Genomic DNA, 62,379 nt, shown 5'->3' on the forward strand with positions numbered 1-62,379 from the left:
TTGCCTCTGGCCCTGCCCTCACTTCCTGTTTGCTGGGCAATGCGGTCCAGGTCCGGTCCCAAATCCAAGGGTTCCGTGAGGAGTCAGTCTGACAGGGCCAAGGCGGGACATGAGGCAGGAAACCAGGTAAGGTCAGGCACAGGGTCTCAGGCAGGTTCTGGCAAAGAGCAACATTGCTCCCGCAACCTGGGGTGGGGTCCAGCAGCCTTTTATCTCTGTCGGGGTAACAGCTGGTCCTGATCCCCCAGTGACTCACCTCCCTGTCTCACCCAAAGGCAAGCACTCCTCCTGCAAGTACTCAGGTCTCTCCTTCTCTCAGACCTCAGTCTCTGCAGCTCAGGAGATGTCGGTGGGTTACTAGACCCAGAGGCCACCTCAGTCACTCCTGACCCAACTGGTAGTGCAGCAGCTGTAAGTGATTGCTCAGGCAAAGGCAACGAGGTAATCCCCGCATCTGGAGCCAGGGCAGGCTCAGGTCCCTGACTCAGCTCAGCTGGTGCTTGTTGCAGGGGAACCTGTGCAGACTGGGGCTCTTCAGAATCAGGCCCCAGACTCAGTTCAGATGCCACCTGAGGCAGAGTATCTGGTGCAGACCGAGACTCCTCCGGTTCCAAGCCCGAGCCCCAGGCCATCACACCCTGTTACAGTGGTATATTGGTTTATGAACTTCTCCATTGATGAACATTTTGGTTTTGGAACACTGTAAACCCGGAAGTAAGTGCTTTGGTTTTTGAACACTTTTCAGAAGTCAAACATGCCATGCGGCTTCCGTATTGAGTTTTCCATATTGAATTTTTGGTTATCGAATGTTTCGGGACTCGAATGGTCTTCTGGAATAGATTATGTTTGAAAACCAAGGAACCACTGTACATCCAAACCATGAGTAATGGTCCATTGTCCTTTCACAAGCCATGATCAGGAAGCCAACAGCAAACCATAGCTAGCGATCATGACTTTCCAGGGAGCAAGAAGCTCTGATTCCTGGTTCGGATGTAGCTAGATGCCAAGGCATCTGGGTGCATTTACCTTATTTGTACCAGGGGAGGAGTGAAGTGAGCTGCATGTTTCAGCACACTGCTTATTCACAATAAACCACAATGAGACAGAAAGTCTGGCTTATTGTGATGTGAGGGGAAAAGAGAACTTGTTCTGACGTATGCATCTGGGGCTGTGATTTTGCCCAGACATTAAAAAGTATATTCCAGATGTTACTAATGGTTCAACAGTGGAACAGATTGCTTTGGAAGGTGTCAAACTCTCTTTTGTTAAGAGTTCTTTAGGTAGATGCTGGATGGCCACCAACTGTATCAGCAGATTTCCTGTGTCGATGGGGTTGGACTAGATCTTTGAGATCTGTTCCAACTCTGCTCTTATTTCCTTGTCCGCAAAACTGGCACCAAAAAGCAGGCAAGCAAGCAAGCAAGCAAACAAACAAACAAACACCACAATTGTGTGCTCCCTTGCCCCTAACCCTGCATACTGTGGAAGAACCAAAGTTGAATACATACCAAATTATTTTTGGATGAATCTTAGCGAGAGAGCCATAATTTGTAGTTGTGCTGTGATGGGTGTTGCCATTTGAAGTTTTAAAACACACCTTTCTGACCCCTATTGAGATATTCATTGTCCTCAGGCCAGTGGAAATCTCAAGTAGGAATGTTAAAATCTCAAGATATAATTCTTCACCATTGTTAGCAGACCTTGAGGCTTGAGTGAATTAGATTGAAACAATTAGTTACAAGTTTCTGGAGTTCAAAGGCTTTATTAATGCATAAACTAGTTACAGTTACAGAGAATGAGAGAAATAGCAGACATATTGTATCAACAAGTTGGGGAGAACAACAAAGGGGCTCAGCTTTTAGGGGAGGACCTAATTTAAGAGATAGAGTCATACCTCGGGATAAATACGTTTCAGGTTGAGCGCTTTCGGGCTGCGCTCCGCAGCGACCCGCAAGTAACGGAGTGCATTACTTCTGGGTTTCGCCACGGAGCGCAAGCGCAGACGGTCAAAATGACGTCACACACATGTGCAGAAGTGGCGAAACACAACCCGTGCACGCACAGACGTGCTGTTGCATCTTACGTTCTGTTCGGGATGCGAACGGGGCTCAGGAACGGATCCCGTTCGCATCCCGAGGTACCACTGTACAAGCAGAGGTTGGCTAGATCATTAGGCAAAAAGTGTCCTCATTCAGGCACTTTTAAAGTACAGTGGATGCTCGGGTTGCGAACGTGATCCATGCGTGATTTGACGCTTATATGCATGCATGACCGCCGGAACCCAGAAGTAACCCGTTCCGGTACTTCTGGGTTTTGGTGCGTCCGTAAACCGAAAAAAACCACAACCTGAAGTATCTGTAACCCGAGGTATGACTGTAACACATTATTATTATTATTATTATTATTATTATTATTATTATTATTATTCTACTGCCCTATGCCTGGGGGTCTTAGGGTGGTTCACAGAATAAAATGCATGCATTAACTACTTGCATTAACTACAATCTAGCACTCTAAAAAGTGCTAGCACCTTTCTCCCTGAAGTGCTGGATTTTTCCTTTCAGGGAATGTTGTCATGTTTGAAGCAGGTGTTACCTATAGTGGAGGAATTTCACACCTGGTTATTTGAAAGACTGATTGCACTCACATGAGCGTAGCTGAGCTTTAAGATCATCCCCAGGAACCCTGCTTGCCTTTTGATAAGGTCAGAATGAAATGTAACTAGACTGGTCAGATGGAAAAGAGGACAGGGCTTTAACAGTTATGTAGAAGAGGGAATTTCAGCAGATGTAATAATAATAATAATAATAATAATAATAATAATAATAATAATAATAATAATAATTTATTTATACTGCGTCCTTCCCAGTTCAAAAACTGGGCTCAGGGCAGCTAACAACAACTTTAAAACACTTTAAAACAGTTAATTATAAAAGCAGCATAAAATACAGTATAAAAATAAAAAATCAGTTAGATAGTCACCAGGGCTAGCTGGCTGAATTGGTCCTATTTGGGCCAGCGAGGAGGCCAGGGGAGAATTAGCTGTGGGGTCTCAGAGTGGGTGATCTTCATAAAAGGGGAGGGGGAGGGAATAGAAAGGGAAATAAAAGATCAGGCTGAATTCAAATTAAAGGCCAGGCGGAATAGCTCTGTCTTACAGGCCCGACGGAAGGAGATTAAACCCTGAAGGGCCCTAGTCTCATGGGACAGAGCATTTCACCAGGTCGGAGCCATCACTGAAAAGGCCCTGGCCCTGGTGGAGGAAAATCTGACTTCCTTAGGACCCGGGACCTCTAAACTATGGTTATTCATGGAACTTAAGGTCCTCTGCAGGGCATACCAGGAGAGGCGGTCCCATAGATACAAGGGCCCTAAGCCGCAAAGGGCTTTAAAGGTCAAGACCAGCACCTTGAACCTGGCCCTATACTCCACTGGGAGCCAGTGCAACTGGTAAAGCACTGGGTGAATATGCTCCCATGGCAGGGACCCCATGAGGAGCCTCACTTGCTGGAGTTTGTGGGACAGTTTCAAGGGCAGTCCCGTGTAGAGCGAATTACAGTAGTCAAGCCTGGAGGTGACCGTCGCATGGATCACTGTGACCAGATCGGGGCGGGAAAGGTAAGGGACCAACTGCTTAATGTGGCGAAGATGGAAAAATGTCGCCTTGGCTGTTGCTGTAACCTGCGCTTCCATGGAAAGGGAGGTGTCAAGGATTACATCCAAACTCTTAACGGAAGGCACTGGCACTAATTGGGCCCCCGCAAGAGAAGGGAGTTGGTCCCTCATCCCCATGCCATCCCGACCCAGCCATAGGACCTCTGTCTTTGAAGGATTTAGTTTCAATCGACTCCCACAAAACCACCCACCACAGCCTCCAAGCATCTGGTCAGTTTGTCCAGGGCCAAGGTGGTGTGGCCATCCATCAGCAGATAGAGCTGAGTGTCATCAGCATATTGGTGACAACCCAGCCCAAAGCTCCGGACAATCTGGGCAAGGGGGTGCATAAAGATGTTAAAAAACATTGGGGAGAGGATTGCACCCTGCGGCACTCCACACACCAAGGAGTGGTGCGACGACATCTCCCTCCCTAGTGCCACCCTCTGTCTGCAACCAGAGATAAAAGAGCACAGCCATTGTCGGGCTGTGCCCTGTATCCTCATGTCAGCAAGGCGGTGGTCCAGAAGATCATGATCGACCATATCAAAGGCTGCTGACAGATCTAAGAGAATCAGCAGTCCCAAACCGCCTTGATCCAGTTGTCTATGGAGATCATCTGTTAGGGCGACCAGAACCATCTTAGTCCCGAAACCAGGACGGAAACCGGACTGAAATGGATCTAAAGCCGATGTTTCCTCCAGAAACCTGCTAAGCTGTTCAGCAACCGCTCTCAGAATTACCTTACCCAGATACAGAAGATTCGAAACTGGGCGGTAATTGCATAGATCTAAAGGATCTAATGAAGTTTTCTTTAAGAGTGGACACACCACTGCTTCCTTCAGCTCCCCTGGGAATGTAGATTGCATGACAAGCAGCAATGGTGTATGAGAGCAGTGTGGTGTTGTGCTTATGGTGTTGGATTAAGACCTGGGAGACCATGGTTCAAACCATGGTTCTGCCAGGAAACTCACTTTGAACTAGTCACACTCTCTCAGCACTAACCTATGTCACAGATCTGTTGTGAAGACAGAGTGTTTTTTTGGGGGGGGGGGCACAAGAGGGAAAGGTATGGATACAGATGTAAGGTAAAGGTAAAGGGACCCCTGACCATTAGGTCCAGTCGTGACAAACTCTGGGGTTGCGGCACTCATCTCGCTTTATTGGCCGAGGTAGCCGGCGTACAGCTTCTGGGTCATGTGGCTAGCATGACTAAGTCGCTTCTGGCGAACCAGAGCAGCGCACGGAAACGCCGTTTACCTTCCCACCGGAGTGGTACCTAGTTATCTACTTGCACTTTGACGTGCTTTTGAACTGCTAGGTTGGCAGGAGCAGGGACCGAGCAACCCTGTCACGGGGATTCGAACAGCCGACCTTCTGATTGGCAAGTCCTAGGCTCTGTGGTTTAACCCACAGCGCCACCCGCATCCCTTGGATACAGATGTAGTGTGGACTTAAAAAAACAAAAACTGTACAAATGATCAGAGTATTAAAAGCTAAGGTAGTCTCTGTCTTAATTTGACATGATTTAAAAAGGGGGGGAAGGATGGGGGGAGCAAAGAAAGCATAGCAAAATGCTCCAGTGAATTTAAAAAAAAAGGTTATGTTATTATATTTTATTGTCTATCTTTCCACCCCATAGGCCCCAGAGCGGGCGAGTACAACATCAAAACACACACACACAGAACACTGAAATAGTAGCACAATGTGAAATCACAGCATCCCCCCCATCCTAAATTGGTACAGCCCCCTCTAACTAACCCCCTTATTTATAGCATGTGTTTTAATTCTACTGTATTAAAATTTAGCTGTTATATATTCAGAGAATTTAAATTCTGTTATTGTTTTATTGTTTTCCTACCTCCCTCCCCAATGTTTTTAGCTGTTCCTGTTTTAACTGTAAATCGCCTCGAGTCCCTTTCAGGGAGAAAAGCGGGGTACGTATAAATGAATGAAACAATGAATGAAGATAGCACGAACTTGGGAGGACGACACCCCCTCACTTAAACAGTTTCCCCGCCTTCGGGGCGTGGCGTCCCGCCCCTTCTCCTTTGAGTGACTGCACTTGCAAAGCAATTCAACGCCCTTGCTGCAGCTGCCGCCGCCACTGCCCCCTGCTGGCTACGCAGGTGGCGAGCACCCTTCCTTCCCAGGACGACAGTATTTATACCAGCCACTCCAGGGCGCTCCCCTCTATCCCGCATGCGCAGTCTCTGGCTTGGGAAGCGAGAGGGAGAGTGAAGGAGCGTCTTGGAGTGGCGGCGGCGGCGGCGGCCCTGCTGGAAGGAGCTCGCGCAGGGCGACGGACCCCGGAGAGACCCAGGCAGCGGCGGCGGCGGCGGCTTCGCTTCACAGGTTGGTCCCCATAGCCTGGGTAAGGCCCGTATCAGGCCGTCCCCCCCTCCTCGCAGTAGTCCTGCCCGCCCTCTGGCAGCGCCGGGCCCTCCCGTGAGGGGGCTGCCCGAGGTGGGGCTGGCGAAGTTGGGGGGGTGGGATAAGAGGCGCACAATGGGTGCAGAGTCCGGCCTGGGCAAAAGAAGGGGCGGACCTGGTCTAGTTTGCGGCGACGGCAGCAGCAGCCTACCCCGCCCCGCTTTATCTCAACCTTACGCCGAGCCCAACCACCTCAGTGTTGTCTACACTGGCTGGCAGTAGCTCTGCGGGGTTTCGGAGACGCCGCTGGGGGGTTGAACCCGGGACCTTCTGCACGCGGGGAGGGTGCTCTGCCACTAAGCGAACGGCCCCTAAAGCCCCGCCGTGTCGTTTTCCTCTCCGCTTTCCCGCACGCCCCATATTTCGCTTTGGCATCCCTTTACGTTCTCTCTCCCCCCCTCCCTACACTCCTCCCTTCAGCCTAAATTCAAGATACTTCTGTCCCCAACCCCACCCCAGGTTTTTTGGTTTTTTTTGCATTGCCTTCTTTACAGCTTGCACGTGACCGCCTATTTTATCTCCCCTCTCCATATTTTGCATTGGCTTCCCGTCCTCTCACCTAGACTACGCCCTCTCCCCTTTTAGCCGAAAATCAAGGTGTTCCTATCCCACCTCGTGATTGTCAGCTTCCCCACCCCGCCCCCAATTTTGCAAAGATAGCAGCCACCTGGCCTTGCCTCTTTTTTTTTTTTATAAAGCCATGCACGTCTTATTCCTTACCCTTTCAGTGTCTGGTCAGACTATTCACACCATTGACATTGCATCCTACCACCCCACCCCACCCCAGTCTACAGCCCCTTTAGCTTAAAGGCAGGCTATTTTTTCCTCACTTTGTCAATTCTTGCCACTGTTGCGCTGACACACATACAACCTGCTTTCCTTACATTTTGCATTTGCTTACCCCATCCTTTCAACTTCTGATCAGGTTACACCTTGACCTATCTGCATTTATTTCAGAAGTAATTTAGCTCTTATATGTCCTTCCTCTGCCACAAGTTAGGCGTCCCTCCTCCATATTTTGCATTGACATCCCCTCCTTTCCCTCTCAGGCCCTACAACCAACACCATACCTTGTGGTCCTCTTGTTGTTGAACTCCAGTTCCCATCAACCCCTAGCCAACTGTACTGGTGGTGAGTGATGATGAGAGTTGTAGTCCAAGAACACCTGGAGGGCCATAGGTTCCTCATCCCTGCTGTGTGAAGAATCTGCTTCAGGCCATCACATAGTCCCAGCATCCTGTTCTCAGTGTCCTCCCTCAGTTTAATTATCAGGTCAGAGCATTCCTTCCCTCCCTTATGTGTTTATAGTTTTCATCTATATTTCAAATAACTTATTCTGCTCATTGTGCCTCTACCCCCACTTTGTCTAAAGTCAGAATATTTTCTCTTTGCCAGTTAGGATTGTCCCCTGCTGTGTTGTTCTATGACATATTTCCCTCCTCTTCTTGTTGCAGAAAATGAATTTTCCTCCAACCTTCAAACTTGTAAGGCTCTGAAGAAAAAATGTGGGGTAGAAGAGTCCTCCAAATTGGAGGGTGGTGGTAATGATGGGGGCTGCTGGAGAGAGGGAGAGAATGTGTTCTTAATTTCTAGTTCTTAATCTCTAGGTAATAAAGCTCAAAGCACTTCCCCCAAAAAGAGAAAATTCTGTCTGAGATACAGTCATACCTTGGTTTGAATGTGCTTCAGGTTGAGCGCTTTCAGGTTGCACTCCACTGCAACCCGGAAGTAACGGAGCGTGTTACTTCCGGGTTTCAGCGCTCGTGCATGTGCAGACGCTCAAAATGACATCATGCACATGCGTGGAAGCGGCAAAACGCCGCATACACAGACGCGCCAATCCGCTGTCGCGTTTTAAGTTCTATTCAGGATGCGAATGGGGCTCCAGAATGGATCCTGTTCACATCCCGAGGTACCACCGTACTAGAGTTTCTTCCCATCTGAGATGACAGTAGTTTGGCATAGATGGGGTCATGGTCTGGCTCAGAATCAGGCAGGTTCACAAAATCAATCTCTGGTAGGTTCAGAGTGGACAGAAGGAAGTACTGCTTCACACTCTGTGTATTTAATGTAAGGAATTCAAGGCCACAGCATGTGGTGGGTGATTGGCAACCTCTGGCTTAGATAGCTTTATTTCTAAAATCATGGAAGATAAATCTGTGGATGAGGCAGGTGCCTTGGTTTAGTGGCAAACACTATGTTTGAATGCAGGGCATCCCAGTTCAATCTCCAGCAGATCATATTGGGCACGGGGGGGAGAAACGGGACATGCTGGAGATGTTCAAGAGCTGCTGCCAGTCAGAGCAGGTAGTATTATGCTTGATGGGCCTATGACCAGACTCTGTTTTAAGGTAGCTTCAAATGATCAAAGCCTTTATAACCCTCTGGAGCCTCCATGTTCAAAGGCAGTGGGTCCATAAATACTAGATGGATGTGTCTTAGGTGGCTACAAGTTGGAAGCAGTGTTAGACACTCAGGCATAAAAGCTAATTATCCCATCCCAATAGTGAAATTATCCCTTCCTGTTTGCAGGCAGTAAAATGAGGCGGTACCATTTTGCCAAAAATTATGAGGCGTGGGGAGGAGAAATTATCCCAGTTTATTGTGGGCATGAGTTCTCGTTTGAAGCATCATGGCTTTTTTTATTATTTGCAAATTCATTTTATTTAATCTGTTTCTATCCCAACCTTCCACCTGAGGGAGTCCAGATCTGTTGGCAGACTAGCCATCATTTTGCAACCCCCACGTTACCCTGGGTGCAGCATTGTTTCAGGGTATTGGTGGTGGTGAGTAGCAAAGTATGTTTGAAGAAGGAGCTCTATTTTGGGTGTCAAAATGGTTCTTTTTGTGGGAGAAAGCAAACAGGAAAATAATCAGATAAAACATATTCTATGTTCCACAGTTCCACAAGAGTGTTATGGAGGTTTGTTTTGCATATTTCTGGTATGCTAAGCAGGGAACAAAATTATTGCTCTCCAAGAGGAAAGGGGCAAACCTCACGTGTGTGCTTATCAGACAAAGGAGGCAGTGGGGTTTTAAAGTGGCAACTCGTTTGTTCATATGAAAGTGATTTTGAGAATTTACCCATGACATACAAACATTGTTAGACATGGGAGATGATGTCAAAAGGTAACTAAGCTGCCATCTAGCATTATTTATACTGACTGGCAGCAGCTCTCCCAAGAATTCAGGGCGAGTTCTCTCCCAGACCTATCTGAAGATGCTAGGGATTGAATCAGAGACCCTCTGCATGCAAAGCAGATGTTCTGCCACTGAGCCACAGCCTCTCTGGAGAGTGCCAGGTTGGCAAATTCTGCTTATGTAGGATTTCCTGACTAATCCTCATCCTAGCACTGAACTTCAACTTTACTTCAGCCAAGGTGGTTGCTTTATATGCCTTCAGACACAGCCCCAGGGACTTTAGGAGAAAGGTGAACACCTGGGTCTGAGTGATCTTAAATGGGAATATAGCTGTCTTTCTACTTACAAGATTCATGTTAAGATTTGTAATTTTTTTTTTGTTCATTACTCTGTTTAGTAATGTGTCAAGTTGTGTAGTAGAGATGATGCAGAGAAGGGTAACATGGATGATGATCTTCCTTATTTGGAGGAGCTGGTGCAGGCCACAAAGGAGGTCTTAAATTTATACTAACCATTACTGTGTTCTGGGTGGTGAGAATTTACTACATATTGCAAAGTTACTGCACCATCTGAACCAGAGGCTGATTAGCCATCCTTTATCTGCTCACACATAAAATTTGAGAGAGAACAAATTTATGATTATGCTGCTATCCTCTAGTTACATACCTTGTTCTCTTTAAATACAATGGAAGTGATACTATTCACTGTGGATTTATGATTTTCACCCTGTAAAAATTGTATTAGATATATTTGTGGCCTTTTTCTGTCTGTTGATGGTTGAAGACAGGTTTGTAACTAGCCACTTACTTGCTTGGTCTCATATAGTAACAACTCATGCAGGTTACAAGGTATGGAATATTTGTTCTGCTGCCTGGAACACTGCTTCATATGTGGTGGGATTGCTGCATAGTTCAGAGCTTCTGGACCCATACTTTTTCATTTAAATCAAAGCATTGAGCTTCACCTGGATTGAATCCATGGTGCCTGTGCAGCACAAAACAATATTTTCTGCTGAAACATTCCAAGGGATGCTGCTCTTGCTGCCCACAAAGGCACTCTCAATACTCGGAAGTTCATTGCTAGAACAGAAGGATATAAAATAAAATAAATTACTTTACTTTCCCTCAGAAACTTGTTTAACATTTTCCTCCTTTGCTTTTACATGCAGTTGAGCCAGGAACAACTGAACAAACTTTACCTGAGACCTTTTCATTACAGCAGCATACATAAACAGTTGTCCGTTTAAAACTTAGATGTGTGTGGGAGAAACAGAACATAACTTCACAACTAACCAGTATATTGAACATTCCCACCTTCAAACTAGCTTTACAAATATATCCTCAGTTATTAACCTAAAAATGCAACACTAAACATGTTTACTTAGAACTAAGTCCCTCTTGAGTTCAGTGGGATTCACCTCTAGGTAAGGGTACTGAATTGCAGCCTTAAAAATTTACATGGCGTGCCAGGCAGAACTATGAAAGCCATGTGTGACTAAAAGGGGAAAGGGAACCTACTTTTGACGCTATCTCTATTATCACCTCAATATCACCAGACCCAGTCTGGAGCTCCTTTCCTTGGAGCACGGTACCAACTCTCCCATCATGCATAAACCTCATGGGTTTATGCTTCTTGCCACAGCCACATTGTTAGTGGCCTCCCACTGGAAGTCCAACTTCCCAAGGGAAGTTGCTAGTGAAAGTATGGGACATTGCACTGTCAGAACATCTAAGTGGAGAGTCCTTAACTGTTCATTAAAAAGATACTCTTTATTTGACGTGGTTTTTCTCCTATGTTAATCAAACAGCCCACTAAACCCCCTGTTTTACGGATAAACATGTGGAGAGACTTTATTGTGAACTGAATTGACTCACTCCCTTTTTAAAATATGCGATAGTTGAATGCTGTATTGTATTCTCAGTTGCTTTCAGTTTTTCCTCCTCAGTGTACAGTGGTACCTTGGTACTCAAATGGCTTGGCTCCTGAACAAATTGGCTCCCGATTGCTGCAAACCTGGAAGTGAATGTTCTGGTTTGTGAACGTTTTTTGGAAGTCAAACGTCTGACGTGGCTTCCGCTGCTTCTACTTAAGTGCAGGAAGCTCCTGCAGCCTATCGGAATCCACGCCTTGGTTTTCGAACGGTTTCAGGGGTCGAACAGACTCCTGGAACGGATTAAGTTCGAGAACCAAGGTACCACTGTATCTCTTTTTTAAAAATTTTTTTGCATGCATTTGTATTGTTTACACTTAATACTTTTACTGTATTCTCTCTCTCTGTCCAGGATGAGCTTAAATTATTCAGTTGAATTCAGTGGACTTTAATTTGACTGTATTACACCCCATTATCGCATCCTGTTTTTAAGTGTTTTTCTGCTTTCATTCTTACTCTAACCGTACGGAAATGTACAGAATCCTGAGCTCGAAACTGCAGGCCTGGGAAAATATTTTTCAGGTTCCTATGCATGGTGTCAGAAGAAAATATTTAGACATCTTCTTTGCTGGAAGATGGATATCTGTTTTCTTGAGTGCTGCTAGCAAAGAATCTAGATGCCCAGGATTTTCTTGGCTCTGCATAGTGGACACTAGCATCTTACTGTGATTATGCTGTCTATTGATGGTATGTTTTTGTTGCTGATTTATGGGTTATTGTTTGGCAGTCGAAGTTGTATCCAATTAAGTTCTACTCACAGTAGATGCATTGAAATTAATATACCTACATTAGTTTATCAGTATATTAATTTCAGTGGGTCTTCTCTAAGTAGATCCAACATCAGAATTGTAGAGTTGGAATGGACCATGAGGGTAATCTAATCCAGCTGTCTGCAATGCAGGAATCTTTGCCCATTGTGGGGCTAGAACCCACAGCGCTGAGACTGAGTCTCATGCTTTACCAACTGAGTGATTATTATTAGTATACTGGATGCAACCTGGTTTTTGTGTGTGTGTTCCATGCTTTGCTTTACAACTTGGTAAGTCACTTGGAGATACTTTATATGTCAATATACTACTAATACCAGAACATAAGAAGAATCTTCTGGATCAGGCCAGTGGCCTATCCAGTGCAGCATCCTGTTTTCACAGTGGCTCAACAGATTCCTGTGGGAAACCTGCAAGCTGCACTTCAGTGCAGCATCCTTCTGCTCACCCAGTAACTGGTATTCAGAGTCATGATAGTGGAGGTAGAACATAGCCATCATGGCTAATCCTCTTTTAAAGGATTAATCATCCTATCCCTGCTCAGGATTCTGACTGCATTAGCCAGACATCCTCTGCACTTTAGTACTGGACAATTACAAGTGGCTCTGTATAGAAACAGTAAACCTTGCCAATGGGCAAATTGCCAACAGGGCTAATGGAGGGGGGAAATGGGGTTCATAGGAGCCAGCATCAAAGTTCAAGGTGAACTATTCAGATTGGGTGCCTGTGAGATTCTGTCCAGCCCTGACAGCCACCCTACAAAAGCAAGCCCACTGACCTTCATCAATCTGGGTGTTTATAAATGTCAGTTCATCCATGTCATTTCACCCTTGCAAATAAGTCTGCACAACTTACTAGTCAGCTTGCTACCATATACCTGTATTAGTCATTGGTACAAGTTTACAGTATAAAAGCACCAACTCCATTCCTGTTTGCCAGTGTTTCCCTTACCTTGTTTTTCCCATGGCAGTTCCTTGATGCTGCAGGTAGCCAGGTGGCCACCTGATTTTTAAGCCTAATGTATTTAACAGGCTAATATTTTGGTAGTGCTGGTTTAATAAGGAAGCTGTCTTTTACTCAGAAAGGTGACTGCTTTGGCTAGGACCTAATCCCAAATTAATCTTTTAAAAAAACATGTTTAAAGTGTTTTTAGTTACTATGGATATTAAGCTTATCCAACAAAGTTCTAATGAACCTAAATCAGTCCTGTCCATTGATTTCAGTGGATCAGTTCTGAGTAGAACTAACATGGAACAGCACCGTAGGAAGTAGAGGCTATTTTTCATTTCAGCTGTAACACAGGAGTAGGGGATTGTTTCAGGTTCGTCTTAAATATATTTTGATATAGACAGATTAGTATTGACACTGCTTTGCCTTGGTCTGCTTTGTATTTGATGTGACCATTTCTGCATTGGTAAGTAAATCTTATACAGTATTGACTGCTATGGCCATGTTAACACGAAGCAGAAGGCTTTCCAGGAATTGGGAGAACATAGCTTTCGGAGGGTTTTCTTAAGGGGAAAGGGGTGGGAGGAAGAGTAATAATTATAACAGCCTGCTGGATCAGGCCAGTGACCTGTCTAGTCCAGCATCCTGTTCTCAAGTGGCAATGAGTTGCAAGCAGGACCCAATTATAAGAGCACTCTCCCCTTCTGTGGTTTCTAGAAAATGGGATTCAGAAGCATTTTTGTCTAAACCTTTATCTGTCACAGTTCTGAAAATTCACTCCCTCTGTGGAGGGACCAATAAATTAGAACCCTAGAATGGGGTGATAGAGAGAATCAAGTTTGATTGGGTGGGCATTACCAAGGGCAGAGCAGAGTTAGCCCCCACTCTATAGTGTGCCTTATTGGACCCTTTAGTTTATCATATGTAAGGGAGTAGCTGCCATTCATTCCGTAAGTGAAGCACTGATCTTTGAAAACACTTGCGCCTTTCCCCCCACCCCTTCAGGATAGGAGGTTTAGCCCTCACTACAAGCTTTTTCTTCCATGTCCAGCATATCGCTTTAATCCTCATCCCTGACTGTAGCCAAGTTTTAAATGCATTTGCCCATATCTTCCCTACCTATATTCCCCCACCCCACTCCTTCTGTTTTCCCCATTGTCCCCTTATAAGATGGGCAGGGACTGTATTTTTTTTTACCTATGAAAGTTTGTAAGGTACCATATATGTAGGTGACACTGAATATATTATAAGTAATAAGCACCCTCTTTTTCCACATGCCCACCTGTCACAATAATGACAGGCTTTTTAAAGCAGCTCCTCTTGGACTGCAGGATCAACCAAGTCCTGTGTGGGCTGCTCCATTATATGTCCAACATGCCTCATACAGCCTAGGCTCTAGAGGCTGAGAAAGCCTGACAGGCTTGAATTATATAATTTAGCTCTCTTTTTTTAGTGATATTTGATCTGTAAATGCAGAAAAGCCCTTTCCCTCCTCTTTTGATGTCATTTTGTACCAAGCTGTCAAAATGAATAGATTTTGAGTGCTTTGAGGTGTCACCAGTGCTGTATTGTTCTCTGTTTTCAACATTTGCCAAGCTCCACATTTCTTTGGTTTTGTCATATTGCAAGGAGGGCATCTCCTGATTTTTTTTTTAAAAAATCCTTCATCCACTGGTGTTTTGGGCCAGTTTGAGTTTGGTGAGATACTTGCAGTTCCAATACTCATGTGACCTTTCTGATGTGGTGAGGAAGGCTCATGTCTTTGACTATTTTAAATCCAGAATCTGTACTTGCGTGTTTAAGGTGATAACTGGAGTGGAATATCAGAACTGGTACTTGGGAGCTTATCGGAATCCATGTGCCTAAATGCCAGTGGCTGCTGACGTTCTATAGTTTCTTATGTCTGCATAGAATTTAAACTGTTGATTATAGTGAATCCAAAATAGTTGTGCTGGTTCATATCTTCTTGCATGAGCAGCTGTAATGCCCCTGCAAAACCAGCATCACAATGTGCAGTAAAATGTATAAATAAATGCTTGAAGTTATTCATAGCTGCTTCAGTGGTTTTCTACTGGAAGTGGGACATAAATCTTAATAAATCTGTGCCAAGAGTTCAGTCCCAGTGGAATGTTAGCTTAGCTGTTGCAGAGTGACTTTCTTAAAGTGACCCCACATGTGGAAAACACATCAGAATGGCAGGCTCAAATGATTTATTTTTTTTACCAGGATGATACTGCAAATGAGATCCTAGGTTCCTAATAGATGACAGCTCCAGGGCTTATCCCCAAGAGAAATACAATCTATAATAATTTTTGGTAACTTAACTGTGAATCTGTGCCAAAGGTAGCCAATGTGATAGCTTCTAGATATTGTTGGACTACAACTCTTATCATCCTGGTCCATTGGCTAGTGCTTGTTTTGAGGCTGTACACACCGGTACACCATACCGCCACCTATTTTCTCCTTGCCTGCTACTGCCGCTTTTTTCATGGCAGCAGGCACAACCTCCTGGAAGTGCTTTGGCACAGTCCTTTAATGATTGCCATAGCACCTTCCAAGCAGGTGCTTGCTGATCGTAAAAAGGTGCGGCAGACCCCAAGGTTTGACATGACCCTTTTACGATTGTCAAGCACCTTCCTGGAAGACACTTTGGTGATCATAAAAGGGCCACATCGGGAGGCTGTGCCTGCTGCTGCGGAAAAGAGTGGCCACAGCAGGCATGGGTGCAATTGGGAAAGTTGGGGGTGGGTGCGAGCGGGCAAACAGCAGTGGTATGGGATAGAAATAAAGCACTGCCATTGGCCATGCTTGGTCTGCAACAAGATCTATAGGGCAGGGGTCAGCAAGCTTTTTCAGCAGGGGGCCGGTCCACTATCCCTCACACCTTGTGGGGGGCCAGACTATATTTTGGAAGAAAAAAATGAACAAATTCCTATGCCCCACAAATAACCCAGAGATGCATTTTAAATAAAAGGACACATTCTACTCATATAAAAACACGCTGATTCCTGGACTGTGCGCAGGCCGGATTTAGAAGGCGATTGGGCCAGATGTGGCCCCCAGGCCTTAGTTTGCCTACCCATGCTATAGGGCAGGGGTGGCCAACTCCCAAGAGACTGCAGTCTACTCAGAGTTAAAAACTGGCAGTGATCTAGCCCCCCTTTTTTTTACCTGTTGGACATGCCTGCTATAGGGCAATCCTTTTTATGTCTTTGGGATCACTTTAGAAAGTAATCTGTAGTGCTTAACATATTGTTAGAATGTAGTCTCTGATTCTTACGTTTGGGACATGCAGCAGGCACCTTATCATAAGTACAGATTTATTTGCACAATGTAGTGGTTTTCAAACTGTTCTTCAGGAACATGGGGCGATTCTTTGAGCTTATTGAAGGGGAACCTCCCTGGAGGTTGAAGGCTTTGAATGTATTGTCCTAGTGCGTCACATAATTGTGCTTGAAATGTTAGTCTCGCATACTCTAGTCAAGAAGTCTTCAGTGAGGCAATTCTGAAGAAAACTAGTTGAGAATCACAAGTGGTAAAAATCCATTACACTGTCAGTTGCGAAGAGCAAAAGCTCTTTATGCATGCGGCCTAATGTACTTACGGCCTTCTGGATTGTGTGCATTAAAAAAACAAATCTTGGGTTGTCTTTTTGGTGCTGAGGTCATCTGACAGTGCTATAGTGCAAGGTGGTGGTTGTTTTCGGCTTTTGAATGCAAAATATGAACAATTCAACAGCAAATTCTTACAGATTTTCATGCAAAATTCCCAAATAGATATTTCCCCCCTTTTAGTTGAACTCCTTAACTGATACTGTGGTTGTACTATGTTCTTTTTTAAAAAGAATCTGCCAACACATTTCATGCCACTGTGTTTAAAAACAAGTGTATAGTCAACTATTTTTCTAGCATAACACAAGTGCAGCATGTAAAACCATTTGTAATGTTTGTTTTGGAAACCTGATGACAGAAGGAACTGCCATGGACTGCCATATCTGGACTGTAGCGATTATTCTTACTTAGTGAGAGGATTTTCCAGAGCAGACTGTTCTCTCAATATCTACTTAGGCAACAGTGAAAGTGAGACCAAAGCACACAGTCATCTTGACAGTATTTTTTTTTTTTTTAATTCCCCTTGGGCTTCCCATTTCACTGAATTCAAGTATCGCTTTTATTCACACAGCCAACTTTTAAACACTTCCAAAGCAACATAGGATTGGCGTCTCATGGTTCTGGACTTTAACTGGCAGATGTACAGGTGAACATGGGAGATGGGTAATGTTTTTTTAAAAGCTGGGGAGTGGGAGAACGCTTAGCTTATGGAGCCAGGGCTCAGTTTTTTTGTCTTTCAAATGCTGAGGCCCCACCAAAAGTGATCTTACAGTGAGGCAAGGCAGATGGTGAGTTTTGAGCACTTTGAAGGGTTTTGGAGTGAAAGACTCCAACCTCATCTGGGGTAGAAAAATAAATCCTTGCTCCCATAAGTTTCAGTGGGGCTTGAACAGGAAGACAGTATCCTTTGAAATGAGTAATGGCACAGTAGAGCTTTAGCACAGTTCCTGCACCATTTCAGTGGAGAACCTGCTGTTGTCTGTATATTAATTGGTATATTAACCTGCTGTATGTTAATTGGTGGAGTGGGGCTAGGCAGATTTTGGATTTTCAGCTTCAAGCAGCCAGACATTTTGAGCCAGCTGGGGCCCCCAGGATGACACATGTTTGTACCCACTGTTGGTCCTGAAAAAAAATGGACATTTGACTATCATAGACCCATTAATTTTAGAGGGTCTTCTCCTAGTACAACTTAGTTGGATAGAAAATCTGATGCGGTAAAACATGTGGTAAAAAAGATGTGGTAAAACATTTGACCTTCTGGTCAGCTTGAAATGTTTTATGTGGCCGGTTGATATGTTGGATTTTTTTTTTTTGGGGGGGGTCTTGGTTGAGACAGTGGGGAGTGCACAGTGTCTTACTTTTCTCAAAGGCTAATGCTTCCATGAGGATAATGTAATTACCTGAAAGCCAGCAAGCCATGGCAGCGTTGAGCCCATTTTTCTTCTTTCTGCTCTCCCTTGAAGAAAACGCTGAACTGCCTAATTCATGTACAATTATTTTTGAGGTGTGTTCAGTTTTGCAGCTGTGTTCCCTGATGCAATTATACTTGCAAAAACTGCTGCTTCATTCCATATCTTTCACACCCAACTTGATACTTGGGCTGCTTCAGAATTACATTTTTATTCTCTTCACTTTTTAATTTCTGGAGAAGCCAGGTATTGAATCATTATGTTGCTGTTGCTGCCTAGATTTGATAAACTGAACCTGACAGCTTCCCTAGCTTCTAAGTTAAAGGGGTAAGAGGGTGCTTGGAGTTGGCATATCCCAGCTAATTCTGCCAAATCATGCTAGCCACTGTAGTGGCCCCAGGTTCATTCAATCAGTGTACCATAGATTGGCTGAACACAGTGTAACACGTCCTTGTCCATGGATCTCATTCTGTTTCTCCTTCATAGCAAGTCACCCAACGTCCTGCTGCCCCCTTTCAAAGATGGTGAAGCTGGACATTCACACATTGGCCCATCACCTCAAGCAGGAGCGGCTCTATGTGAACTCCGAAAAGCAGCTGATTCAGAGATTGAATGCTGAGGTGCTGAAGACTGCTGAAAAGCTGTATCGCACGGCATGGATTTCCAAGCAGCAGAGGATTAACTTGGACCGGCTAATCATAACAAGGTAACTGCTGGTACATACAGAAATAAAAATGCTAATATTTGAAATTGGACAGTGCTTTGTGCACTGAAACACTGCAGAAATCACACATTGCAAATGTAAGCTTTAAAGTTGCACAGCACCTTTGAGCAAGCATAAAGAAAACATAGCTTTGAGCTGAGTCAAAGGGATGCAGTTGGGTGTGTATTTTATAGCCCTCTTGCAACCACTGAGAAGACTTACCTGTGTCTTGAGTTGGTGGCCATCTCTTCATAGATGGGACTTTGAGATCTTAATATTTAGGAGATTTTCTCTAAGTGTGTGTGTGTGTGTGATATATATATATATATTCAGCAAAATTAGGATGTTTCTCTTTCCATTGATTTTTTGTGACTTTGAGAAATTAAGATTTTGGGTGATCTAAATGGTTTCTATATATATTTATATTTTCCTAGCGCGGAAGCTTCACCTGCTGAATGCTGCCAGCATGCCAAGGTCTTGGAGGATACACTGTTTGTGGATGGGTACAAGCAGTTGGGCTTTCAAGAGACAGCCTATGGAGAATTCCTTAACAGGCTGCGTGAAAACCCTCGCCTTATTGCATCGTGCCTGGTTGCTGGAGAGAAGCTCAACCAGGAGAACACACAGAGTGTCATTCACACCGTCTTCACCTCCATCTATGGCAACTGCATTATGCCAGAAGACGAAAGCTACCTCCTCCAAGTCTTGCGCTACTTGATTGAATTTGAACTCAAGGAAAGTGATAATCCCAGACGGCTCCTAAGGAGAGGCACCTGCGCATTCAGCATTCTGTTCAAACTCTTTTCTGAGGGGCTCTTTTCAGCCAAGCTCTTCCTCACTGCCACTTTGCACGAGCCCATTATGCAGCTGTTGGTTGAAGATGAAGACCACCTGGAAACCGACCCCAGCAAATTGATTGACCGCTTCTCGCCCACCCAGCAGGAGAAGCTCTTTGGGGAAAAGGGCACAGAAAAGTTCAGGCAGAAAGTTCAGGAGATGGTAGAATCCAATGAGGCCAAGCTGGTGGCCTTGGTGAATAAGTTCATTGGCTACCTCAAGCAGAACACCTACTGCTTCCCACATAGCTTACGGTGGATTGTATCCCAGATGTATAAAACGCTCTCGTGTGTGGACAGGCTTGATGTCGGAGAAGTGAGAGCCATGTGCACGGACCTTCTCTTGACTTGCTTCATTTGTCCTGCCGTGGTCAACCCAGAGCAGTATGGGATTATTTCTGATGCCCCAATCAATGAAGTGGCAAGGTTCAACCTAATGCAGGTATAACCAGGTCTTCAAAAATATATATATTCTCTCTCTCTCTCTCATAGTGTTGCTATATTAGTCTGTAGTACCAAGAAGAAAATAGAGAAAGGTGCTGTGTCTAAGAAACAAAATGTACTTTAAGGTTTTTTGGGGGGGCAGGTTAGGCATTCTTGATCCTTTTTAGCTCAGAAAGCAGAGTTGTGGATGAATGTTGTCAAGAGAAATAGTGCAGTAAAAATGCCAAGGTAATCCATAAACTTTGCCCCCCCCCAAAAAAAAACCCTATACCAACCTGGTGCTTTTGCAGGTGTTTTGGACTATACCTTCCATCAGCAGAGTTGTGCTGATATAGATTGTAATTTAGAACACTTGTAGGGCACAGGGTTGGGGAAGGCTACCCTGCATACCTTTTTAATCCATCCTTTTCCATTCTTGGTGCCCCTTTTCTGCCTGCTAGTGATGAGACCAGTTGTTTGCAGGCAGCCTCTTCAGCCTTCCTGTTAGCTGGTGGTTCATAGTTTTCTCTGGGCAAATGTTATTTTGTGGGCTGTTAGCTGTTCTGGACTTTATCTGTGGGTCTAGAGAAAATGCTATGTCAGATGACTAGGAGCTAGAGAAGCAAATGCTACACAAACTTGATGAAATAATTTTATTTTGCAGTGTAATTCCTTATTTAACAATCACATTCGCATACAACATAAATACAACAGTATAATACAGAAATAAAACATAAGGCCAAAATCTTGCAATATTCCCAATAAAGTAAAAAGTTTCTTGTACTTTACTGTACAAGCAGATGGGTTTCTAACTTTTTCATACGAATGGCAAGGCTGGAGGGGAACTCCCACTGCTTAAAGCCATGCCAGAAGTGTGAAGAATGGCTGCCCTCATTTGTTGCAAGAATTAATGCTTACAAACCCTTACCCTAGGCCTGGGGTCAGCAAACTTTTTCAGCAGGGGCCGGTCCACTGTCCCTCAGACCTTGTAGGGGGCCAGACTATATTTTTTTTTGGGGGGGGGGAATGAATGAATTCCTGTGCCCCACAGATAACCCAGAGATGCATTTTAAATAAAAGGACACATTTTACTCATGTAAAAACATGCTGATTCCCAGACCGTCCGCAGGCCAGATTTAGAAGGTGACTGGGCCAGATCCGGCTCTGAGTCTTAGTTTGCCTATCCATACCCTAGGCTATTTTCAGATTCCTACAGTTAGGTTGTTATTCATCAACCGTATATAGACTAGAACCAAAGTAAAATAAAATTTCTAGCTGCCATTATAATATTTTTAGGGACCCAGGTGCTTGGAGTGGCCTTTCCAGCCCTGCTTATTTTTCAGATAGGTCAGCTGTCATACTGTGCATCTTTCTTCTTTGCTTAAAAGAACTGGGACAGCATCCAAGTTGCTTTATTTTATTTCCAGTTGTGCTACCAGAGTATTTTTCATTTGTTGAGATAAGGTGATGTTGACTGTTACTTCTCCCAGTGCTACCTACTCCTGAGCAATTGAGCTCAAATAACCACTTTATTGTAAAGTTGAATTTTTAAGAGGGATGTGGTTTTACAGTATCTATTACAAGGAAAGTGTGTGTATACAGGTTGTTTTGATGTTATTGTAAGCTAGGAGAGAACAACTTCATCGTACCCTTTGGGCAAAATCAAGAGATCCACCAATAGCCCTGATACTTGGACTACCCTTTGCTACCAACAAGATTTACATTTTCTGGGTTGTTCCTTGCCTTCCAAGGACAGTTAGTGTGCCAGTCTAATTTGTGCCATGCTGACCAGCTATAAAATGCTGGTGTTCATACAGCACCATCAATGTAGACAACACTTTGTGGAGAGTTCCTTGGACAGCATAGATCTCTGCTCCCAAGGAACAAGGTGGAAATGAGAGACAGAGTGGAGCTGTGAAGGGGAAAGTTACAAGTGCCTAAAGCTTTGTTACAGTTTTGAATGATGTTAAGATGGATAGGTGGTGTATGTTATACGTTTAGAGTGGTGGTTCTAGGCATGTGAAGACTGGGCACAATTGAAAGACACATAGACATTTCTCCTTTAGCTGGTAACTAGGTTAGTGATCTATTTGCTTATTTGTTTTGTGACCCTGGCCATATTTGAGATAGTTTCCGGAGGTAAGAACTTTTTTGTTTTGTTATACCTAGCACACAACACCTTGTGCTGTTTAAGAAACTACATGGATATTCAGGGTAGTCCTAGTTCTACAGAGCACACATCACACAACATATAAGCGTGTATTACTTTTGCATCACCCATCCTGCTTTTGTGGGGGAGGGATTTAGCATGGGTGTTGCAGTGTAGAATGCATGAAGGCGTAAGATCAGATTTTGGTGGTCAGGTGTTGTCTAGTATTCCGAGAAGAGCAGGAATGGAAGGAGGAGGGACTTGTGTACAGAGCGATGCCAATCTGCTGTAGCTGGCCCACTAGTTTCTAAGCATTCACTAGATAAGCAGTCTGATCCCTGCAGCTGTCAGAGGCCTGTCCTTTATTTTTGGAATAGCTGGATGCCCATTGGTATAAGTGTGTGTGTGTGTGTGTGTGTTTTCTTCTCCCCCCCCACCAAGAATTTCTTGCTTCTTTACTCATGTAAAGGGCTGCAGCTGAAAAATGAATTGTGGTACAATCTTTACACCTGCTTCAATTACAGCCTTCTGCTTTGTACTGTAGAATTCAATGCCTCCTGTAGGCACACAAATGGACACTTTTTGATATTGACCTGTTATCTTCCTGCTCCTGCAAGGTCCTTGTCATACTAGGTTTCCTGTCTGTGAATGCCCTCTGCAGGAGAAGCTGACACCCTACAGTTCAGCAAGTTCAGCAAGACGCAAAAGACAAACTGGGATTTTGTGTGTTTATATAAACATGTTTATGGGTTCAGTGCAGGTTGGTGGATAGATGCTTGGTTGGTTTTGATGGACTCTTGGTTCATCCCAACTCTAGATGATAAAAGCTGAGATTTTCATGGATGTCATATTTATTGCCAGATGATTATTCCGTGTTTATGTGAAAACCATCTTTTGGCACCTGTTAAGTATGGATAGAAATAGAATGAGCAAGTTTAATTCAGGCTGGGAACTGGGCTTAGCGGATAAATTAGTTTGCAAATATTCCAGGTTCCCACAACTGTTCTTGCCCCTGAGGACTCAGCTATACAGCTGCAAATAAAACGTTTTAAGTGGAATATACAGTGTGACACTAGATAGTGATGGTGAGCTTTATGGGAAATTCAATGTATTTTTAAAAACGCTTTTAAAAGCATTTTCAGAACAGTTTTTATACGTGTGTAGGTTCCACCTGAGATGAAGCAAAGCTGATAAGAGGTAGCCAAAGTTTTTGTAAGGGAAATTGAAGTTCTGTACAGGCATTTTGCTGTGGAACTTTTCCATGTAATTGTTTTTAATTTTCGGAAAGAAAATACGGTTGTAATGTCTCAGACTTTGTGCAAGCTGAGTATGAATAGTTATTTTTCATCCAGTTTCAACTCAGAGGGTGGAGGCGGCTTTCTTTCTTTGTGGTAGTATTGCAATCCTGTCTTTAACTTGTTTCTCATTGTTAGGTTGGGAGACTTTTGCAGCAGCTGGCCATGACCAGTTCTGAAGAAGGAGACCCCCGCACAAAGAGTTACCTGGGTAAATTCGACAAAGTAAGAGCCAAAGCTATTGAACTTGTATCTCTGTGCATGCCAGTGTTTTTCTCATTCTGTATAATTTTGGAAAAGGCACCCGCAAATAGACTTTTGTTATGACTGTGAAGATATTCAAGTGAGCAAATTGCGACCTTAAGAGGAAGTAGCAAATGACACTACCCCTTAATAGAATCTGTAGTGTGCAAAAGCCACTATTAAATGTAAATGAGTTTCAAGGAACCTGTATGAAGAAGTGTGCTTTGGCATATATTGGTGGCTTTTTTCCCTTAACTATTAAAAACGTAGACCTGCTTCTATTCTTGCTGCATGTTTAAAATAATAATATAACAATTTCAATTTCTTACCTGCCTTTCACCATAAGTGAAGAACCAGTGTAGTGTAGGGATCAAGAGTGTTGGACTGGGACCTGGGAGACCTGGGTTTAAATTCCCACACAGCCATGTAGCTGACTGGGTGTGATCTTGGGCCAGTCACTACATCTCAGCCCAACCTACATCTCTGGGTTGCTTTGGGGATCAAAAGTGGAGATGTAGAACTATGTGTGCCACCTTAAGTTCCTTGGAGAAAAAGGTGGGATATAAATGAAATAAATAAAACAATAAAATAAAAAACAAAGGTCCCAGCGTGGGTTGCAGCAATTTAAAATAGAATATTAAAATCAGTTTAAAACAAATACAAACAAAAGGTCCTAAATTCTTTCTCTATCTGTGTGTGTATCTCTATATCATCTACCCACTTTGTAGGGGTGTACAGGTCTCTTGTTGAAGTGCTTGTATTGAAACAGCTCACTTGTCCGTCCCCCCCCTCCAATTTTTTCCTTGCAGGGTTGTGTGGCTGCCTTCTTGGACGTTGTCATTGGCGGACGGGCAGTAGAGACTCCACCCATGTCCTCGGTGAACCTTTTGGAAGGGCTGAGTAGAACTGTGGTTTACATGACCCATAGCCAGCTCACTGGCCTGGTAAATATCCAACTCCTTTTGGGCTGCAGGAGGAGACAAGTCAAAGTGTCTGTGCTGGGGGGTCTGCTTTGCTGCCTTCTTTTAACGTCGAACACTTTTTTTAGGTCAGCTTTATGCGGAACGTCATGTCGGGCGACCAGCTGAAGGAGGACCGCATGGCTCTGGAAAACCTGCTGTTAAACTTGCCCCAGAACAAGCCAGGGAAAAGCAGCAGCCTGGAGATGACCCCATACAACACCCCACAGCTTTCCCCTGCCACCACACCAGCAAACAAGAAAAACCGGCTGCCTATAGGTGAGGAAGGTCAAGGGTCAGGTTTTTACATGTTAGCTTTTCCCAGCTCTGTTTTCGGATGCTTTCCTCTGCCTCTTTTGCTTTAGGACAGTGGAGTCCCCTTGACTAGTGTCAGTCACTTGGGTTTTAAGATACAGTGGTACCTCGGGTTACAAACTTAATTTGTTCCAGAGGTCCATTCTTAACCTGAAACTGTTCTTATCTTGAGGCACACTTTCGCTAATGGGGCCTCCCGCTGCTGCTGCGCCGTGATTTCTGTTCTCATCCTGGGGCAAGTTCTCAACCCAAGGTACTACTTTCGGGTTAGTGGAGTTTGTAAACCAAAGTGTTTGTAACCTGAGGTACCACTGTATACACCAACCTTTTCCAACCCAGAGCCCTCCTGGTGTGTTGAACTATAACACCCTTCTTCCCTGACCAATAGGATTTATTTCATAAAGTTTTTTTTAATTCATTTATCCAATCCTTTCTTAGTATATCCAATCCAAATAGCTTTATTGTACTTGCCATTGGCCATGACAAATCTGAATCAGAAATAAATACAAGCAAAAGGGATGCTGTGCCACAAATAAATCTCTATTTAATTGATCTCTATTTAGATCTCTTCATCTCTCTTACAGTTCACTGCTATATTGTCCAGGGTCTTCTTTCTGATCTTTTTGGCCACCAAAGCAAAAAGGGCAAAATCCATTTATGAATTCCTTCACACAAAATATGTCAGCAATGTGATGTCAGCAATGAAAATAATTTTAAGAAAAAAATCTGTATATAACACAAGACCCACATGTTGACAAAATTAAAATTATTGTTATTCATTATATTATCAACTTTCTTCAAAAAACTGAGTTCAAAGCAACCTACAAAAGCAAATGTTAGAAGTAGATATAAAACATGAATAAAAGGCAACCTAAAATTCAATAATATGTATTCAGGAGCAAATCCAGCATAGCCCCACTAAAAATATATATGCAGAGAATTAAACTCCAAAGACCTGGGTGAATAACAATGTTTTAACTGGGCACCAAAGAACTATTTCATATGTAAAATACCCATTTTCTAATCTAATAGGGATACAGACTGGGGTAAAGATCCACCTAAAATACTTGTTGAAAAAGGGAGGCCTTCAATTAATGCCAACAAGACAAACAGGGTGATACCTTTCTTTAGTGTAAGAGAATTGCACTGTCAGGGGCTGATGGGAATTGTAGTCTAAAACATCTGGAGGAAAGCAGGTTGTGGAAGGCTTGTATATGTACCTGTTTCGTTCCAAAGCCTAAGCAGTAAATGCACATTATCCCACTCTCTATTCCTGTTGATTTGCTTACTTAAAAAATGCCTCTCTTCAGCTCATTGATGGCACAGCCTGTCATAGTAAGTGACCCATTTTTAAATAGGAAATGAAGCATTTTTTGTGGTGGGCTGCTATTGTTCCTGCTATACGTTCAGGGCTGTGTACATTGTGCAGTTGACAGGAGGGTAGCGGTAAAGTTCAGAAATGCTTACTTGCACAACTTTTACATGATTTATTCCATTGCTGTAAGTTGTTTGAGTTACTTTTGTACAAAAAGCAACTTATAACTTTAAATAATAATAGTCAAGGAGAAGAGCAAATAACTAAAAGGGGAACTGGATTCCACTTGTTATGTCTGCTAGACATTTAGCATCTCTTTTGGCTTCTGAGATCTCTTCAGACATGTTTGCAAGTATGTCTTCACAATCAGGAAGTATAGTAACTTTCCCTAAAAATATCTCTGTATATCCTCAATACGACGATTTCTGCTCCCAGTATTGCATTCTTTGGATTTTCTGCATCCATGCCAAATTGCAGTTGACACACATCCTTACATAAAGCTGAACTTGAATTGTTGTAAAGCCAGAACCTCACAGTCTCAAATAATTATTGACTCCTCCACCTCACTCCAAATGACGCATTTGTATTATGTGCTTATTTTACAACTGAACCATGTTTTATCTCCTCCCAACGGTTTGACCTGTGTTTCTTTTTTAATGCTGTCCACTCAGGACAACAGTTGGCAGCCATCACTGCCTGGGATACGTCTGCCACCAACCTGACAGCTCACATAAACCTTGTAACCCCATTTGGTGGGTAACTGAATCCTTCCTCTTTCTCAGTGTTTCTGCAAAGCCATGCTGTTGCATTGCACGTCTGTGTCCACACCAGCTGCTTTTTTAAAAGAAAGGCATCTTCCTTTTGTTCTGTTCAGAAGCTTGCTTTCTATTTTTAAAGCTTTTTATATCTAGAAAAAGTGTTGGAAAGGTTGGGTCAGACTTTGTGCATGAATGAAACTCTGACTTAGGATCTTGACTTTTAAGATTTGTGCAAGTGGGTGGTGGAAAGGAGCCTGCTGGTTCTGAATATTGGGTCAGAATCCTGCATGGACCTTTTGTGGTGGTAATTATATTATATGCTTTGATAGTCCACATGTGAAGAGATGTAAAAAGAATGTGTCAAAAATGTTTGTGCAGTGTTCAGATAGTTTGCTAGAGAATAGGCACCCTGTTCTTCTCGCTGAATTAGGCATCCACCTCTGATAATGGAGACATGCTTTCCCTCTGAGAACATGGCTTAATTTCTTGGCATTTAGGTCCCCCAGTGGCAGCTGATCAAGTGAAGCTGCCTCAAACATCACAATTGTGTGTATATTGAAGAAATCCACCACACCTTAAACCTTTGTCCACAACCCAAAGAAGAGTTCAAACACTCCCTGGGCTGTTGAATTCTTGTGGTCTATCATCCTCATAATTTTCCAAGACCAACATTCCTGGTGACAACCTTCTTTCATGTAAACTCCATTTATGCCTAGCTGGTTTTGAATCATCATGTGCATTTTTTCCTTTTAAGTCTTTCTAAATAACAGCAACCTATTCTCTAGATGCCTATTATTATTATTATTATTATTATTATTATTATTATTATTATTATTATTTTATTAAAAAATGTATTATCCCCAGCTTTCAAAAACATCCTCAAGGCAGAGTGCTTTGACAAAAATGGCTTAACTTCTCAGTTGTGATGACCAGCTACCCTTTGGGATAGTTTATGCAACTGGCAAATTCAAGTGTTAATGTTGCAGATGGAATGGGGTGGTGTTTTTTCTTCATATTTACCGGTACATGTCACCCTGTAAAAAAAAACCCCAAACGCCCTGTACCTTGAAAATTGGCATGTGAGGTGGAAGAGTTGAGTCTAACCTTGCAGATGTATTATCTTTCTACAGATAGACTTAAAAAAAACCTGGGGAATGTTCAAACATATAACTCTCTTGCTGCGTGAAATGGTTCCGTTCAAGCAAAAAGAATACCACTTACTTTTGCTGGTCTGTGTAAACTTGCCATCTTGCAAGAATTAGAGAGTCATCCTTGTCTGGAACGGAACTCCAGCAGGGATGTAGACTTGAAATTCCATCATGTATTTTGTTCTGTGTTGTGTATGTAGAAGTCTGTCTTAATGTAGTAAAAGTTTTGAAAGTTTCTGTGTTTCTGTTTGAAGCATTTTATGCTTTATTCCAATGTTATGCATTTTATTTTTTGAAAAGAGCTTGATTTCTTTTTTTTGGGACGGGGGCAGAGGAAACGTAAGATTTTTCTGCACCCCCCCCCTGGTTTATGCTTGGCTGTTTGGGACTCTTTCTGGTGCTATGTCTGCATTTAGATATTACCCAAGATACGGGGCCCTCATTCTTGGTAATACTGTGGTTTTTGGCATGGAGTTCTTCAAGCAGCTGTCTAAATAGCAGGATCTGAATGCTGCCAGTGTGACTTTTTCCCCTTGCTGTGAGAGGAAGGCCTTTTCCTTTCTCATACATTTGCTTCAAGTTGTGAAGAGACACTGGCTATTTCATTACTTGTATCTAGGAACTAATTATCTCTCATTGAGGTAACTCCATTAAATATATTTAACCCTCCCATTTTTATGGGGGAGCCTGACTATTTTCTCCCTACCAGCAGTCCAAACACTGGGGGATATTTCTTCTTTAACCACTGCAAGGCAGCTATTTTCCCACTAAACTGGTGCCCTCTGGAAATTTTACCAGAGATTGTGTTGCATTAGGGCAGAGGAGATGTAACGACAGACACTTCGTCTTTCCTGAGAATAAAGCATGAACAAAAACCAGGGAAGTAGGAGTAACTAAATTCCTACTTATGCCTCCCTAGTGATTTTACAAAAGGGAGTAGTAAACAATGCAAGAAGAACTTTGTTCCCCCTTTGGATGGTTGGAGAAGATGCCCCTGTGCCTTGAGTAATTACACAGAAGCAGGGATTTCGGCAGGGATTTTTCCTCTTGCTCCTTGCAGCACTCAGATGTGGCAAAACCCACCTGCCGGTAAAGCATCTTCTGCAGAATTAATGTATAAAGCTTCTGTCCACAGGACTGTTGGAAGATCTATGAGACACTTAAACAACTGTGGTTAATGCCTGGTAGCCAGAGGGCAGGTGTACATGTAAGGTTTTCCTTGACCCTTCTTCCTGAAGGCTCATAGTGTGCTGGCTTGATGCTTGCAAGGCAACCCTCCCTTGCATATACTTAACAGCTGGAGGGTGGCATCATATAGCACCACTTCGTGACAGTCTTTCAAAGCCATTTTTGCCTTTTGCTCAGCATCCTTGTATTAAGCATCACCCTATTGTATGGATCTTGCATTTTTGCCAGTCAAAAATCCTTTATAAAACAATCCCCCTAAAATGTTCCAGCTACCCGAAGCCGGAGCCGATCGAATATTCAAGTGGACCAGCATGCAGACCATGATGGATTCTCCCAGGAGACGATACAAGAAGTTCAACCAGAAGAAGTATTGGTTATTTCTCTCGGGACTGGGCCCCAAATAACTCCAGGAATGATGTCAGAAAACGAGGTATTGACCCAGCGAGGCTTTGAGATCTGTGTAGGTGAAAGTAGGTGCTGTGCAACACAGGATGCTACCTTAAATTCAGATAGTACTAGGTGCTGTGGAACTATGAAAACATTAACTACTGTTTTCCAACAGCAAACAAGTATCTGTCCCTCCTTGATCCAGCTTTCAGCAAACATGAAGTAGTACTTCCTTTGCATATGGGTTTGGTTAACTGCAGTTAGTATATATTGTCTGGACCCACAAACCATGGTCAGCATTAACAATGTTTAGTTTAAGCAAGCCAGTTTCAGAAATTGTACTTTGAAGTTGACTTTAAAAAAGAAGTTCATAATAACTTGTTATTTGAACCCAAAATAAGTTTTGGGTTAAACACAACAAGCTGTGGGTAACCAGAAGCAAAAGCTTATGAGCTCCTTCCCTCAGCCATATGAGAGCGCTCATTCATGTCACAGTAAACCATGATTTCATGTGACATCTGAACAGTTGTTGGATGTGGGCTTTCTGGGTGAGGTGCCTATCACTTCTATAGTCAGGACAATAAATGTTAAGACAGACGCATGGCAGCTTGATAATTCACCTCCTCATCTCCCCGCCCCCAATATGAAGGTGAAGAAGAAGATGTAAAGGATCCTGTGATGTAAATGTTAGATTTATGATGGGCTTCACAAGCACTTGGCAAAAATGATAGCTCTGTATTTGCCGTTGTTAGTGAATATACATCTATTATTTCTTAAATATAGACAGTTTAATTTAGTATGGGATGTCTGCTATGTTCTAATGACTCCAAACAAATTGGAGAAGCAGTTCTGATACCAAATCGCTACAATCCAAAAGTTTGATGGCACTAGAAGCCAGAGAGACTCTTAAGTTAAAAATTCTGGCTTAAAGGTATTTGGCAAACAACAATTCTTTCTTGACAATTTCAATCCATGACCAAAATGCTGATCACTCCCACCCCCTTTTCCTAGGTTTTAAACATGCAGCTTGCTGACGGAGGGCAAGGAGATGTCCCTGTTGATGAAACCAAACTCCACGGTAAACCTGATAAAACCTTGCGCTTTTCCCTCTGCAGTGATAATCTGGAAGGAATATCTGAAGGTGATGGCCTCTTGTCTGTCAGGCAATATTTAATAGGAGCTTCTGTTCATTGTAGCTGGTGTGTGCTTTGTATCTCAGCCACTGTTATAAATGCTGTGATAGCTGCTCATTCCATTGGCCAATAATGTTTTGGTGTTGTTGTTTTTTTATATAACTTTTTGGTGCAGTTTTCTTTTTGATCACCTTGTCTAATGACTTCTGTTTGGTTCCTGGTTGCATTTAGTTGGGTGTATATTTCTTCTTACTGGGTGTGGTGAGATCAGGCTAAATAGCACCATCTCCTTCCAACAGGCCCTTCAAATCGATCCAATTCTGTGTCATCGTTGGACTTGGAGGGGGAATCTGTGTCCGAACTTGGTGCAGGCGGCCCATCAGGGAGCAATGGGGTGGAAGCCCTGCAACTGTTGGAGCATGAGCAAGGTTAGTGCTGACAATGAACACAGCCCAAGGTGTAGCTCGCAGATGCTGAACTCACTGTCTTTTTTGGTTTATGCTTATTTAGTTAGTTTAAAAGATTTTTTAATCCCACTCTTCACACACACAAAAAGTCTTACAAACGCCAGTGGCAAAAAAGTGACTTGCTAATACCAGTGATCGGTCCCTGCTCTCAAATTTATTATAGTCGAACCTTAGTTTTCAAACGTCTCGACTGCCAGATGCCGAAAACCCGGAAGTGAATGCTTCCATTTTTGAACGCACCTCGGAAGTCGAACGGCTTCCGAGGCACATTTCTCAATTTTCCCCGTTGAACTTGCTGACAGCCCTTTGATCCTCGGTTTTTGAACATTTTGGAAGTCGAGCGGAACAGATTACATTCAAAAACCGAGGTTCCACTGTGTCTAAAAAGACACAGTGCAAAATAAAAGCGGGTGGGTATGCATTAGGAAAATAAGCAAACTTGGAACCTATTCCCGCTTTTACTCTATAAGAAGCCTAGGGCAGTATACATTGTCCTCCTCCCCACCCCCCAAGTTGCAGGTCATGATTAAAGAGGAAAACCTAAAGCACAGTTTCAGTATTTGGACAACCTGCACTGACCTGAAAAGCCCAGGAAGTAAAGCAGGTGCAAGCTTGTCTTCTGGAGACTGCATGGTTGCAGTAAACCATATTCTGACATGCAGACCAGTCACGTGTGTGTGCTTACTTCATGTTTGTAAACAGAATGTGCTACTTGTGCTGTTCCTAATACCTTGGGAGCTAATGGTTTTGATGCATGCCAAGGATGGAAGCCTAGAGTTGGCTGCTTCAACTGTGGTCTACTCAAGTGTGGTGAAAGATGGTTTAGATGCTAAAATGGGTTGTCTCCAACCAAGTTCTATTTGAGCCTAGACCCATTGAAATTGATGTTCCTAAGTGAGCTGTGTACATTAATTTCAGTGTGTCTAACTTTGAGTAACAGCAGCACTGGGTACAACCCACTTTCTCTGGATTTCTTCTTCACCTATGCATTGTCCTTCTCTTTCCAGGGGTGATCAAATACAAAGAAGGACATTGATCTTGTATCTGTAACAGTTGAGTGGAAGGGGGAATTCTGGCAGATGATTTCCCCCCTCATCCCTGTTTGATAAGCTATGCCTGCCAAAATTCCTGCTTCTGTTAAAGGTTCAATAAGCCTTCTGTCTTCTTTTTATGTGGTCATCCTGCCTCATGTTTACCTCAGTTCCCCACCTTTAAAAACACAAGCTATGAAATAATTGTGTAGGGATGCAGAGTGTTTTAACCAAACTCTGATCTTTTTACAATAGCAACCACTCAGGATAACCTTGATGATAAGCTCCGTAAATTTGAGATCCGTGACATGATGGGGTTAACAGAGGACAGGGATATCTCTGAGACTGTGAGCGAGACCTGGAGCACTGATGTTCTGGGGAGCGACTTCGATCCAAATATTGACGAGGACCGCTTGCAGGAAATTGCAGGTAACTGGTCTGCTGTTTGATGCAAGAAAAACACTGGTCCTTCTGCAAAGCAGTGAGGTGCCTGCACTCTGTATTGGGATGTGTGTTTTGAAGCAGGTACCCAAAAAGAGCGCACCGCACAATTGTTGCCATGCTTTAAGGTTGAAACTATACATTTACTTAAGTCAGGAAATATCTTGCAACTGTTCAAAGTTAGGAAACACCTTTTAACAAATCATGATCAGCAGGTTGAGAACAAATCTTGGCTACAGATCATGGTTTCTGGGGAGCAATGCAAAACTATGATCTTGTCCAGATATAACATCAGTTTACGGGTTGCACTTTCTTTCCTCCCAGCGCTAGCAGGGAGGAGCAGAGGAGGTCATTTAAAGCATATTCATGCAATTTACAGACTGGGTTAAAGGATTCTCTGCATGGAGTGCTTTACCACAGTTCCCCAGAAGGTTGTTTTGCCTCGCAGTGCTAAATGTAGGATGCATGGTCTTGACAGCACCTGATATAGTAACATGGTTACAGCTACTCAGGTTTAGACAGGATTTGCTTGGATGGAAGAACCAATAGAGGGCTGCATAGACATTTCCCTTAGCATTCTATAGGAAGAGCAGGGTGTAAGTGTAATAAGCAGGAGCTCATTGTATGGTTACTTCCATTGCCAGTGGCCCACTTCCACCCCACAGATGTGGGAAGGAATCATGCAATTTGAGTAATACATGAAATCGGGGTAACTCATGTGGACATCCAGTAAAGGTGAATGTTGAAGAATCAGGACGGATAAAAGAAAGTATTTCCTCATGCACTGCAGAGTTAAACTTTGGAACTAATTCTCACAGAAGCAGTGAAGGCCACCAACTTGGATGACATTAAAGAGGATTAGACAAATCCATGGAGAAGAGGGCTGCTAGCCATGATGGCTATATTCTGCCTCCACAGTTGGAGACAGTAATCCTTCTGAATTCCAGTTAGCTGGAAACATCAGGAGGGGAGAGCGCTCTTGTTCTTGGATCCTCCTTGCAAATTTCCGACAGGCTTGCCACTGAGACTGGAATGCTGTGCTAGATGGGCCATTTGCCTGATCCAGCAGGGCACTTCTTAGATTCTTAAAAGATTGCAAGCTTCTCATGGGTGGTGGCCCATGTTGTTTAGTGAGAATAAAGGTAAAGGGACCCCTGACCATTAGGTCCAGTTGTGACCGACTCTGGGGTTGCGGTGCTCATCTTGCTTTATTGGTCGAGGGAGTCGGCGTACAGCTTCTGGGTCATGTGGCCAGCATGGCTAAGCTGCTTCTGGCGAACCAGAGCAGCGCATGGAAACACCGTTTACCTTCCCGCCGGAGAGGTATCTATTTATCTACTTGCACTTTGACGTGCTTTTGAACTGCTAGGTTGGCAGGAGTAGGGACCAAGCAATGGGAGCTCACCACATCGCGGGGATTCAAACCGCCAACCTTCTGATCAGCAAGTCCTAAGCTCTGTGGTTTAACCCACAGCGCCATCTGCGTCCCCTTAGTGAGAATAGGGGCAACTTAATGTTTTCCAGGTGGATAAGGTTTTTGCCTCTTGCACATTCGCTACTGGACAGCCAGAAAATGGATCCTTTCAGAGCTAACATGAGGGATAAAGGGTATATGTAATTGCCTTTGGGTACCTCCCTGCCATTAACAAATTGTGGGTTGCTTCCTCAGGTGCCGCAGCTGAGAATATGCTGGGAAGCTTGCTGTGTTTGCCTGGTTCTGGATCGGTGCTTTTTGACCCCTGCACAGGCTCAACCATCTCGGAAACCACCAGTGAAGCTTGGAGCGTTGAAGTGCTACCAAGTGATTCAGGTTAGACTCCTCAGCTTTAAAGATAACTGATTTGTCTGTATGTCCCACACAAGCAGGGTTATAATTATGAAGGAATGCTACCTTCTGGTTTCTTTGGTTAAGGAAACTTAACTTCATTTCCATATTGAACTTCCCATCTCTGTTGAACTTCTTACTGGAGACTTTAAAAAAATTCAGCAGGCTTTTAAATTGATTTTATAGTTTTAACGCATTTTTAGTCTTATTGTGGGTCTTCTGTGCACTGCTTGGGGACAACTGTGCCAAAACAGTATACAAAATAAAATAAATAATCCTTCCCTAACTTCCAATCCCTTTCATATCTGGCAAAATCTCTGGATTCTGTCCAGCTAAGTTCTACTTAGAGTAGACCCATAGAGATTAATAAAGCTAAGATGGTCACACCCAGCTGTTTCAATGGGTCTACTCTGTGTAGGAATAATGTTGGACACGGTTCCTTGTCATTAACTTTAAATGCGCTCCGTGACATTTCTCCATCTCTTCTAGGCCCTTGCTTCCAATTATATTCTTGCCCATGGCCTCTGTTCCTTCGACTCTTACCACCCTTAGCTGCTGGAGGTCTTTTGCTTCCTTAAACATTTCTGTGCTCTCTCCTTTGTGCCTGGAACTCTTTCCCAGAGGTGTATACAGAACCGTTTCTCTTTGTCTTCATTCCTTTAAACCCACTTTAATTAATTTAAACCTTAAGCTTCAAGGGTGGTGGCACCTGTGCTTTGGAATTCCCTCCCATGCACGTTAGGCAGGCATACCTTCATTGTACTGTTTTCGGTGCCTGCTAAAACCTTTTTTGTTCCAGCAATCCTGCCCAGGCACGTGGTTTTAGTAGGTATGCTTCAAAATTACTGATTTTTTATTGTATTTTTTAATTTATGTAGCCTGTTGATATTTGCTTTTATTGCTATTTTAAATTAACACTTGAGACTGTCATGTACTCTGCTTAGAGGTCCATTGTTCTAGTAAGGAGGATTATAAATTTTGTTAAATAAAATAAGCACATGGAGCTGCAGGTGCCTCTATCCATCTTCACCCCCTCTCTCCACCCCTATTAGATCTGTAAGCTCTTTCCGGGCCAGGGACCTGTCTGCTGCCTATGAAATTCTGTAATGTGCTTTTTGCTGAGGGTGCTATATTAATAAATATTATACAGCTAATTTATTAATCTCCTACTAAAACACCGTCCAAAGGTGATTTACACACAACACAAAAACACAAATACATTTAAAACAAGGCTAAAACCATGACAAGTGGACACTCATAGTAAACGATCATTTATTCACCTGGGGAAGCCCATCAGAACAAAAATAACTTGCGTTATTTCCAGAAAGGGCAGAATGTGGGTGCTTTTTATTCCACGGAATGGGGCAGCCACACTAAATGCCCTGCTCTGCGTTACTGTGGAGTGAGCTTTTGAGACCTTTGTAACTTGCAGGAGAGATTCTCCTGCGGACTTCAGTGGTCTGCGGGTGTAAGGCAGTGTTTTAAGTAACCTGGTCTCAAGCTGTATAGGGATGGATGTGTTAGTACCAACGCCTGAACTTGGCCTAGTAGCAAATAGACAGCCAGTACAAATCCCACAAGCAAGGTATTATATACTTGCTGATAGTTTGCCCCCACAAACACACTAGCTTCCTTGTTTTGCATTGGCTGTAGCCTCCAAATCAACCCCAAGGGGTAGCCACAAAGAGAGTACATATTAGTGCTTCAACCGTGAGGTTACCAATGTATGGGCAACTGTAGTCAACTAGTACAAGTAGTGCCTTCTCTCAACAGTTAATTCACCCATGCACACACTTTCTTTTTCTTTATGGTGGAGGAAGATACCGTTTGTTGGGTTGCTCCTCTCCAGACAGTGGGGCCATTCAAATGAGGCAACCTAGAAGCCTCCCATGGGAGAGTAGCCTCCCCTGGTCTTCCATTCTGCCTACTCACCCATGCAAATGTTTCCTTAATTCTCTACACAAAACCTTGTATTCTGGGGCCATGGATCGATCCCAAACTATTTTCCTTATGGACCACTTGAAAACTGCTGAGAGTCTTAGTGATTTTTCTTGTTGATTTTTATTCCTGTTGTAGCGATTATAATGCACTATGGTAGATGCCACATGATTTTTTAAGTGCATTTGTATTTTTGTTCTTACGTATTTTGAATTCCATAGAATCAAATTGTCATACAGTAAAAGACCAATACAGAAGAAATAAAAGTAGCAATAAACATACTGTTAAAAATCTGTATGAATATTTAATGTAGACATGCTATGAACCATCTAAATGAAGCTTGTGGACCACTGGTGATGCACATACCAAAATTTGGGGATCCTTGCTCCAGGGAATTCTGAGGTTTTTAGTTAGGAGATTTTCCACAAAGGGGAGATTATTAACATCAGGGGAGCTTCTCTGAAAGGCAGCTTGCCTGCTACTTAGATCTCCAACATGCAGCTGCAAGGAAGGGTGATGAGTACATTTTGGGGCAGCCCTTCCCCAAGCTGATGCTCTCCAGATGTTGTTGGATACCCTGGACTCTTGACTATGCTGTTTGGAGCTGATGCCCCAAAACACCTGGAGGGCCACAAATTCACCTTCCCTCTTCTAGGGGGTTCATGTGGGGGTGATAATAAGGCCAAGAGATCCAGGTCAATGTACCATGTGAATTGAACATGACTCTGTGGCATCTGCACTGGGGTTCCAATGTTTGGGAAGCGTTCACGGATGGTAGGAAATTTGTGAAAACTGGATGTAAAATTACAAGACTACTGTATCTAGAAGGTGACCTGTGTGTTGTATTTCTCCCCACCCACAATTTAGAGGCCCCAGATCTAAAGCAAGAGGAGAGGCTGCAGGAGCTTGAGAGCTGCTCTGGGGTGGGGAGCACCTCTGATGACACAGATGTGAGGGAGGTCAGTTCCCGCCCCAGCACACCAGGCCTCAGTGTCGTATCAGGTGAGACCTCAGAAAACAATACATTATGTGAACAGTTGTAGCTGTGTTATGTCTAATAAGACTGCTTGTCCGTCTAGCCTGGTATTGTCTATCCTGAATGGCAGCAGCAGTCCAAGATCTCAGGCAGGCGACTTCCTTAGCCCTGCTGCTGGAGATGCCAGGGATTTGAGAACTGGGGAAGTGACCTTAGCTCATATGGGCAGAGCATGCATTTTGCATGTGAAAAGATCCCAGGTTCAATCAATAGTATCTCTAGACAAAAGGGTCAGGGAGCAGGTGAAAAGGAGGGAAGCATTCTTGGCCTGTGAGACTGGAGAGCCACTGTCAGTCAGAGATGGATCAATCTGATCTGGCATGAAAAGCACTTTCCTGTGTTCCTAATTGTGTGTCTCTTATAAGTGTTTGGCATCTTTGTAAAACTTGTATATGGGATTGTCATCCATAAGAAGGCCAAGTCCTTTTTCAGGGGATGGTCTAGCTTCTCAAAATTGCTTCTCTCCTCTTGGCTCCATGCTAAGATGGCTCTTGTGAGAGTTGTTTTGCTGCCTCCCCACAAATGGCAGCCTTTCAAAGCCAGACATATACTCACCACCCTCGGAAGAATTTTAGCTGGTCTAAGATTCCTGACAGGGTTAGTGCCTGGGTAAAGGAAAAGTCAGTAAGCACTGTAGGAGGGTGGTCTTCGTGTGTGTTTCTTGCTGAAAAGAGGAGGAGAGTTCCTGCTCGTAAGTTGTGAGGGTTGGCAGAGAGGGGTGTGGAGATTGATAACATGGCATGAAGGCAAGGAAATGCAATTATATATTCCTCCTCAGAGATTTAATTGGGGATGAGAATTAAAGAGTTAAACCCAAAGCATTCATTGTCGTCATTCTGCTTTCTGGACTAGTCAGATTCCCATAGAATAATTGAAGCAGGAGGAACTCATAATCCAGCTGTAAAATAAAGGAGGGGAAATTGCATGGCTTGGATTACTTCCTCAAGGTTAGAGTTTGGTCTTGCTGGACAGGGTTCTAGATGTGGAGAGCAGGAGGAGGCTCTTGTCCTATAAATCCCATGCATTCATTGCTCGAACAGATATCCACTCCAGTGGTCTAGTAAGTTACTGTTGTGCTGAATGTCTTCAGACTTGGTGGCTTCCCTTTCAGCGAGGTCTCTTGTTCTCTCCTAAGGCATTAGCGCAACCTCTGAAGACATCCCAAACAAGATTGAGGACCTCCGATCCGAGTGCAGCTCTGACTTTGGTGGGAAGGATTCAGTAACCAGCCCCGACATGGACGAAACAGCTCATGGTAAGGGGAAGCATGGGCCACCCCGCGGTGAGTTTCCTGGCAGCTTAAACGTCAGTCCTGAAAGCATTTGAATTTATCAGATGGACTTAGAAGGTTTCAATAACGCATTCGGTTGGCATGCATATTTATGGTATGACAAAATCAAAGTGCATAGTGCCTTTAAAAATCACATTGTAAGGAAAGCGTTGTTCAATGTTTGGATGAGATATAAAGACCTGTTGGAAAACAAAACCCCTAGATGGTTGTCACCCTTAGAGGCGAAGGCCCATAAGAAAGTTAATATGGAGGTCGGATGGCCAAAGTATTGTGAGATTTTAGAACAGGATGGAGAGAAACTGAAATTAAAGAGCCATGAAAAACTAAAACCCAAAGTACAAGATTGGCTCCACTATTATCAAATAACGGAGGTTTTTAAACAAGACAGGAAAATTGGCTTCCAGGTGGAAAAATCAAAACTCGAGACAGAACTGCTAGAACCCAATACTAAGAATTTGTCAAGAATGTATAACTTGCTGTTGAAATGGAACACACAAGATGAAATAGTTAAATCAGCTATGATTAAGTGGGCACAGGACATTGGTCATAATATTATGTCTGCTGACTGGGAAAGGTTGTGGAACACCGGAATTAAATTTACGGCATGTAGTGCCTTAAAGGAAAATGTGATGAAAATGGTATACAGGTGGTACATGACCCCAGTTAAGCTAGCAAAAATTTACCATTTGCCTGACAATAAATGCTGGAAATGTAAGGAAACTGAAGGTACTTTTTATCATCTTTGGTGGACATGCCCGAAGATTAAGGTCTTCTGGGAGATGATATATAATGAAATGAAAAAGGTATTTAAATATACCTTTCTTAAGAAACCAGAGGCCTTTCTCTTGGGCATTGTCGGCCAATTGGTGCAAAAAAAGGATAGAACTTTCTTTATGTACGCAACAACAGCAGCAAGAATACTGATCGCAAAGTATTGGAAGACACAAGATCTACCCACCGTGGAAGAATGGCAGATGAAAGTGATTGACTATATGACATTGGCGGAAATGACGAGCAGAATTCGAGACCAGGGAAAGGAGACTGCGGAAGAAGATTGGAAGAAATTCAAGATTTATCTTAAGGACTACTATAAACTTGATGAAGTTTAGAATGTCGAGATTCTATAGAGAGAAAGGGTTGCAGTAATATAAGATTAGAATAAGAAAGGACTATGACGAATTAGAGTTGGAAAAAACATTTATAAGTTGCTATAAAATTTGGACATGAGGATGCAGAAAGGGGAGGTATGGGGAAGTCCGAGGAAAGAAGTTTATGAAATGACATTATGAAATTATACTTGTTTGTTTGTTTGTTTTCTTTTTTGTGTTTGTCTGTTATAAAAACTTTTGTAAAACTAATAAAAAATATTATAAAAAAAAATGAATTTATCAGATGGAGGGTGATGACATTCCTGATAGGGATGACCCGCCTGCTGGAGGCAGTCAAGGTCTTCAAATTATTGTGTCCTATCCAGGGGAGAGGAGTCATCCTGTTTCTCCAGACTGGCCCTTCATGTTGCTAGGGATGGTTGGGTCTTCACGTCTCTCCCTGTGTATGGAGAGAAACACTTGTCTGAGTACTTGTTTTTTGTGGATTTTTCTTTCTGTATACAATCTCAGTCCTCTCTTTACTTTTCTGCTCTTCCTTGGTTGTTTCTGAATGTGTCTTGCATGTTTCCCCCTGCCTGCCTCCCCCACCCTCCAGCACCATCACACCTACCATTTTGTTTTCCATTATTCACACTATCTGGTTTTCAACATTGTGGTATATCACCAGCTAAACATTGCATTTTAGTGATATATCACAGTGTCTGAAACATGGAACTATGTAGGGTGGAGCAGGGGAGATTGGGCAGAGCAGCAGTCATGGAGATTAATAGGTGTGTGCTATGTGCACTGCAAATTCCTCATCCCTCGTGTTTGGAGGGTGAACTCCTTCCACCCCTCCCTAGACAGAGGGAGAAGGAAGAATCATAGAATCATAGAATTATAGAGTTGGAAGGGACCCTGAGGATCATCTAGTCCAACCCCCCGCAATGCAGGAATATACAGCTGCCCCATATGGGGATTGAACCTGCAACCTTGGTGTTATCAGCACCACACTTTAACCAACAGAACTATCCAGCCCACCTGTGATTTCTGCATCAGGTAGAGACACCATGGTTAGAGGGGGGCACCGAGGCTGGGAGTGAGAGTGTTCTGCCATTGGAGGGGAAAGGGAGCCGAAAGGGCAGGTAGGCAGCCAGCCACCAGAGGACTCAGTTATTCCGCCCCTTGTAGTTTTGAAGGCTGTGCTTTGCAATACATTGCCAGCTCAATCATTCTGTAATGGTTCTCATGATGTGATCCACAAACCAGTGTTGGATGATGTATCGATACATCGCCCAGCCCTAAGACACACCTTTAGTTTTTCATTGTGTCCCCCCCCCACCTGCTGTTCTCGTAAAGGGGAGTGTGTAGTAGGGGATTTGACCCAGTTTTTTCAGGCACCTTGCAATTCTTAAATCACAACCTTCCCCTTCCTTTTAGAACAGATGGGGTAGACACCTTCTGTTGTTAATGAAACAGAAAGGAAACTAATTGTTAAAATGTCTAAAGGAACGTGGAAAGGCTTGATTTATGGTGGACAAGAAAGATTAAAATGGACGATAGGAACTCGTATTTGAAAAACATTTAATGCTTTTTTTGTTTCTTGCCATTAAAGAACTGGTGAAAGTCAAATGGCCATAATTAGCTGAGAGAAAGAAATTTGCTTTGAGATGGCATAGTCACAACTGTGATTTTAAAGGGAAAACATTAAGGTGGGTTGAGTGGCTGATAATATCCATAACATTAAAAGCTTCCAGTATGGAAAAGGTAGTTTTGTTTCAAACAGTGACTGTTGGTATTGTTAAACAGTTGATGACTGAACTATTAAAAATGATCAGATCAATGTTTGATGAAGATGAAGAAAATGAGCCAAAGGATTGAGGTGGAAAATGGAAAGAGGGAACACCCAGAGGTTACAATCGGTTGCAGTTCTGTATGGGAAGGAGTTTGGTGGGGGTTACCTTTGAGTTTCTGCCTAATGTCTTGCGGTTTGTATGAGTGTTTTCATTCCTAGTGCTGAGTATCTATGGGTTCTCCTTAACTTCTTGGGGGTTGAGGTGTTCTTACTTTCTGACACTCAGTCTGGAGAGACAGGATGACTCCAGCTGGAGTGGACACAAGACCCAGCAGGGGGAGTCATCCCTATCAGGAATGCTGTCCTCCCGCACCCAAATCTGTAAACTGAAATTCACTGTAAGGGGGGGGGGAATTCTCCCTTGTGCCATGTGCTGAAGTAGAAACCCAAAATTCTCTGATGAGTAATGGTGGCATTTCTCTGTTGAGGGTGGGTGATATCCACTCAGGTTGTGGGCATGGGAGGAGAAGCCAAGTTTAAAGGAGGGGCATGTCACTCTTACCCAGAGGTCTGAGCAGATTACTTGTAGGGAGGACTTCTTGAAGCCCAGCCAAGGGCTGCTGATAGACCATCCTTGCATTAGGGCTTTCAGAGCAGGAGCCAATGAAGGTGATGATTGAATCTGGCAAGATTATCCCCACCAGGAATGAGGAAAAGATTGCATCTTCTCCCAAGTACTTGAGAGATGAATAATGTCTGGTAACATTGATTTAAATTATCCATAAAGGTAAAGGTAAAGGACCCCTGACAGTTAAGTCCAGTCGCAAAGAACTCTGGGGTTACGGCACTCATCTCGCTTTACTGGCCGAGGGAGCTGGTGTACAGCTTCTGGGTCATGTGGCTAGCATGACTAAGCTGCTTCTGGTGAAACCAGAGCAGCACACAGAAACGCTGTTCACCTTGCCGCTGGAGCGGTACCTATTTATCTACTTGCAGCTTGACATGTTTCAAACTGCTAGGTTGGCAGGAGCTGGGACCAAGCAATGGGAGCTCACCCTGTCGCGGGGATTCGAACTGCCGACCTTCTGATCGGTAAACCCTAGGCTCAGTGGTTTAGACCACATTGCCACCCGCTTCCCTTAAAGTATCCATAGTGAAAGGCAAATCCTTTTGTATGTCAGAGTGCTGTAGGCATACTGGAGTAGGTGACCTCAGGTGATATCTCTGGCTTCTTAGGGTCTATGCAGCCTGTTAGTGAAGATCCTCCTGGTACTTTCTTAAACCCACTTCTCCATCTTTTAGGAACCAGCCAAGGGGCCTCTACCTTGTCTCATGCAGAATCCTTGCTTGCCATGTTCGATCCCTTGTCTTCCAACGAAGGTAATCCTGCAGCGTGTGGGCCACATGCATGTTAACAGTAGTGTTACTGCATTTGGTCCTCTTTCCATAGCTGCAAAACTTCCATGTGTTACCTGTAACTGTAAAGGGATGTGAAAGAACAGGGTTGGTGTAATGCTTTGCTTGGTCTGACGCTGGTGTTTTTTCCAGCAGTGGTGAGGCCCAAAGTGCACTATGCAAGACCTTCACACCCCCCGCCAGACCCCCCGATCCTGGAAGGGACTCTAGGAGGCAACGAGGCAAGGCTGCCCAATTTCAGCTCCCACACTGCTATAATCATTGACTCCGAAGTGTTCAGGCAGCGGTATTCCTATCCTGAGAGGCTCGTGCGGAGCAGGAGCTCTGATATAGTGTCATCTGCCCGGAGGCCAATGAGTGACCCTGGTTGGAACAGGCGAGCCGGCAACGAGGAGAGGGAGCTTTCTGTGCTTGGCTGTGTAGGGGGAACTCCTTTGCTGACAGCCTCTCAGTCTTCTTCCTCATCTCCTAGCAGAGATTCCTGCAGAGGAGAGGTAAGAGAAGACAAACCAAGCCTCTCAATGGCTTTCTCGAATCAAGGCTTTATAGCTAAGTAATGCATTAAGTTTCACCTCTATCTAAAAGCATTTTGTGTGTATTATGTGTAAGCTTGGTTGCTACCTCAATTTTTTCTTAAGCTAGAACTCCCTTGAACTGGAGCATAGTTAAACTATGAAACTTGCTTCCACAGGAGGCAGTGGTGGCCCCCAATTTGGATGGCTTTAAAAGATGATTAGCTTAATTCACGGAGGGCAAGGATATCAGTAGTTACTAGCCATGATGGCTATGTTTTGCCTCCACTGTCAGAGGCATGGTTTCTCTGAATACCAGTTTCTGGGAATCCCAGGTGGGCAAAGTGCGGTTGCACTCCTAGCCAGCTTGCATCTGCTCGGCCCCTGGGAGAACAAGATGCCGAACTAGTTGGGCCTTGGCCTGATCCCGCAAACTTAATTTTACAGCCCTTTGTTCTTAACTCCATACACATTACAGTTTGGTGGGAGTACTGAAAAGCCACAAAATGTGGTGTTGGCTGCAGAATTCCTAAGAATCCCAAGGGTTTCTTTCCCCTTTGAAGCAAGTTGAAGCAAGACCACTGTATTTTAATACTTTGTTGGAAGCGCCCAAGTGGCTGGGGAAACCCAGCCAGATGGGTGGGGTATAAATAATAAATTATTATTATTATTATTATTATTATTATTATTATTATTATTAAGCTTTTAGTCCTTTCAAAGGTTTAAGAAGCAGGCTTTTAGCCCTTATGAATATATGTCTGAAAGTGTGTGACTAATATGGGATTTCAGTCTCTTGTATAGATCCTTTCTACTTTTCATAAGTAGCTCAAAGCAGAATGCACCAGGCAGAAACTGGTTGGCAATTTTTACACAAGTCACAGAATTCAGTGTTTTTGATTTTGTAGCATAGAGGCCACACTGCCCTGTCTTTTAATCTGCCAGTTTTCTCCTGTGGAAAGCTGATGAGGCTGTGAGAGGCTAAACAGTCAGTCACCCTTGACCTCAGAGGAGTGTCCCCCACACACCCATTAGCTTTTGTGGTTGAGCAAGTGGGGGGAAAGTCACCAACATCCCTTTTAGTCCTGCATAAAGGGGTAGAAGAGTCCACTATGCCCCCTCCCTCTCCTGCACACGGAGCAAAGAACTGAACGCTCTAGTGCTCTCGGTTGATCAAAAGAGACAGGTTCTTCTTATCAGATATAGGTCCATGTGTCAACAGCCTCTTTGTATGATTCAAAAGGGATGGACTGTGATTCATGCAGAGGGCAGAGTTTCAGTGGTGGCTGCTACTGCTACATGACCCTCCATGGTTGGATTACAGTTCCCATTTTCTCTGGCCACTGGCCGTGCTGGCTGCTGGGGCTGGTGGAAGTCCAGCGACATCTTAGAGGGTCCCAGGTCCCCCCTGATTTCAAGTATTGAATTTAAATATGCTAATATTCAATTCATGTTTGAATTGATTACTTGGTTTTAAAACCCTATGGTTTTTTTTAAAAAAAATCCTGCTTCTTACAAGCCTCCAGCCAGAGTTTAACATTTATTAACATTCAACAGAATCGGATAAGGCAGAATGAAAACAGCAGGTTGGATCTAGTAGTTATTTCAACTTTTCTGCTGAAAAATCAACAGGAAAAGATATTTGTGACTCAAGTTCCATTGATTTCAACTAAAGTCTAGACCTGACTCAACACATCTCTCCCCAAACAGGTTGAGGATCGCAAAGACAGTGACGATGAGAAATCTGACCGGAACAAACCATGGTGGAGGAAACGTTTTGTTTCAGCTATGCCCAGAGGTGTGGTTTTATATCTCACTTCTTAGATAAGTTATGTGTATAATGCCTTATTTCTTCTACTGTGCATTTGTCTAGTGGCAGTGCAGTTCCTGTGGCCACAACTCAGCTGTGGGTTGAAGACCAGTGTCCTAACATAGCACCCTAAATAGGTAGCAAAAAATCAGTTTTGGTTATTTGTTCAAAAGCTGGACTTGGGCAAGTTTTCTTTTTAAAAAAAATAAAAAATGATTTTCAGCAGTAATACCATAATCATATCATAAAAACAAGAACAACAAATGGAGTACATATTATTGACTTGTTGGTTACAAAAAGTAACAGTTAGGTACATGCATAGTAAGTTCACTGATTAGTTAGCTGGGTGAGGTAGTCCTCTCCATCGACATAACATGTGTTGTAGGGGGTTGCAATAACTGTGCTGACTTATTGATGTGAGCAATGTTTTTACTGCCTGGTTGACAGAGGCCTGGTTGACAGAGGCAAATAAGCAATTCCAAAAACCCAATGATATATCCAACTAAAGGAAGGGCATGCAAAACCTGAATATATTAAATGGCAATCATATTTTTTCAAATGGCACAGGGAGAGATACTTGTATATCTTAAACTGAACTATATGAAATAAAATCCCACCATACTCAGTCTTCCTGCCCCTTAGATACCTGTAAATTATGTGTTATTTCTTATGCACCTACTAAATTCTGAAGGTTTTTTATAACATAATGGATATAGTCATTTTTTAAGCAATTTCTGTTGTGCTGTAGAGATACTGGCAGTTGGCTTTTGTTGAAAGTTCCTTTTAGTTAAAAAACAAAACAAAACAACAAAACAAAACAAAAAAACCTGATTGTCTTGCCCCGAAAACAGCTTGTTCGCTTCTTTGCCTGCTGATGCCTTGTTTCAGCTTCAAGTGTTGTTGCAGGAAGACTGGTGGGTTACTTTATATATATATATGTACCTGTTTACCTATCACCTGGAGTTGTGGAAATATCACTCAAAACATGCCTAGAAGAAGCTCTCTCTCATGGGATTTTTGCACCAGTGGTATTTTTATTTTAATTTTATTTATTGAATTTATATACTGTCCTATACCTGGTGGTCTCTGGGCAGTTCACAGAATTTCTCTCCCTCTCACTCCTCAGATCCTTTCTCTCATTACCATGGGGTGAAATGTTTTTTTGGGATAATCTTGTGCAAACTGAGCTGTCATAGAAGTTCCTATTTCAAATTAAAATTATTCTGCCTTCCGCCTTCTCCACATCCCCAGCTCCCATCCCATTTAGGAAAAAAGAGAAGCAGGACAAGGACAAAGAGGACTTTGTGCCTGATAGATACAACGCTCTTCAAGGTTAGTAGTTGCTGCTGAATTTTATAACATGGTTGACTTTAAATAAAGAAGATCTCAAGGACTCTTAATCCTGGTCTAGGGATTCAGATAGGATTTACCTATACTTACTACATGAGAACACTCATCTTGGGGCCAGTCTGTAGAACTGCATCACTTCAGGCTGTATACGTGTGTGTTTTTGTGTTTCTCTGCACACAGATGGTTTGTATTAAACCAGGGGTGTGGAACCTGTGGCTGTCCAGATAATGTTGAACTGCAACTCGCATCTTTCTATTTATGTACCCCACTTTTCAACCAAAAAGGCTCCCAGAGCAGCCAACATACAATCAGCACAAGACAGTCCCTACCTGCTGGCTTATAATCTAAAAATAAACACCAGGGGAAACTAATAAGCAGGACACCACAGATAATATGAAGAGTTTTAAAGTGTGTGTTTGAACCAGAAAAGTTATTTCATTGTTATAACCACATTGAATGTCTGTAGCGGGAGTCTAAACCTTCTGAACCAGTTAAAAAAAAAGTTCTTTCCTCAAATCTGTGTTTTGGCATGTAAGTTTCACCATCCCACCCCTGTCTTCTTCCTCAAACTTATACGGTATACAACACTAATGTCTCATATCAAATGTAACTGGTCTGTAGAAAAGACTTTACAACCTGAAAAAAGAGACAATGCGCGTACTTTTGTAAACCAAGAAAATCTTTAATAAAAATATATTTTTAAAAAAAACAACCTGTGTTTCTGCAGCCATCTTTCCCACACATTTGATTTAATGTGGAAAGCAAAACGGCTGGGAGAAACCCCCAATGACACATCTCTGTATTCTCACATTCAGTCATGTCCGTAGTGGCTGCATGACTTCATGCACCACATGATGCCTTTGGTATTTAGACTGCCTACTCGAGACCAACCCCCACCCCCATGTTAATTCTTTGCTGCTTCTCCCCCTCCCCCCTTTGACATTTTAGATGACTCTGGCCCTAGACTGAGCGCTCAGGCCCAGGCAGCGGAGGACATCCTGGACAAGTACAGGAATGCGATTAAGCGAACCAGCCCCAATGAGGGGGCTGTAGTGACCTATGACAATGCAGGTGAGAGTCTGTTCTTGCCCCCAGCCATCATGGTTTTCAAGCAATGAGGGGAAGAGGATGGCTGCTACCTCTGCTAATGTGAGAACACTAACTTTTCTATGCTCGTTTGGTGGGCTGGGTTTAGATGCCATTGGAGATGGCGAGAGCATCCATGACTCTGTGCGGGACGACAACTTGCAGAACATATCCGCAGATGACCTTCCGGATTCTGCCAGCCAAGCAGCCCAGCCACAGGATTTGGCTTTCTCTTACAGGTAGCTTGACTGTGTGTGTGTGTGTGTGTGTGTGTGTGTGTGTGAGAGAGAGAGAGAGAGAGAGAGATATGTTCACTGCAGTAGACAAAGGGACTTTGGGAAGAAAGTTAGATCCAAATACTGTCTAGGATTCTGTGTTTGGTGGAAATCCTCTGCCTCTAGTGTGGCGGTTAGAGTGTTGGACCAGGACTTAGAGACACCAGTTCGAATCCTCCAGCTCTGCCATGGCCGAGCCTTGGGGAACAGCAGACACTCTCGCCCATACATATCCCACAGGGTGGTTGTGAGGATAAAATGGGAGGGTGAACCACGTACTCTACTCAAAGCAAAGGTGAGGTATAAATGTAGGAATATTAATAAATGAGCTCAAACACTAAGGCTGTTCGATGTATTGAGGCAGACACGGCGGGCATTTACCTCTATGCTGAATAACATTCCCTGCTTTTGGAAGCTCTGCTTAGAAATTCTCCAGTGTGTAACTTGAGAGTGGAAACTGCCTACTGGTTTTCTATGCTCTTCCATCACCATGAAGGCAAGTGACTTGAATTGCTCTTTTGGGGGATGGAAGAGGCCCTGTGGCATCTATCCTCCTCTCCTGGTGTGTTCTTCCAGGGGATTTGGGGTTAGACCTTACAAAAATGGATTCCAACAAATGGCTCACAATACAGTGGTACCTCTGGTTACGAACCTAATTCGTTCCGGAGGTCCATTCTTAACCTGAGGTACCACTTTAGCTAATGGGGCCTCCCGCTGCCGCCATGTGATTTCTGTTCTCATCCTGAGGTAAAGTTCTTAACCCAAGGTACTACTTCCGGGTTTGTGGAGACTGTAACCCCTGAGGTACTACTTCCGGGTTAGCGGAGTCTGTAACCCAAAGTGTTTGTAACCCGAGGTACCACTGTATAAACTTCCTTCCTGTTGGAAAAGGGAGGAGAGCAGATTCGTATTAGACAATAAGCATTTCCACGTGAGGTGCTAGAGTCCACCACCACCACTCTTTTTTTGGGAGCCACTGAAATGAAATATATTAATTTTGGTGTTTATATGAAAATTCAAGGCAGAAATGAATATTTTCTCTCCCCCCCTCTGTCCCTTCCTCCCAGAGATGCAAAGAAGAAACTGCGGCTTGCCCTCTGTTCAGCAGATTCTGTGGCCTTCCCTATGTTGTCCCACTCAACGCGGAATGGCCTTCCGGATCATACGGACCCTGAAGGTAAAAGACCTCTTTTGACTTTCAGACTTCTAGTATAGCTACGACCACACTTAAAGCAAGAGGCACACTTGACACATGACACCACTCAGAAATGTGTAAAATTGCTGGAAATTTTGAAGCAGGGACAGGGTGGTGTTGTCCTCGTCCCCCCCGGAGGAAAAGTGGAAAATTTGAGAAAAATTATTCTGTTTATTGGATACCTTACCCACCCTTCAGCATAAAGCCTCAGGGTATAAGTTATACAATGCTTAGGGCTATATTTTAGTGTTAATCTCTTTACTGTGGTCAATGAACCAGTCTTCTCTAATGCTAGTCCTGCTCAGAGTAGACTCATTGAAACAAAGGGACATAATTTTTTAAAAAACAAAATTTTAATGGTTCTTAAATGAATACAGATACAATAACTATTAAACACTTATCTAGCAGTAAGGACATAACTAACAAAAATCCTTTGACTTCAGCGTGTCTGCTCTGAGTAGGACTAACATTGGATATATAGCTCTTATCAAAGTCAAACTTATTTTACTTCTTTGACACACAGTTTGTCACTTAGAACAGGGGTTGGTAACATGAGTTTTCCATAGTGGGCCTTTAGGTATTACTGAACCAGATGTTGCATCAGCAGCCATGACCAAGTCACCTGCTGGTAACTAGGCAGAGCATTCTTCTCCAACCTGGTGCCCCTGAGAAATTTTGGACTACAACTGCCATCAGCCCCAGCAAGCATGATCAGTTGGAGATAATGGGAGTTTTAATCCAGCAACAGGTTTGGGAAGGCTGATATAGCGTGTGTGTGTTAGTGTGAAACGAAGACTAGGAAGTGTATGAGAGAAAGCAAAGTGTTGCAAAATATAGTCTTATCTCTTGTGCCCCGGAATATGGCAGCAACTCGGGGGGGGGGGTATTACCACAATGCTCCTTTACTCACTCAGTTTCTCCCACTTTCCACCATCTTGACCAGACAACGAAATTGTATGCTTCCTAAAAGTCCAGCTAGCTGAAGCCATCAACCTTCAGGATAAGAACCTGATGGCTCAGATTCAAGAGACCATGCGTTGTGTTGGCCGCTTTGACAACAGGACCTGCCGCAAGCTGCTGGCCTCAATTGCTGAGGATTACAGGTAAATCCCTTACCTTCCATAAGAACACAGGAAGAACCCTGCTGGATCAGGCCCATCTAATACAGCAGTGGCCAGTCAGATTCCCCCAGGAAGTCAACAAGGGCAGCATTTTGTCTACATCTCACTCATATAAATTTGGGAATAGAATTATGCTGTCACTTTTCATGGGGCAGGTGCTTTGAAGCCACTCTAAACAGCTTGGAGCACCTCCCCCAAACTTGCACTTTCCAGATGTCATTGAGTTGTACAACCCCTTTCTTTCTTCCCACCCACCTCCAAATCCCAGGAAAAGGGCTCCCTATATTGCCTACTTGACACAGTGCCGCCAGGGTCTACAGACCACCCAGGCCCATCTGGAAAGGCTGTTGCAGAGAGTCCTGCGAGACAAAGAAGTGGCAAACCGATACTTCACCACGGTGTGCGTGCGGCTGTTGCTGGAGAGCAAAGAGTCAAAGATAAGGACGTTCATTCAAGGTAAGCCACTCCCGGCATTGTGCACAAGAGATGAAGTGGGATGTATGCAGTGTAGGGCCAGGCACACTTTGGTTCAAAGATTTACTGGGTGACGTTGGGCCATTGGCTGTACCCTAGTGAGTGGTCCAAGATGTATTAAGATAAAAGGGGTGAGGGGAAGACTCGTAATTGGAGTTTTAGTCTGCCATTGGGGAGACCTTGACTTCCAGTTGGTTGAGCTGCTATGATCCCACAGAAGGGGCTTCTAGTCCCACTCTGTGACATCAAGCTGCTTGACGTTCTAAGGTAGGCAGAGAAGGCAGGAACCAGTCATGGAATAGGAAGCAGCAGGCCCATGTGGTACGTATTGCTGGTCTTGGTTCTTGTGTAGATCCAGTGAAACATTTCTCCCTTGGAAGTGCTCTTGGCCAGCTCTCCTTTGCAACGTGTGCAGGTTCTTTGCAAAGGGAATAGTGATGCGCATGCACGGCCAAGTTCAGATGTCATGGCTTTCCTGGAGAACACATGGGGATTGTAATTTTGGAGCAGCTTCTAACAATTCCTACGTTGTGTGTGAGGAGAGAGGGTGTGCTTCTTCCTCCCCGGCCCTGTGATTTCCTCCCTTTTGCTTTGTTGCCAAAGATTTCCAGAAGCTGACGGCAGCGGATGACAAAACTGCCCAAGTTGAGGACTTCCTCCAGTTTCTCTACGGTGTAATGGCCCAGGATGTCATCTGGCAGAACGCCAGCGAGGAGCAGCTCCAGGATGCCCAGCTAGCAATTGAGCGCAGCGTCATGAACCGCATCTTCAAACTGGCCTTCTACCCTAACCAGGATGGAGACATCCTGCGTGACCAGTGAGTGGGATGTGGTTGCTTTTCTTCAGGCTTGAGCAATAATGGCAGCAAAGGGCAAGCCACAGCCACCTTTCCTTGTGGGCTTCCTCTACTTCTGTGCAGGCCCAAGTTTGCTTCTGGTTGTAGCTTTTTCAAATACCCTAATGCTGTTCCCTTCTGGTGCATTGCTTCCTTTGCAAGAAATGAGTGTTCAGTTTGCACACTTGTTCTGAACTTGGGGGTTTTGTTAGGGCTTTCATTTGCCAGCCTGAGGGCCACATTTAGTCTGGGAAACCTTTCCGAGGCTGCATGCAAGTGGTGGGTGGAGCAAGTGGGCAGAACAATAGGTGTAAATCCTACCTTTGTACAATAGACTCTTTTTTACTTACCCATTTTAGAGGCATTATCAGAGTTCAAGGACACATTTCAGTCAGGCAAAACCACTCGGGGTGAGTGGAGGGTGTGGCTTGGGAAGAAGGGGTGTGGCTTGGGAAGAGTTCCAAGGGCAGATTGAGAGGCCTGAAGGGTTGCACTGGGCCCTCAAGCCTGAGGTTCCCCACCCCTTCCGTATTGGGCCCAATCTACCTCTCCCTCCCCCCCCCTGTATATATAGCCTGTCCTTAGAGGCAACAAGAGAGAAAATGAGGGCTTGAGATTCTGGAAAAGTGGCAGCCTTGCCATTGCTTGGTCTCTTCTGTGCCAAAATAAGACAGGATAAACATGGATATTCTGATCTGTCTCTGAAGCTAGCTGATTGGTTTTTTAATTGCAAGTTCTTGTGTCCTTCTTCAGTAACCTCAAAATGTTACTTTCACTGAGGCTTTATATTTAAATACAATTAGTTGCTTAAGCCATACAAGTTATTGGGTTGACAGCCCAGATGCTTTTGTAGGACAGATTTTTGTAAGGGGTGCTGCTGCAAGGAACTGAAGTTTGCATAAGGAAGCCCCCTGCTACCTAACGGTGCTCGCTATGCAGAATCCCAGATTGTGCCATCTATATTACTTAAATTGTTTGGTTCTCCCCCCTCCCCCCTTTGTTTCTAGGCTTCTTTACGATCACATACAGAGGTTATCTAAAGTGGTGACTGCGAACCATAAAGCACTCCAGATTCCTGAGGTAAGTCCTTGGTGGTGCATGGCACCTGAGAGTAAGACTTTGGCTGAACTGTACCACTTATGACTGAAGATGGCAGTTCATGATGTGGAGTGTCACTGTAGTATGGGGGTGGGGGGTTGAATTTTGCGCGAACGCGCACACACACACACACACACACACACACACAGCCAGTTTGGATATGCTGGAGTTGGGAGAAGGAATAACTCTTCTCCCTAAACATTCAGATTGATTGTGTGGAAGTGATTGTCCTGTATGGTTGAAAGTTTGGCATGTGGTTGTAGCTAAGTGGCAGAGCATCTGCTTTGCATTCAGAAGGTCCCAGGTTCAATCCTTAGCATCTCCAGGAAGGGCTGAGAGAGACTTCTTGTCTGAAGCACTGGAGAGCCACTGCTGCCAGTCAGTGTAGACAGTACTAAGCTAGAGGCTGTGCTGTGTGCTTGTGAGCTTTAATGCCATTCCCTTTCTGGGCTTGGGGATCAGATTAGGCTGAAAAGCACCCATTAACTCAGTCTTAGTTCTGACTGAATTGGTAAGTACATGAAAGGGTTTGCATCACTTAATATTTGCTGGTACAAGTTTTTCTCCTCACCACAGTGAGGTCTGGAAGTAGTAGTAACCGTCTAGTGGCTCTAGCTTTTCTAAGTGCATCCAGTCTTTTTAGGCTCAATGGATAAGTAGTCCCAACAAGTCCATATGTCCCATTCTCATCTGGCAGTATGTGGAAGCTTCATTGCCTTTTGTGTGGTGGCTCTTTACAAATCTTCATTGTTTTGTACCAAAAAACCCAAAAGATCAGTGGTTAGAATTAGTGCAGTTTTGAAAGTTTCAGTCTGCTATCTTGATTCAAAACGGGGCTCTGGTTGTTTCCAACCGTGGGTGAACACTTGCTCCTGGATCTCAGGAATGATCACGCAGAATTTGTTTACGATCCAAATACAAAGCAAACAGGAAAGTTTTCAAAATACGTAGCAGGTGTTAGTTATAATATTGCATAACATTTGCGTAGAGGTCTCAAGCATTCGGAGCACATCACACGCAGGTTCTAGTTGTAATATTTCCAGCAACCCAGCAAGATAGGTCAGCGTTAGAATTTCCCAAATTGCAGACTGAGGCTCCAAGGGTGAGCGAGTGTGCCTTGTTTGAAGCCTCCTAGTGAGTTCACAGCCAAGGTGAGATTTGAACTGGGGACCTTCTGATTCATAGCTTGGCCTTTTAACTGTTATGCTACACCAATCACAGGTATTTTAATAAGCTTGCATGTTTACCATGTGCAGTATATGTACACATTGCTGGATGCAAGGGGTTAATCGTGTTTGTATGTAGACATTGTCTCACCCTCCCTTTTCTAAACACTGCACTGTATTGGGCTAGAAGCAAGTCTTCTCCTTTCCTTGCAGGTCTACCTCCGCGAAGCACCATGGCCATCAGCACAGTCTGAGATCCGCACCATCAGCGCCTACAAGACACCCCGGGACAAGCTGCAGTGTGTCTTGCGGATGTGCTCCACAATCATGAACCTGCTGAGCCTGGCAAACGAAGATTCTGTTCCTGGGGCAGACGACTTTGTCCCTGTTCTTGTCTTTGTTCTCATAAAGGTAAGGGTGATGTCCCCACACAAGAGCCTTGGGCCTCTCTCGCTCATAAAACAACTCAGACTGCAGACTGCTTTTTAGTATTTCCCTACATGAAACATTCTCTGCAGGTGTCGTAATTTTTTTAAAGTGAACCAGCCTGGTTCCTGCCTGCTCTGCTCTTTGTTTGCACTTGGGAGTATTCAAGAGACATGGCTGCGAGTAACACAGTCCATCCTCCTGCCCCTCTCTCCCATCTGCCATTTTGCTGCACCTGTGGGCTAGGCTTCAAGCCTGTGACAAAAAGGGACACTTGTTCTCCCAACTGCAAGGTGCAGGTCTGTGCACAAGAGAGATGGCTTTCCACACCCAAGAACCATACACAGGTCATGGGAGCTATTGGGTGCTCCTTAGAAGAAAATATCCAGTAGGTATGGAGCAGGATATACTGTTTTTGGCTAGTCTCCAGTCCAGTCCAGATGGCTATAATAATAGAATTGTATTTTTGGAAGGGACTCTCAAGAGTCATCTAGTCCAACCCTCTGCAATGCAGGAATCTCAACTTTTAAAGCTACCCCAAAAAAACCTTACAATTCCCAGCGCAAACTACTGTTCCTGTTATTCTTGGTTGTGGGGGATGCTTTACATCAGGCATCCCCAAACTTTGCTGTCCAGCTGTTTTGGGACTACAACTCCCATCATCCCTAGCTAACAGGACCAGTGGTCAGGGATGATGGGAGCTGTAGTTCCAAAACAGCTGGAGGGCCGAGTTTGGGGAGCCTGCTTTACGTGTATGCTGTGCCTTACCTACTTCTGGCTGGTTCAACTGCTGTGGCAGCTGTTATCCAGTGGCTGGACCAGGCCTTGGGAGGGGTGTGTGTGTGTCATTGGTGAAAAGAGTCTCCAACAAGCACAGTGCCTCCACCTGCTGCTTCACTTAATCCTGCCTTGGCAGGGGCCACAAACTGGCATGTGTGGCTTAAGGTCCTTTGACTTCTTCCACGCTAGAGGTGTGACTCCTCTGTACCCTTTTCTCATGAGAGGGTTCAATTAGGGGGTGTTCAGTGTCTTTCTCTGGAAGACCCTGCCCCTCCTGCACTGCGGGTTTGTGGTCCGTCTCCATCCTTTGGCTCTGGGCTAAACCCCGACAAACCATCTCTCTTTCTCTTTCTAAGAGGGAGAGAGAAGGGGCGCAGGGAGGCGGTGATCAGCCCTTTCAGTGCCCCTTCTTTCCCCTTTGGCCAACATTATCTTCTGGGAGAGAGGGACACAGTTCCTCCCTCCCTCCTAGAATATCCTACCCTACACATTATTTTTTTGAGTGGTGGAGAAGAAATGAGATTATAATCTAGGTTGCAAGCAGAATAAAATTGGAGGTGGAGGAGGGAGAGAATTGGGGTGGGGAATCTTCCTGCATTTTGAAGGGGAGGGTGTACCCTAGCTACTGCCTCCTCCCTGTAGTAGGGTGGTTGGAAGGGGGCTAAATGCCTTAGCCCCTTAAGGTATCCTTGTTCATGGGGACCCCACCCCGATCCTTCTGGCCACCTGCACTTTGCTGCTGCTGCCAAGGAACCAAGCGCCACCATCTTCCCCCTCAGAAGGCAGGTACCTTCCGCATTACTTCTTCAGATGGCAGAGTTCTGTTGTATTTGTAAATGGTATTTTTGCCTGCTTTCCAAGCTGTTATAAAGGGGGGGGGGCTGGCATGGTGCCCTCAATATGTTGTTGGACTTGAGCTCCCATCATATGATGATGATTAACTGCTTGATGCCAAAATAAGCTTCTAAGCAGCTTACAAGTATAAAAACTCTTACTTAAAATATGCAACAAAACAGTACTGTTAGAACAACACAGTAATTAAAACAGGAGTCTCAGTTTGAGACAGCAAAGGAATTGCCTGTGTAAACAGGTGTGCCTTCAAAAGCAGACGGGATGCCCATGCAGATGGGGACCTCTCATATTTCAGCAGGGTGGGCATTCCATAACATAGGCACCATGGTGGGAAAAAAATTATGCTGGCTAGGGCTGATAGGAGTTGGAGTCCAATGACCTCTGGAGACAACAGGCCTTCCAACCGTGACATACATCTCCTCCTCTCTGCAGGCCAATCCGCCCTGCTTGTTGTCCACTGTCCAGTACATCAGCAGTTTCTACGCCAACTGTTTAACTGGAGAAGAATCCTACTGGTGGATGCAGTTCACAGCGGCAGTTGAGTTCATTAAAACGATAGACGAGCGCAAGTAAACCCAACCCAGCCAGCATCTCTGCTGAGAACCAAATGGCTCACAGAGGAGGACCTTTATGAATGTATGATGCCTGGTCTCTGCCCATCAGGCTGCAGGAAAACAAAGAGAGAAGACCTCCATGTGTAAATACTGTAAAGGAGTTCCAAGCATTTTCAAACAAACCTTTACTAATTGGACTAATTCCAGCAGGGTGGTTTGAGGTATTATTTTGGTTGTGTGTGCTTCCTTTTCTTTTTGAATCCTCTTTCCCGTAGAAACTAGCACTGTGTCAAATCATAATAAAAATAAAAGGGACCACTTGTTAAAGTATCCTGGAATCTCCAGGCATTTTTTCTGCTGCCACAAGCTCCATGTCAAAAAAATTTTTTCCTTAACAGTTTAGTTAGAACTTTTTAAAAACTTGGTGAGTGGAGAGAATAAAGGTAAGCACTTTCTAATGATCTTTATTTACAAGAATTCATTTGTCTTGTTGAGACGGAATGCACCAGTCACAGAGGAGAGTTTGCAGCAACTGAAGGGGTCAAACTTGAATCATGAAAGAGCAATGTATTTATTAAAATGTAAATGCTCACCAAATGGTATACTAAAACTGGAAGATATTCATATGGCCTTTATCATAATTAGCACATTCTTTCTAATTTTGGACAGGGCATTAGAGTTATTCATCTGTTGCACAAAAGAGGTGATGTTTAAGGCTTTATAGGGGGAAGCGGGATTGCTTGAAGAGAATTTAAAATATAAGCGAAAGAAACATCAATAACCTTACGTTTGTTTTGTTTTGTTTTTGTTTTCCTTCGGAAATACTGTGTATACTGTACAAACCCGAAATGGAACTTTCCCCCTACGAAACCAGAATCTGTAATATATATTTTGATTATTCGTATTAAAAGCATACATCAAGCATTTGGGTGAAAATCTTTGTGTGTCTTTTGGCTTCTCATTCTCTTTGCTGTTTGTAGTTTTAAACTGGTTGTATCTAGGATAACACTCCTCTTTTTTCAATAAGAAAAACAAATATATAGGGGTTTATTATACAAATTGTGGGGCTGCTTTTGTGTGTGTGTAAAAGCAGTTGGTTGAGGACTAGGCATAATCTCTGGCTATCTTGGACATGTGGGGTGGGGGGAAGCAGAGAAGAAAATGGGGAATTGGGGTTGGGGGGAGGTGGAATGGAGTATCCAGGATGAAGGCCAGGCTGGCTCGCTGGCTTCCTGTACAGCAGGACTCCACAGATCAATTTTTACTTATATAGTGCTATCTTTCTACAGTGACAGGGCGTGTCCCCGTCCTAAGGAGCTTACAATTTAAACATAGATTCAAAGGGATATAAGAGAGGAAGTGTTCCTAATCAGAGAGAAAAATAAGTAACTCTGTGTGTGTTTTGCTTGTACATTACATAATTATAAATGGACTATGATAACTCCCCCTTCCCCAGTGGAACCTTAGCCTGGGGAGCCTGTGATTTTCCAGATGTTAGGACTCCCATCGGCCCCAGGCAAGGATGGCCAAGGATGGATCAACCAAGGATGATGGGAGTCAAGAGTCTAGCAACAGCTGGAGGGTCACAAGTGAACATGCAAACAGGCCCCAGAGTTTACAGCTGTGTTCTTTGACATAGCAAGCTCAGCTCGGACCCTGCCTTTGCCACTCTCACCACAACACTTCTGCCTGTGGGTTTGATCAAACTTGTTGCTGCACATGTTGGGGGAAGGGGCTAAAGAGTTGTTTTCCTCTTGAGTTTTACAAGTTAAAATGTGATGGATTGTACAATCAAGGGGTTGTCTCTCAGTGGTAGGGCATCTATTTTGCACGCAGAAGCTCCCAGGTTCAAACCCCAATGGCATCCAAGTAGGGCTGGAGAGACTCCTGTCTCCAAAACAATATGGTTGCTTCCAGTCAGTGTGGGCAATACTGAGCTAGATGGACCGAAGGGGTTCTCAGTTTCATGTATACTGAGTAGCAGCGCCTCTCCAGGCTTTCAAGCAGAGGTCTTTGTCATTATTTGATTCCCCCTTTCTCTTTTTGGATAGTATAGGAGAGGTTTGACGAACCTGCTGCTCTTCCAATGCTGTTTGACTTCAACTCCCATCATCCCTGATCCTTAGCCATACCAACTGGGACTGATGGGAGTTGGCATCTAACAATAGGAGGACCAAGAGTTTCCCACTTTACTGCACCCAGAGGCAGAGAGTAGGGTTGCTTTGTGTGTGGTGGCCCAATTGCCACCCATAGCTTGTTTTCTGGGAACAAAATTCTTAACGGGTCCTTCAACTCTTGTGGATAAATGTATGTTGGGTTAGTTTCTGGTGAGCCACTGTTTCGTTTCCGCTTTAAAACCAGAAGCATGAACGATGAAGGCTTAAAAGACAGAAGCATTGATGTCTTTTTCAATCGGCACATTTCACTTCTGTTTCTGAGACTGCCAACCATTTAGCCAGCTGCTCTATTTCACGTTCCTGAATGGGATATTCAACATCCTCATACATAGCTTGAAAATAGGAGACCCAGTGGTCAGGTGGAATTTGTGTGGATAGAAGGGAAACAGCCTTGGGGGAGCCGGAGGTAACCAATTTCCAAAATAGTGACTGATTTTTCCCCTTTGCCGCACTAATTAGGTTCGACCAGCATTTTCTACTGTAGGCATATTTTTGGTGGGTTATTAGGGCTTTGTATTATTTTATTACAGCACGGACAGAAAGATAGGCATATTTGAATTTGATCCAACCTAGTTTTTGGAATGGTGACTGCAACTGTTGCTCAGAAAGCAAAATGTTTGGTGCATTCCACAAGAGCCCTCAGGGAGGCTGTGCAGTTAAATCACTGGTATCTGGCACAGAATTAACATACCAAAAACCTTTACAAATAAAAAAATCAAGTTTCTAGCCCTTACAATGGAAAAATAAAGAGAGCTTGCTCTCACCAAATATTTGAAGATGAGTATGTATGCCTGCTTAAGTCGTCATCCTTGTCAGCGGCCTGCTTTATGAGTGGTACCACGCAGAGGAGAATCCAACAGTAGAGTCAGAATCTGTGTGTTTGTCTGCCATGGTACTGGTAAGAAAATGTTGCAGCGTATCCTCAATATCTGTTTCTGTTCAGCCAGGCACCTCTCTTTCCAGCATGCCATTCTGTTCCATAGGCTCTGGTTTACTACTTTTCTTTTCCAGCTGTCACTCAACATTCTATTGCTACTGAGCATGCTCAGTTCTTATTGGGCTGCTTTGTTTGGGGGGGTGTCCTTTTTATTTTAAAGAACTACAGTGGTACCTCCGGATAAGAACTTAATTCGATCTGGAGGTCCGTTCTTAACCTGAAACTGTTCTTAACCTGAGGTACCATTTTAGCTAATGGGACCTCCCACTGCCGCCACACTGCCGCCGCACAATTTCTGTTCTCATCCGGAAGCAAAGTTCTTAACCCAAGGTACTATTTCTGGGTTAGCAGAGTCTGTAATCTGAGGTACCACTGTATTTGCCTTCTACAGACCTCACAGATACCTCACTTTTCCTCAGTGGCTCTGTTTGGTCATTAGAATATTACATCTGTATAAAATGTCACATGTCTGTCCCTAAGGCAGGGGGAGGGAGCAATATTTAACTTCTTTGCACAAGAGCCAGATTCACCCTTGGCCAGAAGTGGGTGGGAGTAGTCTCACACCCACATGCTTGCAATGCATACAGTTTCCCCTCCTCAATTCCTGCAGATCAGCTTAGGAAAGCAGCTGCCTCTTGGGGGATTTCCCCCTTCTCCAGTCACTTGCAGACTCTATATTTCCAGCTGAGATTCAATTGCATACTGGCACTGCAAACTCCAGATTGTGCAAGAAGTCTTGCACGACCCACTTCTCTTTCTCGGCAAAGATTTGACTTTCTACAATAAGGAAGAAGTGATTGCAAAATATATAATATAATAATAAAATTGTCCAGTAGCACCCTAGAGACCAACTAAGTCTCTAAGGTGCTACTGGACATTTTAATTTTTTTATATATATTTCAACTGCGTCGAACCAACACGGCTACCTACCTGATTGGAAAATGCATAGTAAAGTGTGGGACCCTTGCTTTGATTCAGCATCATCTAACCTTCCCACAGACAAATCAGACTAAATGCTCATTTAAATGGCTAATGTTATTTAATTTACCTGCAAACACTTGATAAGCATATACAGTAATCTGGAGGCACCCTCCCTCTCTTGGGGTTGTGTTCCCTGAACACTCTCACACACCTCTTCCTCCTCTCTACAACACACATACCTCAGCTGCTGACACTGCTGTGGGACTCTTTCCACGATCTCAGGGCTCCAGCATTATCGAAACTTGGGCTGGACTACAAGAGAAAAGGGAGGTGTTTTTCTGAAAGCCCCATCTTTGGCAAAGACCTGGGCATATTACCTGTGCATGCCTTGAGTGACATCTAGTGGCCAAGTTTCTGTACTACCCTAGGGCTCCCCATTTAGTTATGATGGCTTGACTTCTGTGACCTTAGTCAAAATAAAAAATTCCTTCCAGTAGCACCTTAAAGACCAACTAAGTTAGTTCTTGGTATGAGCTTTCGTGTGCATGCACACTTCTTCAGATACACTGAAACAGAAGTTGCCAGATCCTTCTATATAGTGAGAAGGTGGGGAGGGGTATTACTCAGAAGGGTGGTGGGAATGGGAGATTGGCAGATAGCTGAGATGAGCCTGTTGACGACTCTTAACGACTGTAATAGGTCTTACAGGAAAAGGCAAGGGGTGAGAAGGTGAGAAATGGCTTAGTCATGTATAATGAGATAAGAATCCAATGTCTTTGTTCAGACCAGGTCTCTCCATGGTTTTAAGTTTGGTAATGAGTTGCAATTCAGCAGCTTCTCTTTCCAGTCTATTTCTGAAATTCCTTTGTAGTAAAACAGCTACTTTGAGATCTTGTATAGAATGTCCTGGGAGATTGAAGTGTTCTCCTACTGGTTTCTCTGTTTTGTGATTCTTGATGTCAGATTTATGTCCGTTTATTCTTTGGCATAAGGTTTGGCCTGTTTGTCCAATATAGAGAGCTGAAGGACACTGTTGGCATTTGATGGCATACACAATGTTAGACGATGAGCAATTGAATAGTCCCGAGATGGTATGTGTGATGTTGTTGGGGCCAGTAATGGTGTTGTCCGGGTGTATGTGGCAGCAAAGACAACACCATTACTGGCCCCAACAACATCACACATACCACCTCGGGACTATTTAATTGCTCATCGTCTAACAGAGCATAATAGAATCTGCTGGATTAGGCCAATGGCCCATCTAGTCCAGCATCCTGTTCTCACAGGGGCCAGCCAGAGTCCCTAATGGGAAGCCCACAAGCTGGAACCAAGCGCATGAACATCTCCCCTCCTGCAAATAGTATTCAGAAGCATAGAGGAGGCAGAGGATAGTCATTGTGGCTAGTAGCCATTTAAAGTGTTATCCTCCATGAATTTGTCCAACCTGCTTTTAAGGCCTTCCAAATTGGTAGCTGTTCCTGCTGATGTCAGTTACTTATACGTCACTGCTTCCTGCGGGTCTGAGTTTCATAATTTAATTGTGCCCTGCTTGAATAAGTCTGAATCTTTCAACACTGGATGTTCCTGAGTTCTAGCATTATGAGAGGGAGGAATAAAATTTTATCCTATTCACTTTCTCCATGTTATGCATCATTGTATGAACTTCTATCATGTCCCCTCTTTCTTTTATTTTCTTTGCTAAACTAAAAAGTCACCAATTCTGCAACTTTTCCTCCT

The 62,379-nt window shown here is 43.8% G+C and overlaps 1 protein-coding gene across 11 annotated transcripts; it reads left to right on the forward strand.

Annotated features, from left to right (window-relative positions):
- Nucleotides 1-5,876: 5,876 nt before the first annotated feature.
- Nucleotides 5,877-57,531, forward strand: GAPVD1 (GTPase activating protein and VPS9 domains 1). Of its 11 annotated transcripts, none has more exons than XM_082207667.1 (27): nt 5,877-6,009; nt 18,383-18,602; nt 19,034-19,877; nt 23,441-23,527; nt 24,355-24,489; nt 24,594-24,783; nt 26,806-26,886; nt 29,498-29,658; nt 30,627-30,756; nt 31,048-31,176; nt 32,502-32,675; nt 34,357-34,497; nt 37,318-37,452; nt 38,622-38,741; nt 42,963-43,040; nt 43,209-43,570; nt 45,296-45,383; nt 46,647-46,727; nt 47,694-47,816; nt 47,941-48,070; nt 49,174-49,283; nt 50,245-50,404; nt 50,691-50,878; nt 51,500-51,713; nt 52,739-52,811; nt 54,209-54,406; nt 56,486-57,531. In XM_082207667.1, the coding sequence occupies exons 2-27, from the start codon at nt 18,418-18,420 to the stop codon at nt 56,624-56,626; spliced, it is 4,458 nt and encodes a 1,485-aa protein (XP_082063793.1). In that variant the 5' UTR covers nt 5,877-6,009; nt 18,383-18,417; the 3' UTR covers nt 56,627-57,531. The 11 variants fall into 11 exon arrangements, 10 of the variants coding, with proteins under 10 accessions (XP_082063793.1, XP_082063788.1, XP_082063789.1 ...); XM_082207662.1 differs by having other exon boundaries at nt 5,916-6,009; nt 43,212-43,570; XM_082207663.1 differs by having other exon boundaries at nt 5,916-6,009; nt 30,627-30,693.
- Nucleotides 57,532-62,379: the final 4,848 nt, after the last annotated feature.

The sequence above is a fragment of the Podarcis vaucheri genome, assembly GCF_965113315.1.
Source record: "Podarcis vaucheri genome assembly, chromosome: Z".
Taxonomy (NCBI): Eukaryota; Metazoa; Chordata; class Lepidosauria; order Squamata; family Lacertidae; genus Podarcis; species Podarcis vaucheri.

Coding starts and splice junctions, on each gene's coding strand:
- GAPVD1 (XM_082207667.1), top strand. CDS start 18,418: ATGGTGAAGCTGGACATTCACACATTGGCCCATCACCTCAAGCAGGAG. Junction 23,528..24,354: donor ACCTGGGTAAATTCGACAAA/GTAAGAGCCAAA, acceptor TTTTCCTTGCAG/GGTTGTGTGGCTGCCTTCTT. Junction 30,757..31,047: donor TCTGGAAGGAATATCTGAAG/GTGATGGCCTCT, acceptor TCCTTCCAACAG/GCCCTTCAAATCGATCCAAT.